This window comes from Sceloporus occidentalis, unplaced genomic scaffold (assembly GCF_023333645.1).
Source record: "Sceloporus occidentalis isolate IW3139 unplaced genomic scaffold, rSceOcc1.0.p SCAF_14, whole genome shotgun sequence".
In the NCBI taxonomy this organism is placed as follows: Eukaryota; Metazoa; Chordata; class Lepidosauria; order Squamata; family Phrynosomatidae; genus Sceloporus; species Sceloporus occidentalis.
Window position 1 is genome coordinate 14,465,189 of NW_028316994.1, and position 67,312 is coordinate 14,532,500.

Genomic DNA, 67,312 nt, shown 5'->3' on the forward strand with positions numbered 1-67,312 from the left:
TTTCCTGACTGATATGTCTAAATGTTTCTGTGATCCCTGGGGACTTTTCTCTCTCTCTTTCTTTCATTTATCCTTTCTTTCTTTCCTTCCTTCCTTCCTTCTTTCTCTTTCTCTCCTTGCATTTTGGACAATACTGTATATTAATTCCAAACAGGCACTCTGCCCCTATTTTTTCCTTTTTGTTATTATTATGCATAGAGCTATGCAATTCTTTGTTTAAAAGAAAGATGCTCCCCTTTTAAATATATTGCCCTTTCTTTTACCTTGAATAATTTCCTCAGACTTGTCTGAGAACTCTGGCAACAATCATTCCTTCCTTCTTTAGACTCCATGCAATCTAACTTGAGCACATGCCTTTGAATGTGCAGAATTTTATAAGGAAATATGCAAAGTGCCTCAATACATCCTTCATCCTTTCAGCTACCAAATTACAGAACGTTAACATTTGGAGCTCACTTCCATAAGGGCTCTAACCAATAATGAGACAATAAACCAGGAACTGGGTTGTACATCTGTGGAATGCAAGTAGGGTTTGTCATGACTGAGTGATAAATGATAGATTTAAAAACCTCTTACTTCTAGCATGGCAAAAGGAGGTTTCATCTGCTTTTGTCCTGGGTATGCTTTTTCATTCCCCAGAACACATACTTTTAAAAAAACAAATTAATGGAAGGAGATTAAATCTCATACAGGCAAGACACACCAAGCCTTAGATGCAAACAACATATAATGGTTCAGGAATTTTGTCTCTTGAACAGTATCGTTTGGCACCATATTGCCAGCTTGAAAAATGAATTCCAGTGTTCTAAACTACCATGATGCCATCAAGCTCCAGCTGTTGTTGAACCTATTGCTCTCCATATGATGATGAATCACAATGTCCATCATCCCTGTTCTTTTTGCATGCTGAGCAGGATTAAAATTACAAATCAACAAGATTTGGAAAAGTAAATGTTCATCAGAAGCATAGTTACCAGAGACCTAAATGAATGAAGCCGTTTTTCTAGATTTGCATGAGTACATTCAGTCACAGAGATCTTTTAGACCAATGACCTTTCAATATCAATTTTAGACTAAAGACCCTTCAATATTACTTACAAGGCTGTTCCCCTCATAACAGGGAGTATGTTAAAGGAAATCTTTTTGTGATCAGCAGCAAAAAAAGAGACAAATTCACCAATGACAACATCCTCATGAGTTACAACTGAAATACTTTCCACCTTTGTCTTCCAGTCACACACTGAATTCATCTTCCTGCCTGCATGATATGGGAATTGGAGCAACAAAAGGATCAGCAGCAGAGGCATCCACCTAACTAAAGGTAAATCTCGGCCCCAGCCACACCTGCATGCAATCATTTGGACAATCAGATGTATAGAATAGCAATAGTATTACCAAGACCCACAATTACCAGGCTAAGTTTTAATTAGCTTGAAAAGCTGTGTGGTTGAAATAAATTTTACACTGCCCTCAGATTCAATAAACTCCTGTCACTGTGTCTAACCAATTGTTTTGAAATGAGACTTTATACATGCAGCAGTGTGATTCAGTACATTTGGCCGGTTGACTCATTTGTATTGCTTACTTTCTGTTAGCCACAAGCTACAATTGCTTGAATCAATGATTATGATCATTACAGGGAAGATAATTGCCTTGCCAGAATTCTCAACTGAAAATGACCAGCAAGGAATTACATGCTCAATTACAATATACTAGATAACATGGATTTAAGTAAATTTGCCTCTGAAATGCCAACTAAAACAGAAGTTCAGTCCCTGCAATTAAATCGTGGTGCATGTATGTATGTGTATTCTAAATTGTGTAACCACTAAGTAATAGTTGAACTGATGCTAGACCTTTCAGATCTCAAATACTTATTCCCTAAAGATCTCTAGACAATGACCAAAGATGCTTTAATCATCTTTAATATGGTAAACTTCTTAAAGACCACTGGCTTTTAAAAATATATTTGCAATTCTGTTCTATTTATTCTGTTTGCTTTCCATTACTTTTAGAGCACACTTCCCTAATTTAAAGTTCCCAGTTAAGGACCTCAGTTCTGTAGGTCATTAGCACAGTATAAAGATCTGCATATGGGCATAAGCCATCACAGCAATATGCACCCCCCTTGGAGAATAGACAAATCAGGCAACACATGCAGAGAAATACTAGTGTTGAGAACACCGCAAAGGTACAATGGCTCAGAGCAGGACAGCTGTCTATAGTCATTCCAATGTCACAGGTTTCATAGTAAAACTTCCACAGTGTGTTATACAACATTGTACACCGTGTAGGGAGAGGCAAGCAGGGAGTGCACTACCTAATCTCACTTGACTCAGCAGCAGTTGTATAGCTGGTCCTAGCCATAAGCCAAAGTGGGCAGTGGCAGCATCCCTATCACCACTAACAATTTGTCCCAGGCTGCTCCTGTCCTGCCTCACACTCACAAGAGGAAGAGGAGAGAAGGGAAAATAAAAAGGAAAGTTAAAGACTAAAGTTATAATTGCAGTGTCTGGACCAGACCTAGAGACTGTTGACCAGTCATATGAGAATATGGGCCTGCTGGGTGCTGAGGGCTACTTTTGGAATGAATTGATAAATGGATGAATGTCATGTGAAAGAGAAAGAAAACAGACCATCTTCTGACCTGAAACCTGGGGGGAAGGTAGTCATGCCTCTCTTTCCTGTAAAATAAATAGCCAGAATGATCAGATTCTCTTTTCCCAAAAGCCTCCAGGAACAGCAGTTTATGATTGGCATATAGGGAGTGTAATTCTTTATCAGGTTTCTCCTCAAAGGAAGCAATGAGGAATTATTTTGGTTGAATAGAAAAAATCCCCAAAGACATGCCCCAAAAGTGTTCAAGAACATTTGAGACTAACTGAATTAAAGAAATCAGAGAGTCTCAAAGAAGGTCCACTATCCCCGCTATCTCCATGAACATGAAAAACTCAAAAGTGCATTTTGTTCCCTAAATAAAGGTGGATCCCTGATTCACCAGCATGGCCTGCTAATCTTTCCTGGTGAGCCAGAGAGAAGTAATTCCACTTCAGTACTTCATCCAGTTTCTATGATCCTTTGTATGAACTACAAGCCATTGTCTACAAGCTTTTATGTCAACATTCTCTATTCCAAATATAGCTTTTAAAGTGTAATTTCAGGAAATGTGGAACATAAAGTCAATTGAAGGAAACCTTTTTTATATATAAAGTTGAAAGTATCATTCCCATAATCCAGAAAAAGCATTACTTTATAATTTATTTTATTTCATTTATATCCAATCTTTCTCATGGTACTTGATTCAAGTTATTTGGTACAACAGGTTTTCTTTTTAAAAAAAACACACTAAATAACCGATCTATTACAAAAACCAGACTAAAGCAATTTAATCCTGCTGCTCTCTTTAAGCATGTAACCATTCCCATGGTCTTCTTCCAGAGATACTTTTTTCCCAATTTTAAACTGCTTACAAAACTGGGAAGATCCCTTTAATATGGCTTGAAGAAAACTTGGACAATCTGAAAATTCAATAAAAGCATCTCATATTATTTCTGAGATACACACAAACACACACACATGGATAAACGCATTCTTGCCATCTATGAACACAGGTGCATAACTGAAAGAGACCCATTAGAGAAAGGGAGAGAAAGAAGACAGAAATCAAGAAGTAATAGGATTCTTTTTCCTTACCAGCTGATCCCTGGTATTCAGTTCAGGCCTTATTAAAATAATGTAAACCTTAGGGATAAAAATAAAACCCAGCAATCCAGAACTAGAGGCCAAGATGGAGAAGATCTCCACGGCCACCATGTATTTCCCTTTGGTGCTCAGATAAGTGGGAACAAAAGACACCCAAACACTGCAAAAGACCAACATGCTAAAGGTGATCAGTTTGGCTTCATTAAAAGTATCAGGCAACTTCCTGGCAAAGAAAGCAACAGTGAAGCTGATGAAGGCCAAAAGCCCCATGTAGCCGAGGACAATGTAGAACATCATATCTGAGCCTTCGTTGCATTGCACTAGGATCTCTCCCATCTGAGAGTGATTGTCCCATTCTGGGAAAGGGGGAGAGATGGCCAGCCATATGATACAAGTGACAGTTTGAATGAGAGATGCAAAAATAATGACTGAGACTGCCAAATGCTTTCCTACCCATTTTCTCATCCTGTTTCCTGGTTTGGTGGCCATGAAGGCTAGAACTACTGTCAGAGTTTTGGCCAAAACTGAAGAAACAGCGATAGAGAAAACGATGGCAAATAATGTTTGTCGTAGAATACAAGACATAACCCCAGGCTTGCCAATAAAGAGCAAAGAGCAGAGAAAGCAAAGGAGCAAAGAGAAGAGGAGGATACAAGTAATGGCCCAGTTATTGGCTTTAATGATGGGAGTATTCTTGTACTGAAAGAAGCTCCATATTATCCCAAGGGCCATCAGGGAAAAGAAAAGAACCAAAGAAACCAAAACAATTCCTAAGGGCTCTTCAAAAGACATGTAGATTACATATTTGGGGATGCACTGATCTCGATTCTTGTTTGGATGCTGATCATCTGGGCACTTGCTGCACTTTTCTGCATCTGGAAGAAGCAAAGATAGTATTTTTAAAAAATAAAAATAAAAACCCTACATTTATTGGTAACCAAGAGCAGCCAATATTCTGCACTGTTATTTTGCATGTCTCTCTGGGATCTCTCTGGCTTTTCTTCACAAACAAAGATTCAGGAAGGACTCATCCCGCGCTTTCTACAAGCGCTTTGATGACTAAAAAGACCAATCCGAGATAAACAAGTCCTGTTGCAGAAAGCACAGCAGAATGTCTCCTTGGGTGATGTTTCTGGGTTGTGGATCTTTCTGCGTTGTCGTTTCTCTTTGAGAAAGCGTGAGCTTTCCAAAAAGGCTGCAGCATCATGGATAGTGCGTCTCCATTCCTCCCGATGTGAGGCCAGGGCGGACAATTGTTGGTGATCAATAGTGCCGAGCCTGAGATGTTGTTTCAGGGAGTCCTTGTATCTCTGCTTTGGAGCGCACCTCTTACGCTGCCCCGTGGCGAGTTCACCGTAGAATACTATTTTGGGGAGGCGATGGTCCTTCATCCTGGAAACGTGTCCTGCCCAGAGCAGCTGCATCCTCAATAGCATGGCCTATTTTGCATTTAATGCAGTACTATTTAGTTTACTAAGGGGCTGAACAAACCACCCCTAAGGGGTGTCCTGCAGCCACCTCTTTCTTAGCCAGATTGAGGCTGCGGAAACTGCATGCCATGATCCTGATCTGGCCTTTCTCTAGCATAAAAAGGAGCCACTAAAAGCAACTCCTTTTTGTGCCATAGAAAGGGCACAATAGACACCAGTGCCATGGCTTTTCAGTGCTCCTTTGGCATTGTGTCATCAGAACCAAGGACCAGAGGAGGTGACACCTCCATGTGATGGGGTGACACCACACCCCCACTACACCCCCATGCCAGCCTTTGATGCCAGTCTGTCCTGTCCCTAATTATTTGGTTAGAGTAATTATACCCTGCTGTTCAGCCACAAATGCTCTTAGAGTGACTTACAGATTGCTAATGTCACAGTTCCATGCCTTCACGTTTACAATCTAAAAAGACATGACACAAAATGTGAAGAGAATGGCAGTGGGAAAGAAAGATGGGTATATACAGCTATTTTTCCACAGACCTATATTGTCACATTCAAGAAAGGCTCAGTTACAGATGAGGTTAATATTGGAAGTGAAGGGGCATCAATGCTTGTTTCTTTAGTAATTTAGGGTGGAGGGAACTTTGATGTGCTAGTCTTGTTTTCTCCCTATGTTCTCTGATCTATGGATGGCAGTCAGCATTAGGGACTGTTCTATTATATAGGCAACTTTCCTATCTGTGATAGATTTCTTTCAACAATAAAAGATTTTGGTGTTTGTTTGTTTGTTTGTTTTTTATCCTTACCAGAGCATCCTGAATATTTCTATCCTGTTTTATACCAGATGCTCATGTTGCACTGGGACATGATGCACTCTGATGAATATAAATACCAATATTTTCTACATTAGTAAGTGCTATACTTTCTAATCTCCCTCTCTCTTCAAACCTAATCGCTATAACCATATCATTCCTATGTGTGTTACTGTTTTTGTATCTGTGTTATCTTCAACTCCATACCTTCTAGTGGAAGGTATAACTAAGATTAACATTTCAAAAGCCAGTGTGGCATAATAGTTCGAGTGTTGGACTATGGCTCTGGAGACCAGGGTTCAATTCCCTGCCGAGTCATGAAGCCCACTGTATGACCTTAGACATGTCACATGCTCTCAGCCTTCTTCTTGTTGTTGTTGAGTGCCTTCAAGTCATTTCCAGCTTATGGCAACATTAAGGCAACTCTCCCATAGGGTTTTCTAGGCAAGAGTTCTACAGTGGAGATTTGCCATTGCCTTCCTCTGAGACAATGAAAGTGAGGGTCTCAGCCTCAGGAGACTGAGGTTTTCAGACTGAGGGAAAGGTACTAGCAAGCCTCTCCATGAACAAAGCCACCAAGAAAACCCCATTATAGAGTCACCTTAGGGCTGCCATAGGTCAGAAAGACTTGAAGGCACACAACAACAGAAGTTCAAAATGAAATTATTTATTTCACAACCATATCAAATGTGATTCGCTATCAGGTTACTCTCTCAACTTACCTGTCTGATTTGAAATCATTCCTTCAGGACACTGTGGACAGTCATAACAGCAAATCTCTTTGCCCTCACGCATGGTCTTGCTCTGTCCAGGATGGCAAACCTCAACACATCTGGATTTTGGAGGCTTCTGTCAAAGAAACACAGGAAAATGTGTTGGGGGAGACCACCTATTTCTCTCTTATCCCTGTTCTGTTAAAATTTCTTATCCCCTTTATGAATGTTCACTTATCCCTTATTCACTGCAGAATTGCCTCCATGAACCTCTGGTGAAAAATTGTTTGATAAGGATTTTCCTGCACTTTGACTGCATCTCTGTGTTGGTGGGACTGTTTGCTCTCATGAGGGAAGAGGTGATGTTGATGGTAGCATTGCTACTGATGGCATTTCTGAGGGCAGACAGGGTTTTTGCTGAGATGGCAGAACAAATGTGCCAAGCAGCTACTAGGAAACAACAGTAGTCTCCATCTTCGCCACATTGGAGCTGCAGTCGCACCAGAGGAGCACCATGATGGTGCACACTTTACAACCCCTAAGAGCCCTGACTTGGTGGGATTTGTGCAGTTGACACCACTGATGGCCAGGGCTCTCAGAGTTCTCCTACTGATAAGGTTGCCATAAGTCAAAGCTGACTTAACAGCAAACAAAAACAAATATGTATGATTTCTAAACACAATCAAAAGAAAAGGAAAAAGAGAAATGAGAAAGGAAAACACCAGAAAGAAAAAAGAAAACGAAAAGTTACAATGACAAAAAGTTATAAAGTTCCAACTTTCTCTATGGTGCTTCTAAATATTGATCTATAATTTATTAATTCTGCAGTTACCAAAAACAAAAGCAAAAACCTTCTTACACTTCTTCTATAAATATCATACTTTTTACATATTATTACATTTCTCCCCTTTTTTGTTAAGCAAAAAGGCAGTCAACTTAATTTTCAACTCCCACAAGAAGCCAAAATGACACAACTCTTTTTATTAGGAATTTTTTGTAAGATGAATTGACTCAAGGGGGGGGGGGCTGAGTAAAAGTGCACAGAAGTAGGGGAAAAAGCAGGACCATAGTCTAGTCAAATTGATTCAGTTAAGGAAGCCGGAGCCCTAAGTTTGCAAGATGTGAGCATTTGTTGACAACAGACAATCAGGGCTTTTCAAGGCCTACTATTAACAGTGTAGGGATAAGACAATGTTGACTTGACAGCAAAACTACAACAACAAATGATTTGTCAGCTTGGGTGTCTAGTAAATAGGTTTGCATTCAACAGGATGAGCATCTTTTATAAAGACCTAGGGATGGGTTAGAATTTCATTTCAAATCATTTTTAGCATAAGTTTACCAGTAAAGAACAATTTAAACATGGTCTCAATTAAAGATTCTCAAGGATCCGTTCAGTGGGAATCCTTTGCATTTACACATCTCTGGCAAGATCAGCAAAATACTAGCTAATCATACCTGAACAAACCTGTGATTCCACATAATGAAATTTTTATGGATAAGGAAGTCTTTCCCTTCAGGAGCCCGAGGGTCAGTCCATCCAATGCGGACTCTATTCATGGACCGATTGGGGAAGGTGACTGTGTTGAAGATATCATATCCAGTTCCCAACTCCCCATTCTCATCAAAAAATATTTCCTCTCCAGCACTATTGTTGAAATGAATGTGTTTCAAGAAGGAATGAAGCTAGAAGGGAATTGTAAAGAAAAACATTTCAAGACAGAAAGGGGTCACATTGATTTCTGTGCAATTTGCCAACTTCATGTCTTATGTACTTAACAATATCATGCATAACTCCCTACTTCTTAATCATGTGTGATGGACAGTCATCATACAGAAGAAAATTCTTGCCATCCTGTATCTATAACAGGAAAATGAAAAGGCACAGAGAAAGGTGCCTGCAGGCTATTGTCATTCTGAGGTACAGTACATAGTGTTTTGGGAGTAGCTGAGCTGTGAGGAATTCAGAGGAAGGATGAGTCTCCAATTCCCTGGTTGACATGGAAGATTCTGTTAGAGTGTGAAGGCACCAGAGTGGGTTAAAGAAGGACCTTTTTCTATTTGAGACCACACACATCAGTGGGGATCATTACAGTTTGGGCAGAAGGCATAAGGAAAGGGCAAGACGCTCTTCCTACCTGCCAGGGTTGGATGTTCTCAAGGTTCCATGTGGCTCCATCTCCCCATCCTTTATGTTTTGATCTAGAAGAAAGCATGGCATGAAGAGCATGTGTGACGGCATAAACAGCACAGTAGATACTGTAGCTCTGACCAGACATCCTCATTTCAAAGACAGATTTAGAGAGGCTGCTCAATTTCTCCTCCCCAGTACAGTTGGTTGCATTTATTACATATAAATCATATTGGGGAAAAGAGCATTGAAAGGCACTGGTCCAAAGGACAGCTGCAACATAATCATTATTTTCCCTTGGATTTATTGTGCTAAGATATTGTGCATAGCCTTCTACCTCTCTTGTGGGCAATGCAAAGGACAGAGTGCCATTGAAGGTTTTGGGAGTGAAATGATCTGTGAAGAATACGGAGTTAAAATCCCACTGAGCGGTGATGATCCAAACCTTCTCTGTTGGCTTCATTTGAACAAACTCATTGAAATATAGAATCAGTTGCAAGACTTCCATAGACTGTGAGTCCCCATGAACAAGAATCACATTGGTATCACTCCATGAAAGAATAAAATGGATTCTTGTCATTTTATCATGAACCCCCCCTGTTTCTCCTTCTGATGTTATCCAATTCTCTTTCACTATTGGAATAATTTCTTTAAAAGCAAGACAAATGCTGTTCTGGAGTAGCTGAGGAATGAGTGTCCTCAATAAAACTTCCCCACTGTCATCATCTGAAACAATGAGGCCAATCCAGGTCCATCCAAAATGCTTCAGCAAATTGACAGTCCCAACATACTGAACCCTTTCATTTGGGATCATTCGGTAGACAGAAGGGAACTGAGCTTTATCTCTCAATGCAGGGTCAAAGGAGCCAAAACTGAGCTAAGGAGAAAGACAATTTAGACCTTACAATAACTCTCTCATTTTCCTCAGTGTAAATTATTCTTCTAACATTTTTGGGAAGAATTAAGGTCAGGTTAATGGTTTTGATCTGGAAGAAATGTTGCTAAGGGTAAACACCACTTTGCACTATATTTTGGGGCAGACAAGATTACCATAGGACTAACTATATGATATATGCAACAGACTGCAGTAGAGTTTTGCTAAACATTGTTGATCCAGGAATTTGAAGCATAAAAACCATGATGAGGACACCTTCAGTTGCAATGAACTATTAATTCTCCTACAGCTTTTGGCCTTAAGTCGCAGACCAGCAATTGCCATGAACCCTCTGAGAGGCAATGAGAAAGGGAAATGTTATAGAGAAAAAGAAAAGAAAGCTTTTCTGCCACAGTTTTCCTCCTCTCAAACTGAGACATCACATTAAACTATCCAGATCACTGCCCTTATTTATATAGCTAAAGAAACATACCTGGGCCATCTTATAGACATTCAAGATGTGAGGCATCTGCTTGGAATTGTGAGAGGAGAGACCACCGATGACAGCCATTAGCTTGTACTTTCTTTTGCAGACATAGTTAGGGGGATTCCCACCTCCTGTGAAAAGGAGACTCATGGTCCCAAAACATGCTCCCATTTCATTGTGAGCTTTGTGTCTCAAGTATTGTCCTAATGTACCATTAGGTAAGAGCTGGGCATTTTTGTTGATCTCTTTGATGGCAAATTGAAAGGTAAAATACTGATGGCAAAATTTAGGCAAAGTGCTGCAATGAGAGGTTTACACAATCTGAGCGTTGCCACATTCTTGAAAGCATGTTTACATCACTTGGATTAAAGTACAGAAATCTGAGTTTGACAATGATTCAAACAAGACTTAGTGTAGATAAGTGTTAGAAAAGAAGTTTTGCAAGGGAATAAAGAAGAAATACTAAGGGGGATGAATAAAAAATACAAAAGACATAAAGGCTTACAGATAGCCAAGTTAAGTATTTGCACTAAGGATATAGGAAGAGAAAAAAAGTATTTTATTTTATTTTATTTTTATACATATATTTAAGGTAAAACCACAGTGATTAAACTATTGAAGATGAAGGAAAGGGAGAAAGAGGGGAAAGGAGAAAAGAAATTGAAGAAATGAAAGAAAACAGAAGACGACAATAAAGAAAACTTATATAAAAAAGAAAGCATGATATAGGAGATGACTATGTATTAGACTATATTAGAATATGTTAGGAATGGTGATATGTGAAAATGTAAACATAAACACAGATGGAAAAAATAGCTAAATATAGATTTTTTTAAAAAAAATCCTTAATAGAGACTGGCTGGAATTTATTGGACTTCACAAGTCATGATTCACACTAATTTCATTCATGTCAATTGCCCTAAGCACCCATCTAGATTAAGTCTTCCTTAAATCAGTTGCATTTCCCCTTTAAGATGTTTTGTGCGTATCATCCATATGCAGAAGACACTAAACTCAGCTACTCTTTCCCACCTCAATCCCAGGAGGCTGTCCTGATCCTAAACCAGTGTCTGTATTCAGCAATGAACTGGATGAGGGCAAAAAAGTTGAAACTTAATCCAGACAAGACAAAGGTGCTCCTGGTCAGTCAGAAGGCAGATCGGGGAATAGGGATCCAGCCTACATTAGATGGGGTCACACTCCCCCTGAAGACACAGGTTCGCAGTTTGGGGGTACTCTTGGACTCAGCTTTGAAGCTGGGGGCCCAGGTGTCTGCAGTGACCAGGAGTGCTTTTGCACATTTAAAACTCATGCACCAACTGTGCCTGTTCCTTGACACATTGGATCTGGCCTCTGTGGTGCATGCCATGGTTACATCCCATTTGGACTACTGTAATGGACTCTACTTGGGGCTGCAAGCCTGAAGAGTGTTCAGAAACTTCAGCAGGTTCAAAGAGCTGCAGCCAGGCTGCTAACAGGAGCAGATTACAGAGACCATACAATGCCCCTGTTGAAACAGCCCCACTGGCTGCCGGTTTGTTTCCAAGCACAACTAAAAGTGCTGGTGATGACCTATAAAGCCCTATATGACTCAGGTCCAGGCTATTTAGAAAACCGTGTCTCTCCATACGAGCCGGACTGGGCTCTGAGATCCTCAGGGGAGGCCCTTCTCTCCGTCCCACCACTGCCACAAGCAAGAGAGGGCCTTTTCCATGGCTGCCCCTAAACTCTGGCATTCCCTGCCCAGGGAGACCAGAATGGCCCCTTCCTTGATGGCCTTCCGGCAACAGATGAAAGCCTTCCTTTTCAGACAATCATTCAAAACATTCAAAACAGAAAGCTTTTAAAGAATGGCCTGTGGCATTACATTGTTTTAATGTAAAAATGCTTACACATTTTTATCTTTTAAAAAGTTTTTGATGTTTTAGCTTGGAATCTGTTTTAATTATTGTAGTAATTTAATTTGGGTTTAACGTACTATTTCTGTATGTTTCTAATTGTATTGTTTTTAATGTTGTAAGCCACCCTGAGTCCCAATCCTTGGAGAAGAAGGGGTATTATTATTATTATTATTATTATTATTTAGTCTATATTACATTTTTTTCTCCTAGCTGATATCTCTAAATTCCTCTGATGAAAACTAATGGCCTCTCTCTATCTCTCTCTCTCTCCTTGTATTTTGGACAATATATTAAATCCACACTGAAGTCATATGTAATAAAGAAACATGCAATGTACCCTCAAACTTTTATCACCTTTCTGCTACCATTCCTGATCCAGTCATTGAACTCTTCCTTTAACGGAAAAATACTCCTCTCTTAAATGTGATGTTTTATACAGGATTATTCTTTTTTGGTTTGATTAATTTCATCAGACTCTTATGAAGACTCTGGTGATCATCATCCCATCATTGACGAGAATCTATGTAAACTAACTTGAGGACATATCTTTTTTAAATACAGAGTTTTATAAAGAAACATACAATGTGCCCCAATCCCTCTTCCTTTCTGCTACCGTATTAGAGAACTGTAAAGTTTGGAGCTCACTTCCATCAATACTCAGGCCAATAGTGTGACAATAAACCCGGAATGCATCTGTGGAATGCAAGTAGAGCTCTTCATGACTGAGTGATAAATGATACCATCAAATACCAACAAGACTCAGAAAAGGAAATGTTCATCAGAATCATAGTTACCAGATAAAATGAACAGAAAAGAGAGACAATACAGATAGATTTAAAACAAATCAGAAATCACTGAATGTGGAAACCAAGGAGGTAACAAATGTACAGAAATACTGGGCTTAATAAGATGGGTTTTTTTAAAATTTTAAATGATGTAACAGGGAGAGAGAATGAAGAACTGTTTAGACTTGATCGTTGTTGGGGTTTTTATTTTAGGTATTACTTTATCCTATTTTATATATATATTTATGTTTGTATAATTCATAATAAATAAAGTATAAAAAAGAATTGCCTGTTACAGACTGCCAAAATAAAGCTGTTTCGGGTCTCTTTGGAGGTATGTTGTTTAAATGATGCATGCATCCTAAGAATCCGGAAGCTGCACCAAAGCTGCACTCCAGTTCTTAGGATTGGAGTGTGGCTTTGGTGCGACCTCCGGACTCTTAGGACCCATGCATCATTTAAATAGCATACCTCCAAAGAGACCCAAAGCAGCTTTATTTTGGCAGTCTGGAACAGGCATAGTTACCAGAGAACTAAATTAATGAAGCTATTTTTCTAGATTTCTATGAATCCATTCATTCAGAAATATCTTTTAGCCCAATGACCCTTCTGTATTGTGAAAGAGTTACTTACAAGGCTCTTCCTCCCTTAACAGGGAGTATGTTAAAGGAAATCTCTTTATGATCAGGAGCAAAAAAAGAGACAAATTCACCAATGACAACATCCTCATGAGTTACAACTGAGATACTTTCCACCTTTGTCTTCCAGTCACACACAAAATTCATCTTCCTGCCAGCATGATGAAGACGTAGCAACAAAAGGATCAGCAGAAGAGGCATCCATCTAACTAATAGTAAATCTTGGCTCCAGCCGTACCTGCATGCAATCATTTGGACAATCAGGTGCATAGAATAGCGGTGATACTACCAAGACCCACAATTACCAGTCTAAGTTTTCAATTAGCCTTAAAAACTGTATGGTTCAAATAAATTTAACCCTTCTTCCTGTCATCAGTAAACCACCAAGAACTGTGTCTAACCAGTTGTTTTGAAATTAGTTTTTATAGATGCTGCAGTGTGAAACAATAATTTTGGCTGGTGGACCCAGCTGGGTTTCTTGCTTTCTTGTAGCCTTGGGCAACAATTGCTAGAAGTCAATGATTATAATTACAGCAGGAAAGACGACGGTGTTCTTCTCGCTCCCAAATGATGCCTTATCATGATTACAGGGAAGATAATTGGGTTGTCAGTATTCTCAGCTCAAAATGGCCAGCAAGGATTTATGTACTTAATTATAACTCGGATATACTAACACTGATTTAAGTAAATTTGCCCCTGAGATTCCAACTACAAAAGGGAGTCAGTCCCTGTACTGAAATCCATCAAATTAAAAAAAAAAAAAAAAAAAGCTGGTCCAATGTGTGTAATCACCAAAGAAGGGTTGGAGTGGTATTAGACCATCTCAAATGCTTTCTTTCTCCGGCTTTCAAGAATATGACCATTGCTTCTTTAGCCATCTTTAAATGGATTCATTTCTTAAGGCATACCTGCATATTTTCATCCAGGTTCCTTTGCTTTACTTTACTTTACTTTTTGAACCCACTTCCATAATTTGCATCTACCATCTAATATGTATGCACATAACGATCTGTATGTGTACATATGCCACTCCAGCATTATGCATCCCTCATACAAAAGGTCAGTACAATCAAACAAATGCTAGCACTGACAAAACCACAACATATGTACAATGTGCAATGGCTACAGAGGGAACAAAGCAGGAGAACAAGCTATGATCATTCCATGATCATGAGTTTCACAACAGTACTTCTGCAGTACTCCATGTTTCTTTGCTTCAGCCATTGCCTGCTGAATCCACCCACTGTGCAATACTAAGTTCTGTGTGCTGCATGCACAGTGTCTATTCTGCTTGCATATGCTGCTTCCTGAATTCAGGTCAATGTTATGTCATTTCAATATACTGGAACTGAGTACTGATGTTTCTCTTCCTTGGTTGCTACTTTTCCTTTTTAGCATTTAATACACATGCAGATTTACTGATTTATTCCTTTCCAAATGTGTGATTGCTTACCCTGCTCAGCATCCTAATAATAACATTTGTATGCAAAAGTGTGATTGGCATGTCTATATGCCTCCTTTTAGATGCGGCATGGGGGCTTCCCTCCAGTTAGTTATGCCTGTCCAAGCCTAACTGCTTGTGCAGTTGTCAACTCCTAGGAGGGGCTGCTTCTGCTTATAATGGAAAGGGGAAGGAAGATTATCCCATTCAGATGTTAGAAGTGAAGCTGTTCTGAACTCCAAAGGCAAAGGAAAGGAGGATGCACTTCTACTAGGAGTACAGCATTTTGTACCCACTCTCAGTCTAGTCCAGATGCTTCTTCCCCATCTGAATTGCCCCTCTTACCCATGAGTAAGCAACATTAATGATCCCTGCCCAACATTCATGCCCTTTGACTGTTAACCCCCAAAAAGAGAGAATGAAAAGAAGTCATCTAGGTATCTGTGGGGAAGTTGGGTCCCTCTCTTCTGCACAACATAATCAGAGCAATCACATCTCTGTCTTCCGGGGAACTCACCCCTCTGCCCCAGTCAAAGGATGGCCTGATTGGGTGTCACCTGTCTTCTGGGACGTCACCCGATGTGGACCACATCACCGCACCCCCCTAGTGACACCACTGCCTGTTTATCCTGAATATACAAATCCCCCAAGATACACCCCAAGTGTGTTGTAAGTTTCACCCCCTTATTAACTTTGTCCAGTTTTAATAAAATCTTTCCATCTCTTTCTAAAGAGGTGGGAATGAGGCCCATCATTAGTTTCCATTAAAGCTACCACTGATTAAATTATTCTTCTGATGCTTTAGGGTGAGCTTTATTGAATTAGATATTCCTGTTTAGATCCATAGGCTTTACACCTTCCTTGCCCTTAGTATGCTCAGGAAACTTCCCTGAATGACCACTTTCCAATCAAGCAGAATGATACAAATAGCATGGACTCTGTTTTTATACTTTTTAAACTGAAATTGGCTGTACTTCAGTAGCTTCATAGATTGGACTTTATGTCTCCGACTTGCCCATTTTAGCCACTGCATCATACAGCCTCACTTAGAATTTTATTAGTATGGTTTTTACAAGCAAAAGATTCAACAATGAAATACAAAGAAGAAATAATCATTTCGAAAGGATGAGGGAGACAGAGATAGTTTTACTGTCATCACCCATAAACAAATTAAGGGTGCTTCTGGAAAGATTATAAAAACCAGAAAATCCAGATATTGCTTCTATTTTTTCTGATTTTATTTAAAGATCCATAGAGAAAAGGGGAAAAAAGGAAGATATCAGTAATTACTGAGATTCATTTTCCTCACTATCTGCTCCCTGGTATTTAGCTCAGACCTCAATAAAACAATGTAGAGCTTAGGAAGAAAAATGAAGCACAGCAATCCTGAACCAGAGGCCAAGATGGAGAAGATCTCCACAGCCACCATGTATTTCCCTTTGGTGCTCAGGTAAGTGGGGACAAAAGACACCCAAACACTGCAAAAGACCAGCATGCTGAAGGTGATGAGTTTGGCTTCATTAAAAGTGGCAGGTAACTTCCTGGCAAAGAAAGCAACAGTCAAGCTGATGAAGGCCAGAAGTCCCATGTAGCCAAGGACAATATAGAACATCATATCTAAGCCTTCATTGCATTGCATTATGATCTCATGTGTCTGGGATTGCATATCCCACTCAAGAAATGGGGGCGCAATGCTAAGCCATACAGTACAAATTGCAACTTGAACCAGAGCTCCAAGAATAATGACTGATTGTGCCAAACTATTTCTTACCCATTTTCTCACCCTGTTTCCTGGATTAGTAACCATGAAGGCTAGAACCACTGTCAGGGTTTTGGCCAAGACTGAAGAGACAGCAATAGAAAAAACTATAGCAAACAATGTTTGACGTAAGATGCAAGACACAGTCCCAGGTTTGCCAATGAAGAGGAAAGAGCAGAGAAAGCAAAGCAACAAAGAGAAGAGGAGGGTGCAGGTGATGTTCCAGTTATTGGCTTTGATGATGGGAGTCTCCTTGTGTCGAATGAAGGTCCACACGACCAGAAGGTTCATCAGAGAAAAGAAAAGAGCCACAGAAGTGAAAACATTTCCCAGTGGCTCTTCAAATGTCATATAGATTATATGCTTAAGAATGCATTGGTCCTGATTCTTGTTTGGGTGCTGATCCTCTGGGCACTTGCTGCAGAATTCTGCATCTGGAAGAAGCAAAGATATTGTGTTTTTGAAAGAAAAAAATCACTGAATTTCCTTTTCAAATGAAGAGTGGCCAATATTCTGCTCATACTCTGGTTTGAAATCACATCTATAGATATGTAAGAAGACTGTTTTGCACACAGCTCCTGAAGCATATAATAGAATCATAGAATCGTAGAGTTGAAAGAGACCCCAAGGGGCATCCAATCCAACTCCCTGCCATGCAGGAACTCACAATCAAAGCATCCCCAACAGATGGCCATCCAGTTAGCATAGCCCTTGACAGATAAAAATACTTAAATTCACTCTGATTCATATGCTATAGGTGAAACCAATCCACTAGTTTTAAACATGGCCCCCTGCTTGTCTAGAAAAAATGGATGGCTTTCAATACATGCAGCTCATACCTGAAAGAAGCAGTTTTGAGACCTAAAGAAAGAAAATTCCCTGAATCTCTCTGTACTGGATTATTATCAGCCAATGGCCAATAATTGATTGAGAGTTTCTGCATGACAGGGGCTTGGACTGAATGGTCTCTTCCAACTCTATAATTCAATGATTTTATGAATATTCTATATTTGAGATTTGGGGCTTACTTGCAATTCAGTTTTCTTCAGTGTGATTAAACATTTGGAATCATTCAGTCAAAAATCAAATTTATCAGATATAAATGCACAGTAGATGAAAATGAACTACTTATTCTGTGAGTAGTAAAAACATGTAATTTTCACTCATTTAGTGACTAACTAATCTAGTTCAACCAAGTGTAAAAGAGCACTGACAAGGACAAAATCTTAAGGACAGGTAGGCTGCTTCTGTACTGCAGAAACAACCTAGTTTGGCACCACTTAAACTGCCACGGATCGATGCTGTGGAATTCTGGGAATTGAACCTTTCTGAAATATGTAGCTTCCTCTGTTAGAGAGCTCTGCTGCCACAACAAACTGCAAATCCCAGGTTTCCATAGCATTAATTCATGGCAGTAAAAGTGCTGTCAAACCACATTATTTTTGCAATGTGGATGCATTCCTAATGAGAGTGGGCAGAGGTCTTCATAGCATTACTTAACGCTGCCTAGTTCGTATTGGCTCACAATGTTATGCACACACGGTCACAGAATGACTTGATTCCTCCCTGGTAAGAACCCTGTTTTTTAAATAAATATCATCAGTACTTTTAGTCCATATAATCCTTAAGGAAATCAACTCTGTAGTTTTTTGTGGGTTTTTCTAGAACATGGCCACATAGCCCGAAAAACCCACAAAAAATATGGATGCTGGCCATGAAAGCCTTCGACTTCACATTTTCCAAAAACATAAACAGTCAGCCTTCCATATCCACATCTCGAAAATATTCTAAAAATATATAAATTCCAAAAAGCAAACCTTGGTTTTACCATTTCATATAAGGATGTCATTTTACTACCCCAATGTATATAATGGAACATGAATTTTGGTATCCATGGGGTGTCCTGGAACCAAATCCCAGCAGATACTAAAGACCCACTGAATTGTTTTATTGTAAGAAGAATCAATTACCAATGAGGTTATAGATCTTCTCTTCTCCTTCCTGTTTTAAGCCTGATAACTATAACCATCTCATTCCTATATGTATTTGCGTGTTTTGGTCTGTATTTCTTCAGTTTCATAACTTCCAGTGGTATATAATTAATATTAATACTACAAGATGAATGCTTCCAAATCTCATCAACTCATCAAAATTATTTATGTGACAAATAAATAGAATATCTTCCCCCTGTCTTGCTTTCTCAACTTACCTGTTTGGTCTGAAATCATTCCTTTGGGACACCGTGGACAGTCATAGCAACAAATCTCTTTCCCCTCACGCATGGCCTTGCTCTGTCCAGGATGGCAGCCCTCAACACATCTGGATCTGGGAGATTTCTATTAAAAAAACCCAGGAGGAAAATGCTTTTAGGGGAAGATCACCTCTTTTTCTCTTATCGTTGTTCTGTTACATTCCAACATTTTCTAAAATTACATTCTGTACATTGAACTTTTCATAAGACAAACTGACTCATTGGGGGGGGGGGGGGGGAAACAACAATAATGCTCAGTAAATTGAAGGGCCATAGGAAATGAGCAAGACAAAGCTATACTTAATAATAATAATAAATCATTTATTTGTAGCCCGCTTTTCCTGGGTAGATCAAAGCGGGTAACATGGTTGTATACAATATACAAATTGTAACAACCATCAATCAATACATCAATATAAAAACAATTAAAACAAGGTTAAAAAATACAAGCTAAAACATACAGACTAGCTGACTCAAAAGTGCATGTGCAGTGTGCAGTGGGGAGATAACAGATGTTACAATGTCTGGGGAAAGGCTTGTTCGAAGAGGAAGGTTTTTAACCTCTTCCTAAATTGGTCAAGGGAGGTGACTGAGCGGAGCTCGCCGGGAAGAGAGTTCCAGAGCTGCGGGGCCGAGATAGAATACGCCGTCTGAGCAGTTGCAGCATATTTTGTGTCTGGAACCCTCAACAGTTGCTTCCCGGCTGATCTGAGAGCACGGGGCGAATTGTATGGGGAGAGGCGGTCCTCCAAGTACCCTGGGCCCAAGCCATTTAGGGCTTTACACCTTGTATTGCGCCCAGAAGCGAATAGGCAGCCAATGTAGATCTTTCAAGACAGGTGTTATGTGGCTGGTCCTGGAGGATCCAGTGACCAGTCTTGCTGCCATGTTCTGAACCAGTTGTAGCTTCCGAGTATGGTACAAGGGTTGCCCCATGTAGAGCGCATTACAGAAATCCAACCGAGAGGTCACCAGAGCATGTACCACCGTTTCAAGGTCCGCCCGGCCCAGGTAGGGTCGCAGCTGGCGTATCAGCCGAAGCTTATAACAGGTGCTCCTGACCGTCACATCCACCTGAGATGTAAGGTGGAGCGACGAGTCCAGAAGCACTCCCAGACTGCGAACGGAGTCCTTCAAGGGGAGCATGACCCTGTTCAGGACAGGTGGACAAATATCCTTCCCCGGCCTGGGGAACCTATCACAAGCACTTCCGTTTTCTCTGGATTCAAACTGAGTCTGTTTTCCCTCATCCAGCCCATTACTGACTCCAGACAGGCATCTAGAGGAGAGATGCCATCCCTGGTCACTGCATCAGTCAGAGACACAGAGAAACATATTTGGGTGTCATCAGCATACTGATAACACCTCGCCCCGTGTCTCCGGATGATCTCTCCCAGCGGTTTCATGTAAATGTTAAATAGCATTGGGGACAGAGTGGCTCCTTGAGGGACACCAGATGTAAGCGCCCTCTTATCGGAGCACACGTCCCCCAGCTGCACCATCTGGAATCTACCCCAGAGGAAGGAATGGAACCACTGGAGTGCAGTGCCCCCAATACCTAACTCCCTCAGCCGTTCCAGAAGGATACCGTGGTCAATGGTATCGAAAGCCGCTGAGATGTCCAAGAGCACTAACAGGGACACGCTACCCCTGTCCATGCCCAGACGGAGATCATCGACCAGGGCGACCATGGCAGTCTCAACTCCACAGCCCGCCCGGAAGCCGGTTTGAAATGGGTCTAGAAAATCAGTATCATCCAAGACCGATTGAAGCTGGATTGCAACTGCCCTCTCGATCACCTTCCCCAAAAAAGGTAGTAGCGAAACAGGCCAATAATTATTATGCATCAGGGGGTCTAGGGAGGGCTTTTTTAACAGCGATTTTACTATGGCCAATTTTAAGCTGGATGGAAATCGCCCTTCCCTGAGTGATGCATTTATTATGCAGTGCAACATGATGGTTACAGCCGCTAGCCACGAGGGACAGGGATCGAGAGAGCATGTTGTCTTCCTAACACTTCGAAGGATCTTGTCCACTTCCTCAGTACTCACTGACTCAAAATGATCCAGTACAATTGAGTCCACGGAAGCTCTGGAGACCACTACTCTGGTTCCTGAAGAAATGCTGGTGTCGAGATCAGCTCTTATCCGAGAGGTTTTATGCGTGAAGAAGTTGTTAAACTCATCACAGCAGGCCTTGGATGGTTCCAAAATAGAGTTCAGGGAGGAGGGTAGCTGAGTGAGCTCCCTCACTACCCTGAACAGCTCTGCCGGACGCGACTCCGCAGACACGATACATGCAGCATAGAACGAGTTCTTTGCTGCTCTTATCGCCACTCCATAGGCCTCCAAAAGAGAGTCTAGGAGTGCCTTGTCGGCTAAGTCCTGGTGTCTTCTTGGATTGAATCAGTAAAGGAAGCCAGAACACTGATTTGGCAAAACTTGAGCAGTTGACAATGACTGATATCCAGGACTCCTGGTGGTTTTCTGTTGATAGGGTAGGCACAAGTCAAAGTTGATTTAACAGCAAACAACAACATAGAAGATGTGTGTGTGTGTGTGTGTGTGTGTGTGTGTTATTTCTAAACACATTTAAGATATACATGGGGGGGGGAGAAAAAAGAAGACAAAAAGAAAAGCAAGAAAGAAATGCACAATTAAAGACATCAAGGAAAGTTGTAATAACTTACAAGTTTTTTTACAATACTTCTAAACACTGATACGTAATTTCTTACACCTTCAGCTACTGCAAATACTCCTTTTTTAATTTAAAAAAACACAAATAGGCAATCGGATTAATCCCAAACTCTGACAACAAGCCAAAATAAGAAAAAAAGGAGAATATTCTACTTGGAATTTTTCATTCAGTGAAGGAAGTCAGAGCCCTGAATTCACAAGATTTGACCAGTTGACAAATATTGACAATCGGGGCTCTTGGAGGACTCCTAGTGACAGGGTAGGCATAAGACAGAGGCCTCAAACAGATGGGCTGAATAGACTGATGTGAGGCCACACCAGAGCCATTCATGCAGGGACTGCAGCAACTACACACAAACGGTTCAAATCCAGGCCATTGCCACAGTCCTGAACCAGGCTGCCAGTAGGACCATATTCTGCCCACTCTTTCTTGGCCCAGTTATTTCAGGATGACATGAGCTTGGCATGGCTACCAGCCACATTTGGGATGTGCATCATCTGAACACTACACCCTGAACATGGCCAGAATCTGCGTCATTTGGCCCGTGTGTTTTGGGCCAGAGTTTACTTAATAGCAGACAACAATGACAATAATAAAGGATTTCTCAGCTTGGGTTTCCATTATATATATATGCTTGCATTCAGCAGGACGAGTTTCTTTGTCAAAACGATCGAGATCGGTGAGAATTTCATTTCAAGTCATTTACAGAATAATTTTGCCATTCAACAGCATCTGTTCAACAGGAATAGCTTGCCCTTTTACATCTCTATTAATATGAGGAAAAATGTAGTTAATCATACCTGAATAAAATTGTGGTTCCATGAAATGGCATTTTGATGGATAATAAAGTCTTTCCCTTTGGGACCCTGTGGGTTGGTCCATCCAATATGGACGCTATGCGTGGAACGATTGGGGAAGGTGACAATGTTGATGATATCGTATCCAGTGCCCAACTCCCCATTTTCATCAAAAAATATTTCCTCTCCTGCACTATTGTTGAAGCGAATGTTTTTCAGGAAATAATGAAGCTAGAGCAGAGACGGAAGGAAAAAGCATTTTAGGGCAGGGCTGGTGAAAGGGCTCACTTTGCTATCTGTTAAATGTGTGGACGTCATGTCTTATGCACTTGGGAGCATCATGCACAACGTCATGCTTCTTAATCCTGCCTGATGGACTTTCATCATATAGAAGAGAATTCCTGCACCTATAACAGGAAGGTGAAACAGAGGAGGGAAAGGGGCCTGAAGGCTATTTGTATTCCCAGCTAGAGTATCTGAGCAGTGAGGGATTTGGAGGAAGGCTGAGTCTCCATTGTCCTAGGCACCGGGGAACATCCTGTTTTAGTATTCAGGTACCAGAGTAGGTTAAAGGGGTAGGGGGCTCTGTTCTTGTTTGTGGCGAGACACACCAGTGGAGAGTTTAGCTGCTGCCACACATCAGAGTTAATGCTATTTGACACCGCTTTAACTGTCATGGCTCAGATTAAGGAATGCTGGGAGTTGTAGTTTGTTGGGGAACCACAGCTCTCTGACAGAGAAGGGTAAATATCTCACAAAAATGCAAATCCCAGGATTCCATACCATTAAGCCAAGGCAGTTAAAGCAGTGTCAAACTACATTAGTTCTGCAGTGTAGATGCAGCCTATGTTAGTAAAGAGCAGAAGGGTATTATAGGAGGGCAAGAGAGAGATTCTTCTCACCTGCCAGGGGTAGATAATCCGATGGTCCCATGTGCCTCTGCCGCTCCATGCTTTACTATTTGATCTTGAAGAAAACATGGCATGAATAGCATGTGCTACAACATAAACAGCGTTGTAGATACTGTAACTCTGACCAGACATTTTCATTTCAAACAAAGACTCAGGTAGGCTACTCAACGTCTCCTCTCCAGTACAGGTTGTTGTATTGTACATATATAATTCATATTGGGGGAGTGAGCATAGAAATGCAGTGGTCCAAAGCATAGCTGTAATAAAATTATCATTTGGATGTATTGTGCTTAGATATTCCACATAGCCCTCTACCTCTTTTGTGGGCAGTGCAAAGGACAGAGTGCCATTGAAGGATTTGGGGGTGAATACTAGGCTGTCGAATGTAGAGGTAATATCCCATTGAGCTGTGATGATCCAAACTTTCTCTGTTGGATTCATCTGAACAAACTCATTAAAATTTAAAATCACCCTCAGACCCTCCATAGATCGAGAATACCCATGAACTAGAATCACATCTGTATCAGTAGATGAAATAGTCGAACATACTCTTGACATTTTATTATTCGATGTCACAGTTTCTTCTGTGTATTTTGCCCAGTGCTCTTTCACTATTGGAATAATTTCCTTAAAAGCTAAACAAATGTGGCTCTGGTGTAATTGGGGAATGAGAGTCCGTAATAACAATTCTCCACTGTCATCATCAGAAACAATGAGGCCAATCCAGTTCCATCCAAAATGCTTCAGCAGCTTGACAATTGCAACATATTGAGCACTTTCATTTGGGATCATTCGGTAGACAGAAGGGTACTGAACTTTATCTTTCAATGCAGGGTCAAAGGAGCCATAACTGAGCTAAGGAGAAAGACAATTTAGACCTTACAATAAATCTCTCATTCTTCTTCAATGTAAATCATTCTCCCCAAATGTCTAGCAAGACGGAAGCTGGAGCTAATTGTTTGATCTGCAAGAAATGTTTCTGATGGTAACAGCCATTTAGGATTACATTCTGTAATATAACTATATGGTATATGCAAGGGACAACAGATGAGTTTTCCAAAACATTGTGGGTTCCAGAAATTTGAAACAGAGAGGACATGGATTGCACATCTTCAATTACAACGATATTTAACTCTCTCCAGGTTTTCCCCTGGACCTCATATAAAAACCTTCAATTTGGTCCTCATTTCAGTTCCCATCATCCTTCTGAGAAGCAATTTGGAACTGAGATTTTTGCAGACAAGAAGAAAAGATAGCTTTTCTATCCTAATTTCCCTCCTCCTAATTTCCCCTTTCCCTTTTCTAATGTAAGTCAAAAATGGTTCACATTTGTCTGCTTGCTTGGCAGAACTATTTTCTATTTGAGTGCAAGTGGATTTTTGCTGAGACTAGCACCAATGTAGAGGGCTGAGTAGTTTGAGGTCTAAAAGGAGTCATCACATTTAATCTTCCAGATCTGTGTCCTGATTCACACAGCTAAAGAAACATACCTGTGCCATCTTATAGATATTCAAGATGTGAGGCATCTGCTTGGAATTGTGAAAGGAGAGCCCACCAATGATAGCCATTAGTTTGTACTTTCTTTTGCAGATATAGTTAGGGGGGTTCCCATCTCCTGTGAAAAGGAGTGTCATAGTCCCAGAACATGTTCCCATTTCATTGTAAGCTTTGTCTAAGAACTGTTGGCCCAATGTGCCATTAGGTAAGAGGCAGGCATTTTTGTTGATCTCCTTCATGGCAAATTGAAAGGCAAAATACTGGTGGCAATTTTTAGGTACAATACTGCAATGAGATATCCATACAATCTGAGTGTTATCACATTCTTGAAAGCATGTTTGCATTTATTTGCTTATTTCATTTATATGCTGCTTTCTCCCTGGAGGGACCCAAGGAGTCTCACAGATAAAATATTTAAATTGTCAATAAAATTCATAACAATTAAAACATCTGCATGCATCACCTGGATTAAAGTACATAAATCTTACTTAGGCTTGTATTTGACGGTCAAGCCAATTTATTCTGTATTACGTTTCCTGTCCTATTTAGTATCTCTAAACCTCCAAGAGGACTTTCTTTCTTTCTTTCTTTCTTTCTTTCTTTCTTTGGCCCAGAACAGACAAGCCAAATGCGCCATGCTGGCACCGATTTTAGGGTTAGGGACCATGCACCAACTGCATGGTCCCTAACCCTAGCATGGCGTGGCAGTGCAATAATGGTGGTGTCCCATCCATATGGGCACCGCCATTTTGACGTAAGCGACACGCGGCATCCACATGTCACCATACGTCACTTATGTCATGAGTGCACCAGTGGCGCACTCGCGACATCACTCCGGCACCCAAAAAGGAACCTAGAAACACCAGGTCCTTTTTATTCCGGAGTGACGGTGGGCTGTTTGGGGGCTGCACCATCCCTCTAGAATAAAAATGGGCGGCTGCAGACTGCCGTTTCTCTGCAGTCTGTACTCTCCCTTTCTTTCCTTCTGTTGTTTATAATATATTAAATCCACCCTGAAACCATACTCCATAAACATGCACTCTGCCCCAAAACTTTTTCTTCTTTCTGCATTAGAGAACTTTAAAGTTTGGAGCTCACTTTCATCAAGACTCTGCTCAATAGTTAGACAATAACCCTGGAAGTAGTTTATACATCTGTGGAATGCAAGTAGTGTTTGTTGTAACTGAGTGATAAATGATACATTTAACAACCTCTTAATTCTAGTATTTGATCTTCGTTTATCCCCGATATGCTGTCCTTCGCCACCACACAATTTAAACTGAAGGATATTACTTTTTATTTTTATTTTTTTAAATGTTATTGTATAAATCATTTAAACATTAAAATTTAACATGCTAATTGAAGGATATAAAATCTTTCAGACAGGCAAGAGATGCCAAACCTTAGTTGTAAACAAGACTAAACAGTCAGGAATCTAGCTTGCTATATTCTTTGGAGCCATATTACCATATTGGATTGCTCCTCAAAAAGAAGGATGGAACCCAATGCATGTTGTAAAATAGAAAATTTTAAAGTATTTGGTTTGGAAAAAAAAAAAAGAATTGGAGAAGAAAATTCCACCTGCCCCCACCCATCCTTATGTCACTACTCACTTCCAAAGAAAGCAAAATCCCTCTGCCATGGATAAAAGAGAAGAGCTGGTGAAGGTAGTGATGGTGAAGAAGTGAGGGTATATGGTGTAGCTGCAGCATGTTATAGGGCAACCCTGGACATTACTAAGGATCCTTTATGGTCTCATATGTTAAGAGGTCAATGGGGATGACACCATGACTTACTGCACTGGGTGAACACAACCCTAGTAAGCCACTGCAAAAGAAATAATAATAATAATAATAATAATAATAATAATAATAATAATAATTTATATAGCACCATAAATTTACATGGTGTTTTTCAGAGATTATTTTATTTATTTATTTATTTATTTATTTATTTATTTATTTATTAATGTATTTCTCTACATTTACATGAGCATATACAGACATAGTTATCTATCAGACCCATGGCCCTTCTGTACAATGGAAGACTTACTTACTAGGCATCTAGCTCCAAAGCTGGACGTCTGCTGAAGGAAATCTCTTTTAATAAAGAAATAGTCAAAGAGATAAGTGTACCAATGGCAATATCCTCTCCAGTTACAGGTAATAAATGTTCCACCTTTGTCTTCCAGTCGCATCCAGACATCAAATCCTTGCTGGCATTATGACGCTGTTGTAGCAACAAAAGAATCAGCAGCAGTGACATCCATTTAACTAACAGTAAATCTGAGCCCCAGGCACACTTGCATAAAATCATTTGGGATGGTGCAAAGAATCAGTGGTATTTCCAAGACCTTTAGTTTCCAGTCTTAAGTTTTCAAACGCCTCCAAAAGCTGTATGGTTGAATCAAAGTTAACACTGCCCCCTGACTTCATTAAACCCCCAATAACTGTGTCTAACCAATTGTTTTGATATTAGTCTTTATACATACAGCAGTATGATTCAATAAGCCTGGAGGGTTGACTCACTTGTGTTCCTTGGTGTCTATTACTCTTAGGCTACAATTTGCTGGAAGCTAATGATTATAATCGTTACAGAGAAGATAATTACCCTGTTAGTACTCTCAGCTCTAAAAGACCAGCAAGGATTTACATGGAGGATTACAACCCGAATATATTGTTTTAAATAAATTTGCCCCAAAATTCCAACTAAAATAGGGATTTCATCCCTCTAATGAAATCCGGGTAAAAACAAAGCAAAACAAAAATTTAAAAACTGGTTCTAATTTGTGTTAGCACCAAAGAACAGTTTGGTGTTAGGCCTTTCATATGTCAAATACTGCCCCTCTCTAGCTGTCATGAAAATGAGCAGGGTCCAAAATATACTGCAGAAATAATCCAGTTTGGGACTGTTTTAACTGCCCTGAGAATCCTGGGAGCTATAGTTCATTGTGGCACTAGAGCCCTGACAGAGAAGGCTCAATATCTCACAAAACTACCATTCACAGAATTCCCTAGCACTGAGCCAGGATTATTTCTGAAGTGTGTTTTGGACCCATAGCTTCTTTTGTCATCTTTAAATTGGTTCACTTCTTAAGGAACACCTCCTTATTTTTATTTAGTTTTGCTTGCCTGACTTTTTAAACACATTTCCCTGGTTGAGAATCTGAATTGACTATGCCATTAGCATAGTGTAGAGATCTGCATGTGGAGATATGCCATGGCAGCACTATGCAGCCTCCACGCGAAAAAGGCAGATAGGACAAAACACAAAAACAAATGCTAGAGTTGATAAAACCACAAAGTACAATGTACAATTTCTACAGAGGCAAAGGAGGAGCAGCAGAGCATGAGAACAAGCAACGGTCATTCAGATGTCATGGGGCTCACCACAACACTTCTGGCACTGCACCCTGAATGTACCAATTATGCAACATCATACTACAAGGTTCTTCACGTCAGCCATTGCATGATGAATCCATGCATTGCGCAATGCCAAGTTCATTGCACTATGCCAAGTTCATTGCACTACATGCACAGCTTCTACTCTGTATACATACGTTGCTTCTTGAATCCAGTCCAATGTCATGTCAGTATCCTGAAACAGAGCACTATTGTTTTTCTTACTTGGTTGCTACTTTCCCTTTTGACATTTAATGCACACACAGAGTTAATGATTTATTGCTTTCCAAATATGTGATCACTGCTCGGCAGCCTATTGATAACATATGTATCTGTACTTGTTGTGGGCACCCCTAATCCAGATATAGGGATATGCCAACCGGTCCTAGACAGGGTCACACTCCCCTTAAAGGACTATGTTCACAGCTTGGGGGTGCTCCTGGACTCGTCACTCCAGATGACAAATCAGATAAATGCGACAGTCAGGAGTGCTTGCTATCAGCTTCAGCTGATATACAAGCTATGTCTTTTCCTGGAACTGGGGGACCTAGAAACAGTGATAGATGCACTGGTAACCTCACGACTTGACTTCTGTAATGTTCTCTATATGGGGCTACCCTTGTGTCTAGTCCAGAAACTTCAATTAGTTCAAAATATGGCAGCCGGAGTAGTCACCGGAACAGGAAAAAGTGACCACATAACTCCTATCTTAAAATCTCTTCACTGGCTGCCTATCAGTTTCCAGACACAGTACAAGGTGTTGGTCATCCCCTGTAAAGGCCTTCATGGCTTGGGTCCAACCTATCTGTGGGATTGCCTCCTTCCATACAGATACCACTGGGAAAAACCTGTTACAACCAACAAAGACTAGGCTGGCCGCAGACACCCAGAGGACCTTTTCATCTGCTGCTTCCAAGCTATGGAATGGCCTGTTGGAAGAGATCCCAAACATTAATCATCTTCACAGCTTTAAGAAGGCTGTCAAGATGGAGCTGTTCCGACAGGCCTTCCCTGAATAACCCACTTGGTCCCATGGATATGGATTATTATGCAGAACACCAAAAATGGCCAGTCTCTATCACGCTGTGTGTTTGACTGTTTGATTGTTTTAATTGTAGTTTTTATGGTGTGTTGGGAGGGTAGGCAATAATGAAATATACTTTTATAATAATTGCGTGATATATTTTATATTGTATTTTATTGTGATTGTAAGCTGCCTCGATCCGGTGGGAGAGGCGGGATAAAAATAAAACTTATTGTTATTGTTTTTAAGTGTGAGTGACATCTGAATGTCTCCTTTTTGATGGAGTGTGGGGTGACAATCTAGTTATTTAAACCTGTTCATGTCTAACCAGCCATGCAGATGTCAGTTCCTACTGCTGCTTACTTGTGGGAAGGAACAGTTTCCTGTTCAGATGATAAAGGTGCAGCTGGTTTGAACTCCAAGGGCAAAGGATAAAAGGGTGTGCTCCATCTAGTAGTACAGCATTTTGTATCTACTCTGAGCCAAGCCCAGATATTTATTCTCCCTTTCAGTTGCCTCCACTCCCTCAGTGAGTAATCAGCATTAGTGATTCCTATCCATCACTGAAGCACTTTGGTTGTTAGCCCTCAGAGAGGAGAGAATGTAGAGAAGGTGGGAGGGGAGACGAAGGAAGAAGTCATAACTACCAGGAATCTATTGCCTTACAGATGAAGTGAAGGGAATCAGGGATGCTCAGAGTTGCACAGGCCAGAGGGCGATACAAAGAGAGAAGACAGTATTGTTATCATGGAAGAGGGGAGTATAATTGTGTTCTGGTTGCCCTGATGGACATATAGAGCTCTATCATGGGAGTTTATCACACAGGGCTTTGAGAACACGAATGGAGCGGAACGGAACAGAACGGGGGGAAATGCATATTATCTCATGAGAGAACATCACCAGTGCTGCCGGAAGTCCCCAATCTGTTCCCCATCCATCCCACAGCAGCTGGTTTTCAAGAACGATTCTGAGATCCAATAGTGAAAGAGCACTGGGCAGAATAACCAACTATACATTGGTTAATGGCATGGAGCAAAGAATTTCAGAAGAAAATCAGCCTGTGCTTTCTACATTATAGCAAAGCCTTTGACTGTGTAGATCATGGGAACTTATGGATCACTCTTAAAGAAATGGTGTGACACAGGATTTGAATTCCCTGATGCCTAACCACAAAAGAATGCCATCAGGACAGAATATGGAGCACATACAGCAGGTTTATTATGTAACATCTGTAACCCATCCTGGTAATTCTGGTTGTATGCCACCAAGATGTTCTGACTCTGGCAGCCTTAAGATGAGTCCATCACAGAGTTTTCTTGGCAAGATTTCATCAGAGAGGATTTGCCTTTGCCTTCCACTGAAGTAGAAAGAATGTGACTTACACAAGGTTATCAAAGGCATTCCCATGGCTGAGTAGAGTTTTGAAAAAAATCTCTGGCCTTCCATGATCCTAGTTCAATATTCAAACCATTGAACCACATTGGCTTTTTAAATGCTACCATTTTTTTTAAAATGATACCACTTTTAAAAGTTCTCCAATGTCAATAACAGTATCTCATATTAACAGCATCTCATATTACTTCTGAAATAGATAGATAGTAGATAATAGAGGGAGGGAGACACTGTAAGCACATTGCCATCAATGGACTTAGGTACTTACCTGATAGAGACACATTAAAGGTAGAAAAAGGGAAGAATTCAGAAATTATGAGGATTCTTTTTCCTCACCAGCTGGTTCCTGGTATTCAGTTCAGGCCTTATTAAAATAATGTATACCTTAGGGGGAAAAATGAAACCCAGCAATCCAGAACTAGAGGCCAAGATGGAGAAGATCTCCACAGCCACCATGTATTTCCCTTTGGTGCTCAGGTAAGTGGGGACAAAGGACACCCAAACGCTGCAAAAGACCAGCATGCTGAAGGTGATCAGCTTGGCTTCATTAAACGTATCAGGCAACTTCCTGGCAAAGAAAGCAACAGTCAAGCTGATGAAGGCCAGAAGTCCCATATAGCCGAGGACAGTGTAGAACATCACATCTGAGCCTTCGTTGCATTGCACTAGGATCTCTCCCATCTGGGAGTGCATGTCCCATTCAGGGAATGGGGGAGAAATGGCCAGCCACACAGTGCAAATGACAGTTTGAATTACAGATGCAAGAATAATGACTGACACTGACCAATGTTTTCCCACCCATTTCCTCAACCTGTTCCCTGCTTGGGTTGTCATAAATGCCAAAATTACAGTGAGGGTTTTGGCCAAGACTGAAGAAACAGCCAAAGAGAAAACAATGGCAAACAATGTTTGTCATAGAATGCAAGACACAACCCCAGGTTTGCCAATGAAGAGCAAGGAGCAGAGAAAGCAAAGGAGCAAAGAGAACAGTAGGATACAAGTAATGGCCCAGTTATTGGCTTTGATAATGGGAGTGTCCTTGTGTTGAATAAAACTCCACATCACTACAAGGGTGACTAGAGAAAAGAAAATAACCAGAGAAGTCAGAACAATTCCCAAGGGCTCCTCAAAGTTCATGTAGTTTATATGTTTGGGAACACATTGATCGTGATTCTCAGTTGGATACTGATCTTCTGGGCACTTGCTGCAATGTTCTGCATCTGAAATGATTGAGGATATTATACATTGAAAGAAAGAAAGAAAGAAAGAAAGAAAGAAAGAAAGAAAGAAAGAAAGAAAGACAGCATATATACACTTAATCATGAGCACCCTATTCTGTCTATCTTTTTGAGCAAAACGGGGTTCTGAACATATTCAGGAAAATTGTCGTTCACCCCTTACTCTTCTAGAGCATTTTAAATTTTGTATGGTCAAGGGAAGTGAATATATATTTAGTGATCTCATGGTCCTAATTCAAGTGGGCACCAAAAGTGTATAGCAAAGACATATTGCAGTTACTGCCTATTTTTGTCAATTTTTTTGTTACTTCATGTGTGTGGGGGGGGGGTTCAAATATAAAATATCTCTCAACATAAATTTGCATCTCAAAAACTGATTACACAAAAATGCAGCATTGGCCTTGTCTGCACAGGCCAATAGGCCCATCGTCTCCTCACCATTCTAGCATAGTCATATTAGAATGACACATGTCTCAAACCCCAGTTCTGGTGCGAACACATTGAATGATGTCTGGCATTCTCTGCACAAGAACTGGTGTGTAACAGTCTTAAATTTTATTTTTTTAATTTCCCTGTTTTTCCAGATCTTCCAAGAAGTTCCAGGGCCCTCCATTCCCACATCATAGCAGCTCTCTGCATGAACATCCCACTAACCTGCCCAGCACATCTATCACTGTGGGTCACTCACTTCTGATTGAGAAGCAAGTGACCCACAGTGACAGATGTGCCAGGCAGCTCAGTGGGATACACTTGAAGACAGCTAACATGGTGCGGGAATGGTCACCCAGGTAACCAGGCAGATCAGATCATCTGTGTGGCCAGGATACTCAGTTGTGACCCCAAAGTATCCTGGCCAGTGTAAACATGGACATTCTTGCCATTTTCTATATTTTCTCTGAAATAAAATATGATTGATCTAATGTTTCAAAAGACAGCAAGAAACCTGAAAAGTGTGTCTCACAAGAGAGTATAAGAATATGTCTTAGTAATGTATATCTTTCATATACCTATTATACTTAGGATATATAACTTTCATACACATACTTGATGGATGGAGAGAGAGAGAGAGAGAGATTGCATATACATATACATATGCTTACTGTTTTCTGCCAGTAAAATGGCTTGAAGCCTCACACAAGGCAAAGATATCCTGGGAAATTATTTTGTTGCTGTTAATGGAACTGAAATTGTATTTCTTGACTTTTAATGTCCTTTGCCCCCAGTCCCCTCATGGCTACGAAGACATCGGTGTGACTGCTACCTGCCACCTTAAACACCATCTGAATCAAACATCTTAAACAAGGTGGGGGACTATGACTTTAACTTGGTTACTTTTCATTTTCTGTATTTATTTCTAAAATATCTTACAAATTTCAGTGTACTGTAAACTAAGAGGGTGGTAGGGTTGACATTGCCAATGGTATTGGCAATTGTTGTTGTTTTTAATTAGAGCCAGTAATGAAGCAACATACATTGCTTCCAGCCTTTCCTTTTCATCATACCCATGTTTCCCACATCTCAGACTTACCGAGTGGCAAGCTTCTATCATTCCATCATGTTTGTGCCCTTTGATAGAATCATAGAAGCATAGAATCATGGAATCATAGAGTTGGAAGAGACCACAAGGGCCATCCAGTCCAACCCCCTGCTATGCGGAAAATCACAATTAAAGCATCCCCATTGACAAATGGCCATCCAGTTTCTCTTTAAAGACCTCCAAGGAAGGAGACTCCACTATACTCTGAGGAAGGAGTGTGTTCCACTGTCGAACAGCCCTTACTGTCAGATGTTCCTCCTAATGTTGAGCTGGAATCTCTTTTCCTGTAGCTTGCATCCATTGCCCCGTGTTCTGCTCTCTGGAGCAGCAGAAAACAAGCTTGCTCCCTCCTCAATATGACATCCCTTCAAATATTTAAACAGGGCTTTCATATCACCTCTTAACCTTCTCTTCTCTAGGCTAAACATCCCCAGCTCCCTAAGTCATTCCTCATAGGACATGGTTTCCAGACTCTTCACCATTTTGGTCGCCCTCCTTTGGACACGCTCCAGTTTCTCAATGTCCTCAATGTCAGTTATGCTCATGAGCTGCTCTGCTTGTCATCCCTTCAGCAAAAAAAGCAAAACGATCTGCTATTTAAACATTGTGTCATGGAAATTTAAATGAACCCACCCAAAGGATCGGTGTAGATTTTAGAAGAGGGGGAAGAGAGGTGGGCAGAGGACCTTACAGAATTTCTTTATCCTGCCCACCTTTCACAGGCTTGCATGTGGGAACAATGTTATATCCACCCAATCATTTCCTGAATGCACTAACTCCAGAGCAATGTGAAATTATATTTTTAATAAAACGACACCTATATTTTAGTCAGTTGTGGTCATGAACTAAAAAAAATTCATCCACCCATCTTTATCCAAATTGCATTTCTGCAGACACAGTGTGCTCCATAAATCAGGTTAATAAATGGGTTATCTTCTCATTCTCTTCCCTTCTAGAGTCTCACACAGTATATTATCATAATGATATATTTTATTGAATGACATACATACACCCAGAGAGAGAGAGAGAGAGAGAGAGAGCGCTAAGATCCTGAATCATGGGCTGTGACAGATAACTTTGAGATTACAAAGTTACATTCTTGTCATAATATACGACCATGATAGAATCATAGAAGCATAGAATCATAGAAACATAGAGTTGGAAGAGACCACAAGGGCCATCCAGTCCAACCCCCTGCCATGAGAAAAATCTTCGCAAATGAATATATATATATATATATATATATATATAGGCACATTATTTGTGTGATATATGTGAAATATAAAGGTAAAGATATTCCCCGTTGACAAGGTTGGCAAGTTGTGTCCGACCATAGGGTACAGAGTAACCAGAGTAACATCTCTGTTACTAAACTGAAGAGCTAGCATTGTCAGACACTACTCTGTGATCATATGGCCAGCATGATTGCACAGAATGCTGTTTACCTTCCCACCAAAGTGGTACCTATTTATCTACTTGTATTTGCATGCTTTCACACTGCTACGTTGGCAGAAACTGGGACTACCGATGGAGTTCAGCCCATCATGCGGTTCCCGGGCCTCGAACTGCCCACCTGCCAATCTTGCAATCAACAGAGCTGACATCTTGACCACTTGAGCCACCACATCCCTATATCTCAAAGATACCACAGAAAGAATGTCCCTTTGATAGAAGCATAGAATCATAGAATCACAGAGTTGGAAGAGACCACAAGGGCCATCCAGTCCAACCCCCTGCTATGCGGAAAATCACAATTAAAGCATCCCCATTGACAAATGGCCATCCAGTTTCTCTTTAAAGACCTCCAAGGAAGGAGACTCCACTATACTCTGAGGAAGGAGTGTGTTCCACTGTCGAACAGCCCTTACTGTCAGATGTTCCTCCTAATGTTGAGCTGGAATCTCTTTTCCTGTAGCTTGCATCCATTGCCCCGTGTTCTGCTCTCTGGAGCAGCAGAAAACAAGCTTGCTCCCTCCTCAATATGACATCCCTTCAAATATTTAAACAGGGCTTTCATATCACCTCTTAACCTTCTCTTCTCTAGGCTAAACATCCCCAGCTCCCTAAGTCATTCCTCATAGGACATGGTTTCCAGACTCTTCACCATTTTGGTCGCCCTCCTTTGGACACGCTCCAGTTTCTCAATGTCCTCAATGTCAGTTATGCTCATGAGCTGCTCTGCTTGTCATCCCTTCAGCAAAAAAAGCAAAACGATCTGCTATTTAAACATTGTGTCATGGAAATTTAAATGAACCCACCCAAAGGATCGGTGTAGATTTTAGAAGAGGGGGAAGAGAGGTGGGCAGAGGACCTTACAGAATTTCTTTATCCTGCCCACCTTTCACAGGCTTGCATGTGGGAACAATGTTATATCCACCCAATCATTTCCTGAATGCACTAACTCCAGAGCAATGTGAAATTATATTTTTAATAAAACGACACCTATATTTTAGTCAGTTGTGGTCATGAACTAAAAAAAATTCATCCACCCATCTTTATCCAAATTGCATTTCTGCAGACACAGTGTGCTCCATAAATCAGGTTAATAAATGGGTTATCTTCTCATTCTCTTCCCTTCTAGAGTCTCACACAGTATATTATCATAATGATATATTTTATTGAATGACATACATACACCCAGAGAGAGAGAGAGAGAGAGCGCTAAGATCCTGAATCATGGGCTGTGACAGATAACTTTGAGATTACAAAGTTACATTCTTGTCATAATATACGACCATGATAGAATCATAGAAGCATAGAATCATAGAAACATAGAGTTGGAAGAGACCACAAGGGCCATCCAGTCCAACCCCCTGCCATGAGAAAAATCTTCGCAAATGAATATATATATATATATATATATATAGGCACATTATTTGTGTGATATATGTGAAATATAAAGGTAAAGATATTCCCCGTTGACAAGGTTGGCAAGTTGTGTCCGACCATAGGGTACAGAGTAACCAGAGTAACATCTCTGTTACTAAACTGAAGAGCTAGCATTGTCAGACACTACTCTGTGATCATATGGCCAGCATGATTGCACAGAATGCTGTTTACCTTCCCACCAAAGTGGTACCTATTTATCTACTTGTATTTGCATGCTTTCACACTGCTACGTTGGCAGAAACTGGGACTACCGATGGAGTTCAGCCCATCATGCGGTTCCCGGGCCTCGAACTGCCCACCTGCCAATCTTGCAATCAACAGAGCTGACATCTTGACCACTTGAGCCACCACATCCCTATATCTCAAAGATACCACAGAAAGAATGTCCCTTTGATAGAAGCATAGAATCATAGAATCACAGAGTTGGAAGAGACCACAAGGGCCATCCAGTCCAACCCCCTGCCATGCGGAAAATCACAATTAAAGCATCCCCATTGACAAATGGCCATCCAGTTTCTCTTTAAAGACCTCCAAAGAAGGAGACTCCACTATACTCTGAGGAAGGAGTGTGTTCCACTGTCGAACAGCCCTTACTGTCAGATGTTCCTCCTAATGTTGAGCTGGAATCTCTTTTCCTGTAGCTTGCATCCATTGCCCCGTGTTCTGCTCTCTGGAGCAGCAGAAAACAAGCTTGCTCCCTCCTCAATATGACATCCCTTCAAATATTTAAACAGGGCTTTCATATCACCTCTTAACCTTCTCTTCTCCAGGCTAAACATCCCCAGCTCCCTAAGTCGTTCCTCATAGGACATGGTTTCCAGACTCTTCACCATTTTGGTCGCCCTCCTTTGGACACGCTCCAGTTTCTCAGTGTCCTCAATGTCAGTTATGCTCATGAGCTGCTCTGCTTGTCATCCCTTCAGCAAAAAAACCAAAATGATCTGCTATTTAAACATTGTGTCATGGATATTTAAATGAACCCACCCAAAGGATCAGTGTAGATTTTAGAAGAGGGGGAAGAGGGGTGGGCACAGGACCTTACAGAATTTCTTTATCCTGCCCACCTTCCACAGGCTTGCATGTGGGAACAATGTTATATCCACCCAATCATTTCCTGAATGCACTAACTCCAGAGCAATGTGAAATTATATTTTTAATAAAATGACACCTATATTTTAGTCAGTTGTGGTCATGAACTAAAAAAATTCATCCACCCATCTTTATCCAAATTGCATTTCTGCAGACACAGTGTGCTCCATAAATCAGGTTAATAAATGGGTTATCTTCTCATTCTCTTCCCTTCTAGAGTCTCACACAGTATATTATCATAATGATATATTTTATTGAATGACATACATACACCCAGAGAGAGAGAGAGAGAGAGAGAGAGAGGAGAGAGCTAAGATCCTGAATCATGGGCTGTGGCAGATAACTTTGAGATTACAAAGTTACATTCTTGTCATAATATACGACCATGATAGATAATTGCAATGATTGTGAAAGATGTCCTGATGTGCCATAAGGGTCCAACCACACAACAGAACACAGCAAAAAGTGGGAACATATTTATGCCCTTGAACAGGGGACCCATAACTTTTCATTGTTCTGGATTATCAGTGACCACTTGACTCTTCTGAGCACATTGCTGGTCCTTGTGCTATTGTTGCACCAGGGAAGATTATCCCATGAAGTGCCATACTATTGCACTGAGCAACAGCCACACTCTTCACTCCTCTTATGAAATGGCCCTGAAGGCACTGCTATAATACTCCTCTTCTGGGAATATGACCATTTCAGAATGCTGCAATTTTATTGTGAAAATATACGTTGGTTTATGTAATTGTATGTTCCCAGCTACTAATATATATAATATATGATTTTGAAGTGTTTTAAGGGACTGTATACAGTTTTTTATAACTTCGCAAATATACACACACACACACACGCACATTATTTGTGTGATATATCTCAAATATAAAAGTAAAGGTTGGCAAGTTGTGTCCGACCATAGGGTACAGAGTAACCAGAGTAACATCTCTGTTACTTTGAAATACTCTGTATTTCAAAGATACCACAGAAAGAATGTGCATGTGACTCTTACATATTTGTGATGATTAAATTGATGATTATTTCTACTAAGAATCAGTCCAGGAGGAACAGTGCTCTGTATGCTATGCTCCATGTTTTAAATAAAATCCACTTTAGAGGAATCCTTTCAACCCCTTGCCTCCCCACATGCTAAATTATAGAGGCCAGTATGCTATCACCTCTTGCAAGGAGTTGAGTGTTTGTAGTAACTCTGCCTTACCTCATAATCCTTCCTCTGCAAGACTGAAAGTAGAATCCTTTACCTGCTCATTATCATGTCAGTCAGATTTTATCTACCCCATAGCAAATAAACACACATGTCTTTAGAATAAACCTTTCAGAAGATTTGCTTCAGAGATATATGGAAGACCGTTCCCTTGTCATATTGCAATCTTACCCATTTAGTTTGAAATCATCCCTTCAGAGCACTTTGGACAGTCATAACAGCAAATCTGTTCTCCTTCACAACTGGCCTTGCTGTGTCCTGGATGGCAACTCTCAACACATATGGATCTGGGGGACTTCCATGAAAAGGCAGTGGGACAAGTATTTAGGGGAGTCCAGTTAATTTCTTCTTATCCTTCTTACATTGATTCCACAATGTTTCATAATTCCACAAGACAATTTAATCCTAAGAATCCCTCATTTTTCACCATATTTAGTGACGCATTTTACTCATGCTGAACTAAATATTGGATGTATTGGAAGTATTGGAACTAAAATGTTTCCTTCTCTTTTCATTTCCCTTTTCTAAAAAAGTTTAAAGATTTGTGAAACAATAGTTTTGTACTGTAACAATATAATGTTAAGGAAAAAATGAAAAAGAAAGGGAAAATGTGCCCTTGAAACTGTAGAGCCACCTCAGAAAAGCCGCTCTGCCATTTAAGAAAAAAGGGGGGGAAGAAAAAATTGGAAATACAAATCTATGAAATTGCTACCAAGAGTCTCCAGAGAGAAAGAACTGGTGAATAAGAAATGACAACTGGCAAAATCCAGCAAAATCCAAGAAAGCCTACATCCACAGTGCAAAAATAATCCAGTTTGACACCACCTTAACTGCCATGGCTCAATGCTATGGCATTCTGGGAACTGTGGGTTTGTGAAAACATTTAGCCTTCACTGCCAGGGAGCTCTGGTACCAGCACAAACTACAGTTCTCATAATTCCATGGCATTCAGCCATGACAGTTAAAGTGGTGTCAAACTGCATTATGTCTGCATTGCAGATCACTCGATATAATTCAACTCCTTTAGACCAACCTGGAAGGTTCCAAAGTTGTCTATCCCTTCAACTACCATTGTGGTATGTATCGATTGTGGTTACCCAAAGAACTATTCAGTGGCATTTCCCTACACATCTGATTTGTGAGAATTTCAGGAAGAGGGCAGTCATTCATACCTGGTTAAACATGTGATTCCACATGATGGAACTTCCAGAGAGAAGGAACTCCTTTCCTGCAGGAGCCTGAGGGTCAACCCTTCCAATATGGACTTGATGGATGGACTGATTGGGGAAGATGACTGGGTTGGAGATAACAAAGCCAGTTGCCAAGTCACCATTTTCATCAAAAAATATTTCCTCTCCAGCAGTGTTGTTGAAATGGATCTGTTTCAGGAAGAAATGAAGCTATCTATGGAGAAAGAGAGGCAATGGAGAGGGAAAATGGGCTATTTGGTTTTTTAAAATTTTGTGAACCTGCAATGTTTGTGTTTAAATATGTATTTTTCAATAATGCTGCTTCTTATTTACGTGTGATGGATTTTCACCATACACAGCAAAATAAGAAAATTTGGAGACATACTGGGGAAATGAACAGGAGAAACTAGGCCTGAATCCTGTTGGCAGCTCCAACTCAAATACATCCATTATTCTCAGTCCTACCTAGAGTCCAACATCCTACAAACAAGCCTGGGTTATAACAGAATCCTGTTTAGGTTGGTTACCCATTTTCCCAGTTAGCAGGAGAGGTGCTCTTTCAGCATTTCAGGCACAGCCATACATTAAATAGAAACTCTTTTTCCTATGGTTGACCACACATACACATGTACAAATGATAATAATGGTTAAGAGCGAAGGAATCTTCCTACCTGCCAGGGGTGGACATTTTGAAGATTTTGTATACATCCATCTCCCCGTGTTTTCCGCTTTGATCTTGACAAAAACATGGCATGAAGAGCATGGGCAATGGCATAGACTGCGTTGTAGATGCTGTAACTCTCTCCAGGCATTCCTTTTTCAAAGACAGATTCTGAGAGGTTGCTCAGATTCTCATCTCCAGTACAATTTGGTGTATTGGGCACATAGACATTATAATGGGGTAATGAGCACTTGAAGACACTGGCCCAAAAGAGATAGGTCATGTCAGAGCTATCTGGAGCTCCATATGGATTTTGTCTCATAAGAAATTGGTCATATCCTTCCACTTTTCTCGTGTGCAGTGCAAATGATAATGTGCCATTGAAGGATTGGGGTGTGAATACTTCACTAGTAAATGGAGATACAAAATCCCACTGAGCTGTGATGATCCAAACCTTCTCCGTTGGCTTCATTTCAACAAACTCACAGAAATATAGCACCATTCGCAGGGTCTCCATAGATTGTGAATCTCCCTGAACAAGAATCACATTGGTTTCAGTAGAGGAGAGAATCACACTTATTCTGAACAATTTGTTATTAAGATTTATTGCTCCTCCTTTGTCTTCTTCCCAATGCATCTCCACTGTTGGAATGATTTGCTGAAAAGCAAGGCAAAGGCTGCTCTGGAGGAGCTGGGGAATCAGAGTCCTCAATAACATTTCTCCACTGTCATCATCGGAGACAATGAGGCCAATCCAGGTCCATCCAAAATGCTTTAAGAGCTTGACAACCCCAACATACTGAATGCTTTCATCTGGGATCATTCGATAGACAGAAGGGAACTGAATTTTATCTTTCAGGGCAAAGTCAAAGGAGCTGTAGCTGAGCTAAAGAGAAGGACAACAATCTCTTTAGAGCTAACAAGAATTTCTCATTCTTCCTCAATGTAAATGTACTCTCTCAAAATTCTGGCAAGAAATTAATTACCATTGGTTAAATTCAGTGTCAAAGTTTGTTGCTGAGTGCAAAACCCTTCTGTTGCTATGTTCCGTAGGACCTGACTAGGGGAGACATGCAACATCAGTAATGGAAAATTCCCTAAAACATGAGAAGCAGATATGGCATGCTAATGTTGTCAAAGGTCCAAAACACACTGTAAAAATAATTCAGTTTGAGGTTGCTTTAACTGCTGTGGATCAGTGCTAGGGAATCCTGGGAACTGTACTTTGTTGTGGCACCAGAGCTCTTTCTGAAAGATAAGGCTAAAATCTCACAAAACCACAGTTCCCAGAATTCCTTAGCACTGAGCCAGGGCAGTTAAAGCTGTCTCAAACTGGATTATTACTGCAGTGTGTTTTGTACCAAAGCCTACACTTGTGGCTCAGGTTTTCCTTTTCTGGCCTTCATGTTAACCTATCAGCAGGTTTCCCTTCTCTCGATATTCAAAGAGCTTTTGTCAAGTCTGTAAAAGACAATTTTCAGTGGAGATGTTGCAGATACTAAAAAGGCAAAGCACACAAGGATATCCTTGACAGTTTTCTATCCCAATTCCCTCCATTCCAAAAGCAGTTTTTATTTCATTTTCTCTTTTTGATGGCTATGCTCAAATATATCTCACTTGACAAGTACACGTTTTCAGCCCCAGAACTGAAAAGATTATTTTTATGAGTCTAAGGAATTGAACCTTTCACCCTCAACAAATCAAGGGGCAGAACAGACTGGGAATGAAAAGAAATCTTCCCTAATAAAGCTCCCAGCAGTTCCCTCCGTTGATGCAAATCAATATACATATCTGTGGCATCTTATAGATGTGTAAGATGTGAGGCATCTGCTTGGAGTTGTGAGAGGAGAGCCCACCAACAACCGCCATGAACTTGTACTTTCTGCTGCAGATATAGTTAAGGGGATTCCCTCTTTTTCTGAAAAGGAGATCCATAGTCCCAGCACAGGTTCCCATTTCATTGTAAGCATTATGATTAACCAGTAGAACAAAAGTGCCATTGGATAATAGGTGGCATTCTTGTTAATCTCTTCCAAAGCAAATTTAAAAGCAAGCTGCTGGTGGAAATACTTCGGCAAAATGCTGCAATGACATTTTTATGTGATCTGACTGTGGTTTCATTCTTTATAGCATTCCTGCATTCCTTGGGATAACATATAAACCCTTATCTATGAACTGAGGTCCATCATAGTATTGTTAGAGTAGACTGATTATAATCAGAATGTTTTAGCAATTCATTACTCAAATTGTATTGATTTCAAAGGCCATAACACTTTCTGGATATAGCTTTTTAACTCTTCCTTTAATGAGGATTTCCTTCCCTTAACATACTTTTTAAAATTACTTTTCTCGTCCTAACTGATTTCATCTAATTCTTGTGAGATCTCTGAGGACTATGGTTCATTCCATGTTTATGTGGAATATATACAATGCACCATGATCCCATATATTTAAAAATAGATACTTTTGGAAATAAACAGAGAGTGTTTTGTCATACATTCCCACTCTTTTCTACTACCATAGTAGAGATATTTACAGTGTGGATGTCCCTTCCTTTAAGTTTTTTGCCAAGAGTGAACAATCCCTCTGTAGATCTTTGCACATCTGTGTGCATAAGTCTTTCTGCCTGTCTTTCCCTGCTTCCTTTTTCTATATATACAGTATATGTTTGTTTTGTTTTTAAATGAGGAACTGGGCCTTGCAATTCTGTCCCTCAAGTTAGTACCTTAAAATAATGATGATGATGATGATGATGATGATGATGATGATGATGATGATGATGATGATTTTATTTATATACCGCTATTCCTGAATAATTCATAGCGGTTTCCAACAAAAAATTGCAACAAAAACAATTATAAACAACATATATCCCCAACAATGTGCAAACCAACCACCCATAACAATTAAAAAACTGTACAACATCTAAAACCAATTATCTACAAAGCATTAAAACCATAACAAATAGCTGGATTGAACAGTATACATCATCAAGGGGAGATAAAAGATAACATTAAGGCCCATGGGGAAAAGCCTGGCGGAATAGGAAGGTCTTCAAACTCCTTTTGAATACATCAAGGGAGGTGACAACGTGGAGCTCATCAGGCAGGGAGTTCCAAAGCTGTGGGGCTGAGATGGAAAATGCCCTCCGAGATGAAGTATATCTTGCTTTAGGAACTCTTAATAAATGTTTTCCGCCCGATCTGAGAGTGCGAGGCGGACTGTATGGGGAGAGGCAGTCCTCCAAAAGAAGCCAGATTCTCCAAGTCTCTTCTTCAGGATACGTAATATGGTTAAGAATTTAACTCATACACTACACTCCACGAAGTCATGATGTATTTCTTCCTTCCAGTCTTCTAAATGAACTCAGTCACAATTATCAACTGGTCTAGTAAATCCTTTGGTACAATGAAAGAGCTACTTACTAGCCAAGTATCATGTCATCTGGGCTTCTGTTGAAGGAAAGCTCATCCAATGAAAGAACAAAGCAAGAGACAAATTCACCAACAGCTATCTCATCTTGAATGCCTTGTAACTCCTTTGGAATCTTTTCTTTCCCATGACATCTTTGGTCCAACATCTTGAAGGCATTGTGAGGCAGCTGCAGCAGCAAAAGAAGTAGGAGAAATGACACCTGTCTCACCACAAGCACACCTTGGCTACAGCTCCTCCTGCACACCATCATTTGGAGAAAGATGTAAAGTAGCAAAAGTATTACCAGGATGCTCAGTCTTCCAACTATCTTAATGATTTGGAAAAGCTGTAGGGTGGAAATATATTTAAAAGTGTCACAGACTCTAGTGATGCCTCTCAAGACCAATTCTGATAAAATAGACTATAAATACAACCAAGTGACACAATAAGACCAAAACAGTAGCTTCATCCGTGTTCCTCATTAACAGATAGCCTTGGGCTACAATTACTCAGAACCAATATTACAATAATCACAAGGCAGTTAATTGTCATCTCCACTAGCAGCAAAATTAAGGAAAACATGTACAAGTATATCTCAGGATGTGGGTTAGATCCAGGTTTGGTCTTACATAGGGCAGACTCAATGGGACATCAGTCATGATTTATTTAATTTCAGAGAATGGGGTGCTTCTGTTCTGACTATGAGGTTGTTTCGGTTTCATGCAGTGACTCCTCATCGGTGGTGCTGGAAAAAAAATATCCTAACAAATTTATCAGAAGGGTTTAAAAAAAAAAGTGGATATTGGAGGGAGTTCATTAAATTAATCTAAACCTCCAGATTTTCAGATGTATTACAAACATTTGTCACACTGATAGTATTAGAAGATTTTCAAAAACCTGTACCAACCCTGATTCTGACAATCTCTGAATTCACCATTTATAGTAAAGAAGGCCTGTCTCTGATGACAGTGTAAATAGAAACCCAGTTATAGAAGCTGTATGCTTGGAAAATGCCATGGATCAACTACTGCAAGCTATCTCCTGCACCTCCTTCAATATCCCAATATCAGTGGAGAGTAATCAAAGTAAGTTAGGGGCTCAACAGACTGCCCCTAAGGGGCAGCTTCGTGCTGTCCCTTTCCTCGCCAAATCGGGGCTGCAGCAACTGCATGCCATGGCCCTGATCTGGCCAAAAAGCGGCTCCTTTTCACACTTTGCAAGGGCACCCTAGCCACAGCAGCAATGGCTTTTTGGCGCTCCTTTAGCACAGTGTGTTTATATGCTCCGCCAACTGAATGTTATGACACCCCTCGCCATGCGGTTGGGCCCACGGCATGATGCCGGCATGAGGGATGGCTTGGAGGCAGCCGGCATGCATACACCACGCCACCCGCACACCAGTGTATAATGTTGGTCTCTACAGGCTTTTAACCTAGTAAAAGGGATGAAGAGACTCCCTTCTTAAGGACAGGATATTGTTGGTGGTGCTGCTGCTGCTGTTACCTGTAATCCAGCTAGGGACTTGCATCTTAGTAAATAGACTTACCGTATATACTCAACTAATATTCGACCTCATGTGTCAAGGGCAGGTTTGGGGGCCAAAAATTATGGATTTTAATATGACTCATGGATAAGTTGAGGGTAAAATTTAGGGGCATGCGATAAAGGATGTAAAGGATGAAGCAAATGATATAAAGGCTATAACAAAGAAAAACTATGCCAAATTACTTACACAATTCCAGGAGGCATAACTGTTTATAGTCACACTAAAGGCTAGATGGATGAGAATGCAGTCAGTACGTTCAGGTCAGATTATACTCTTGTCTTTCACCAGGAGATGGTTCCTTTTTAAATAAGAGTTAAAGTGCAGTACTTACATTGACCTGTGGATAAGTCAACTTGTTTTTTGGGGGGTCAATTTTTTGACTAAAATTTTTAGACTTATACATGAGTATATACAGTATGTCTTTGGGAATTAGAATTGGGCAGTTCCATAATGCCCATATCCATGGAGAAGTCAGAAAAGTGGCAATTTGCATCAGGACTGATACACAGTGGGACCAGTGTACATTAGTCCTGTTATGAATCATTTTCATTGTGCACCAGGACAGCAGCGAAGAAGTGTCAATGTGCTTCAAAAGAGCCCAATGCACATTGGGCCACTCTTGCCAATGTTCTGTTATACATCTTCACAATTCACTAAGAGGGTTTCTTAGAACCTCTTCTATGTAGTTAAATATATATAGAATTACAGAGGGTTCCAGCCATTAAGTATATCACACACACACACACACACACACACACACACACACACACACACACTTTTTCCCACTTTGGGACTGAAAATGGCTTATGACAGCTTAATAAAGCATAATTAAAAATTCAAAGAATACAAAAGTTTAAAAAGTGATTAAACTATCTAAAAGATGAAAACTGGTGAAAAATATAGGCTCCATCTACACTGTGGAATTAATGCAGTTTGGCAATGCTTTAACTGCAATGTCTCAATTCTATGGGATTCTGGGATATGTAGTTTTGTGAGATATTTAGCATTGTCTGTAAGATAAATTTAGCACTACAACAAAGTCCAAATCCCAGGATTCCATAGGATGGAGCCATGAGACTGCACTGGTATAGAATGGGTAACGTGGGAACAATACATGTGAATGGGCTTTAGGAGTCATGTTGAACATGAGTGAACAGTGTCAAGCAGCAGCTTCAAAAACCAATGCAATTCTAGGCCTCATCAGCAGGAATATAGTGTCTAGATCTAGGGAAATAATAGAACCATGCTATTCTGCTTTGGTAAGACATCACTTGGAATCCTGTATCCAGTTCTGGGCACCACAATTAACAAAGGAAGGTGACCAAAATGGTGAAAGACCTGGAAACCATGCCGTATCGAGAGCGGCTTAGGAAGCTGGGTATGTTTGACCTGGAGAAGTGACCTGGTGACACGATAGCCATGTTGAAATATTTGAAGGGATATTGAAGGGATATTGAGGATAGAGCAAGCTTGCTTTCTGCTGCTCCAGAGACTAGGACATGGAGTAATCTAAACATTAGATGGCAACAGTTGTTGGACAGTGGAATGTACTGCCTCAGAGTGTGATGGAGTCTTTTTCTTTAGATGTTTTTAAGCAGTGTCTGGATGGCTATCTGTTGGGAGTGGTTTGATTTTGTATTCCTGTATGGCAGGGGATTGGATTGGCTGGTCCTTAGAATCTCTTCCATATCTATGATTCTATTATTTTAAGGAAGCCACAGCCCTGAATTTGCAGTATCTGAGCAGGACTGTTTATGACAGGGTGTCTTGAATGTACCTTATTCTTAGGGTCACCATAAGTCAGTGCTGATTTGGCAGCAATCAACAGGAACAATTAAGCTGCAGTCAAAGAGCAAAACGAGATGTGCATGTTATGTAAAGGATGTCATTTAATGGGACTCATGTTCTCATTGTTTAATTAATAGGTGGCACAACCACAGCTATCTTGCTCCAAAAAGAGAATGTGTGATTAAAGACCTATTTATCCAGGGGTCTTTGTGCTGAGTCTTTATAAGCGTGGTGATGATAGAGAGCTTCTCTTGCTAGGTCAAGAGAAGTAGATAGTTTAAACTCGGTTGTGCAAAGAAAACTTCCATACAAATAGGGATCGAGGGAAGGTTCACAACAGTCTGATTGCCCAGCAAAGAATATGAGGGACTGAGTGGCAGAAGAAAGATTTTGCTAGGCAGCAGGAATAGGAAGAATGGGGGTTGGTTATGATGAAGGAGGTTGGAGAAACACAGATTTTTAGAGTTGGATTGCATCAGTAGCACATCTGCTTTAAATCATACAAGCAAAATAAGATCTTAACCTGGTAAAGAATGCAGTTCTGCCCTACCTGATCCTCCTGTAGCTACATTTTGTTGCCTACAACAGACAAGCTGAAGAGTAGCTGACTCTTTATTTCTTCCTGAGACCTGTATGAACAGGAAAATAGAGAAAAGAGGGAAGCAGATAAACTGGCCTCATCAGTGCCTCTAACATGTTTAAAAGGTTTAAATCTGTGTGTCTGGCCCCCAAAATGGAAATTTTAAGACAAGCGGGGAAAGAAAAGGTCATCTCTGCATGCATTTTGGGACAGTTTTTTCAACTGAAGGTTTAAAAAGTTTTAAAGATGTTTGTTGACTCATGCCAGGCTTCCCTGACTTTGGGGTTTCATTTCTCATGTCCATGTTGCTAGTTTTCAACAAAAGGTTTGCTGAATCATGTTGAATTCCTCTCTTTGTGTGTGTTGGGTCCCTATTCTTTCCAACTAAAGAAGTTATGCCCATGAATATATCTGTTTTACTACCCAAGTAAATAAATCATGGGTGCCAACTGCCAACTCCTTGTTGGATTTCCAGTTGCTTTAATCACTGCCAACATCTTGTTATTATCCCAGTTACATGATGTTCTTGCTTCAACTCTGCCCACACAATAATTCAAGAAATGTTACCACTGAGTCTAAAGACATCATCTACAATATTACAGGGACTCTCACTTGCTCATCCAATAGTGTGATTTATGCCATGCTATGCCAGCAGTGCCCTTCAGCACTCTACATTTGGCAGTCCCTGCTCCAGAGGATAAATTGACATTAATCAGGCATTAGCAATGGGAATATACATAAACTGCAGAACAAACTTCCTGGACATTCTATCTTGGACATCAGACCAGTGGTCCTTGGGGAAAAAAAAGATCACAAAAGTACATTGGAAAGGGAACAGCAGATTTGGAGTATATCAACAAACTGCAGCCCATCACCAGTTTAGCTGCTGCGGTATCACTCCGCAAGAAAATCAGACACCTGCAGCCCGAACTTTCATAGCGGTATGTACTGGGCCTTCTTTCGATCTTTCAGTTAGTCTCAAAGATGCTGTAAGATTCCTCTTCATGGTGATTTTCCAGACTAACATGGCTATGGCTATAAATTTAAATGGTTGGTTCTCCTTGTCCGCTTTGACTGTTTCCTGCTTTCAATTTATCTCTTCAATGACACGTAATTAGTGGGTGAAAAACTGAGTATGAAAAGGTCTATCTTGGTGACACAGCATGGATTAGCCAGCAAATACCTGTTGTCCCACCCAGAGTCTTTGAGAACACTATATAAGTACACCAAGTGTGCCACAGAGGATTCATATTCAATCTCACCATCGCTTCCAGAATGCTTTGCCTCCTTATGGGACTCCTTGCCCTTGGGGCCAGCTTGCCAGGGACTTCTTCTCGGGATGTTCCAGGTGAGCCCACCTCTCTTCACTTCCCTTTTCACATCCTTCTTTTCCTCTCCTGCCTGAACTCTCCATGGCACTTTTCTTTTTAATACGGCTCAATCTCTTCTTCTGGAGATTTTTTTTTTTACACATTAGAGGTTTCACAACTACCTACACTTCAAGTGTATATCAAGCCAACTTCAAATTATGCAAGGCATTTCAAGGTATGTAATAGAAGTAGGCTGAGGGTGCCACATACATGCCTCATTTCCAGAGCCTTAGTGCCCTGTGAATTTGTGATGGAGGGCCTTTCATGGAGAGGGACAAGGGAAAGGAATATCAAAGGGTTTTTCTGGAGGTTTAGGTATGTCCCTTCTGTAATGTCAAAAGGATTCTATTTTATTTTTGCCTTTGTTGAAAGTTATGAAAGTCAAAAGCCGAGCAAGAGTTTATTGCAGGTGAAGTACATCTGGAAGGGATATGAACAGCTCCAGGTAAATGCATTTGAGCTTTTATGATACTCTCACTGAAGATCCACTTCACCTTCACTTGTAAAAACAGACTTAAATAATAAAATATTTATTTGTATCATGCTTCTCCCTTGTGAGGATCGAGGGTAACAGCAAAAATCAGATACATACATAAGCAAGTGGTAAAAACATTCCCTAATCCCCTAACCCTCCAACCCTCCCTCCTTCAAATATAAAATTATAGCAATAAAAACCATACAAACAACCATGTCATCAATTACTGTATTTTCTGGCGTATAAGACTACTTTTTAACCCAGGAAAATCTTCTCAAAAGTCAGGGGTCGTCTTATACGCCAGGTGTCATATTATAGGGCAGGTGCTGAAACTTCTGAGCTGGACTGGAGAATCTGCGGTCGCCACAAATGGCTGCAGCCACATCCCCACCATATGTGACGATCGTATGAAAGCAGCTACCGCTCTGATAGTCTTGGAGACAGGAAAGGCTGAGCAGACAGGGAGAGCTGACCAATCCAAGCAGGCTTTATATACAACAAGGTTTCCTTCTAAGTACCTGCATGTCATTTGAATTAAAATTACCATATTGAAATCAAATCTGATGTTTTTTTTAATTTTTATTTGGTGTGCGTTGGAAGAGGGGTAGTCTTATACGGTGAGTATATCTGAAACTCTATATTTTAACTGGAAAGTTGGGAGGTCGTCTTATACGCCCAGTCGTCTTATACGCCGGAAAATACGGTAAATAGTTAAAACAGAAGTGACGGTGCAGAGGCGGCTGCACCAGATGGGCAGATAGATTCTGTTCTGGTGAGAGGTCAGTCTGGGAAGCCCTGCTGGAAGAGAAGCATTTTTATCATCTTTTAAAAGGCGTCACGAGATATAATCAGGTGGGTCTCCTCCAGCAGATCATTCCAAATTTTTGGAGCGGCAATTGAAAAGGTCCCCTGGGAAGTCGCTACCAATCTGATTTTCTTGGCTGCAGAGGACCTGAGTTCTTCCCAAGGGACCAGCTATTACCAACCACCAGGTCTCTAAATGAATCGGGGCTAGGCCTCATAGGGCCAAAGCACATAACTGGAAAAGAGCAGCACTGTGTGTCTCCTCACCTCATGGCAATGGAGGTGGCAGGGGCAGGGGGCTCAAGATGGACCAGGCCAACCTTGAATAGGTCAGGCTGGTTTTTAAGGTAGACTTTAGCAGAGTCTTGGGCCAACCTCTATAGCCATGGTGATGAGAATGGGCTTGCAGTGAGAGGCTGGCCACTATGACCAGGTTCCCCATGCCTTGACTTTGACTGTAGGCTGAACCAAGCAGGCTGCACCTGCATTATGCTGGGCATGAAAACACATAGGGGTCTTATTCTCTCTCTGACACCTGACTGCTGAAATGGAGCAGGCATGGCTCTTTCTTAACCTGAGTGGCATTGGAATGTGAAAGCCTGCCTCTTCTTCTGACACTGACATGATGGAGCTCACTTCTCTCAAGGAGAACCACTGTTGCTTCCTCCCGACCAGTCCAGATGATCAGAAGTAGTAGTAGTAACAGATGCTGGAGAGTTGTTACTATGACTTGCCTTCCAAAACTAAGAAATTCCAAAGGTGAAGGGGAAAGAGCAAAGAAGGACAAGGGGAAAAGTCAATTGTCTCATGCCTCCCTCAGCTAGAACTGTGTCTCAACAGCAACTATCAGAAGCAATGGGCTGGTAGGCAAACCTAACACCCCCCCCCCCCCAAATTTGCCATTTGCTAGTTGCAGATGTCTTCTGCCTCTTAATGGCCATGCCAAAGAGGGGGATTTCAGCAGGTGTTTGCTATAAGCTTGATGCATTTCAGAACAAAAGGGGGGAACTGGCCTGTTGATATTCATTCCAGTCAAAGGAGCAGTTGTTCTGATATTTGCAGTTTCTTTTTTCTGCCTCAGGATTTGTGTCTCCCCTCCAGGACTATCACACCTTTTCTTTCAAGTGGATCATTTCTCATGAATTACCACTGGCAGATTGGGTTGTGATTTCTTGGAAATCATCTGGCACATCTAAACAGCATAGAATTGATGCCAAATTTGCCTTCAACTTGGAAATCAAAAAATTTGCACACAAAAAAATCCCATTTGTGGCACAGGGCTCCCATGTATTAAGCTTAAAGAATGAGGCTTTTTCTGGAAAGACGGCTTTTTCTAGAGGACAGTTCCCTTGCTATAAAGAGTTGGATCTAGATTAGTTGTTTCTGTTGTTCTGTGCTTTTGAAGTCATTTCTGACTTTTGACATCTTGGCCATACTCTTATTGTCTACATGTTTGTATACATGTGTCTCATGTTTCATCTGTGAAATGTTGGAGTGTATGCAGCAGACTTAGCAGGGCCACTCCTTATCTGGTTATCATCTTTCTCACTGAAATGAGATGCATCGTTATTTTATTTAAATTCTAAAAATAATTTCTAATTTTGCATCTGCATGTATACAATTTTATGTATACATAAAATTCACAGTATAAAATATACAGTTTGCAGTTTTATGTCTGTCTCTTTCTTCAATTACCCTCCTGTTTAGTGATGAGTAAATGAGCAAAAGTCAAAATGTAAAAACAAAATGTTATTATTCAAAGGAAATTAAGCAGTCTATACCATTAAAGCCACATAAAGCAACCCCATGAAAAGGGAATAGATAAAAATCAGAAAAACAACATACTGTGAAAAGCCCTTGCTAGGGTTGTCTACACTGATGAAAAAAGTCAACTTCTCCTGGCATTTTCCTGGTCCTCCCTGATCCCGGTGGTGCCACACCTACTTGAAATAAGCCAGGCTCAAGTTGTACTAACTGCCACACATTTCTTATTCCCAAATACAATTTGATACAAAAGGGATGTGTGTTTTTTCTTCCCAGCATGCCAAAACCTATGTACCCATAGCCTTATTGTTCACCTGTCAATCTTGCCAGCAAGAACTCTAATTGTTTGCCTCCCCAATCCAATCCTCTTCCCCTCTTCACATCCCAGTAAGTGATAATGTGTAAGAGAGGGAAGTCTAAATGCCTCCTTTCCCACCCTGATAATCTGTTGATTTGTTTTTTAAAAATTTGGTTTTTAATTTCTTCGAATGCGCAAACAGATATGCAAACACAGGATGGAAACTGCCCATGTCTTTTTGTGCAGTGGCTGACAATGGAGCACTACATTGCTATTGCTCCCTCACCAGCTGGCAAAGCTGCTCCAAAATTAAGCAATGACAAGCCTGATCTACCCCCACATCATTGATCTCATGGCTGGGCTCAGCTAGAAGCAGCAACCAGGGGAAAATGCCCCACTGCCAGCAATAACATCAAAGGAAATGGTCAGCTTTATTCCCCACTGTGTATTAGAGCTAATGGAGTTAATGGTAGATCAGGCTACCTCCTTTGCTCATCCTCCCCACCAAGTGACCAAATGAGTGAGATTTCCATACCCTGTTCAATCGCTGGTAACTCGTCCCTGAAATGTCCCTCAAACGTGGAGGAAGCACACGTATCTGAATGCCTGGTGTGCTTCCTCAATCGTCATGGAATCGTCACTCCCTCTAGTGTGCCTGAATCATCTCAAGGGGAGCAGATTTCCTCTGAATGGAAACTTGGCTGGAACTGGAAACAAATATGTATGGTGTTTTGTTTTGTTTTTGCATGTGTAGATAACACATCAGCTGTCAATTCCTAAAAAGCTGTGGGAAGAGAAAAGGTTTCTGACAGAAATACAGCAAGAAGGGAGTCACTTCAGCAAGGGCACAGCCACCAAGAAGGCCCTTTCCTTGATTTCCATCAAATGTGGCTGAGATGGTGGTGAGACTAAGAGAAAGCTTTCCCTTGAAAATATCTTAGAGCCTGGACTGTCTCATATACTACCACCTGTTCCTTCAGATAGTTTGGACCTCAGATGTGTAGGGCTCGCTTGTTGTCTTTTTGGATGATGAATAAGTGGTTTCCTCTCTACCAGAGTAAGAACTGCTGTGTCCCTTCACAGAGAGGTCTACAATTGTGTGCCTGGGAAGCAGATTGCAAAGAAATTCTGAAATATCACCATGTAGCTTTGGGGAACATGATCTGGTAGCGGGGTGACATTCTTAGAGAATTTTAAAGTGAGTATGCCTGGTTGAGATGTAAGGGACAGGCATCTTTATTCACGGACACCTAATTTGTCTCCACTAATTTGTCTTAAACTGAATAACCTTTGCCTCTCTTCTCTCTTTCTTGTCCATTCTCCTTCCCAAAAGGCAAAAGTACCACTCCCCAAGTTTACACCTACCCTCCTCACCCTGAGGAGATGCGTCTTGGCTCAGGAGAGGTGAGCCTCATCTGCCGCATTGAAGGCTTTTACCAATCAGATGACATCTTCTGGTTGAAGAATAACAACACTGTGCCTGATGATAGTTATATCAACACTCCTGCCTTGAAGAACAAGTTTGCAGAAACATACTTTTCCCTCAGCAAGCTGACTGTCGATAAAACATCCTGGAATGAAGCTGATATTTACACCTGCATGGTTGATGGTAGGGATGGTGCCCAGAGCAGTGTGAGGAAATCCCAAGAATAAAAGGAAAGACAAGCCTTCTCCAGCATTGTCCCTCCCTTTACCCTCTTTCTGATTCGACTCTGGCATTCTGAAATCAAGCCCTTCTATGGATGTGCATTTGGCTTTGGGTAAATAAAAAGGGAAATGAGTGGCAGATAACTACCTTGTGGTCTCTTCTTGGTGATTTGCGTGGGTTGTTTGGTCCAACTCAGAATGAAGGGGGAGTGGGTCTAAGCAGAAGCAAGGAGTTCATAAAATCATAGAATCTTTAAGGGACCACATGGACCATCTAGTCCAACCCCATACCATGCAGGAATACACAATTATAGCACTCCAGGAAGATGTGCATCTAACCTCTTTTTAATGAGATCCAATGAGGTCCAGCCCATCTCCTAAGGTAAAAGAACCTCTTAAAGTAAAATAGTTCTTTCTAATGTTTAGTGGAAGCTCTTTTCTTGAAATTTAAATCCATTGCTTTCTGCTCTGGTGTCTTAAGCAGCAGAAATCAGACTGCTATACAATTATAACTATAACTATAGTTGCATATTATTCTCATCCCAACACTGGTTGGTGGAACATTGCGAGTAACAACAGATTGCTAAGATATAGACGTGTTATAAGATAGATAGATTTATTACCTGCATTCAAGCTTGTCCATTAAGAATTCTAATTAATGGTCTTTTCAGTTCAGGGTTTTCTAATGAACACTTTTGTCGACTGGAGTTAAATGTATATGGAAGGTCTAGTGGTGAGAAGTAAAATATAAAAGGTACAAAAATTGTTCTTGGGTTAGTCCTTATTGTGTATTATTATTATTATTATTATTATTATTATTATTATGACATATGTTCTTGGGTTACAGAGACTGCACCTGCACTGCAGAATTTATGCAGTTTGACACCACTTTAGCTGCCATAGCTCAATGCTATGGAATTCTTGGATTTGTAGTTTTGTGAGATATTTAGCCTTCTCTGAGAGATAGCTCTGGTGCCACAAAAATCCCAGGATTTCATAGCATTGAACTATGAGAGTTAAAAGCAAGAAAAAAATGAAGTGCACAGATGTAGAATGTCTAACACCTGGCTTGACAACAGTACATATGAAAGGGATCTGGGAATCCTGGTAGATCACAAACTGAATAGGAATCAGCAGTGTGATGCAGCAGCTACAAAAAACTAATATGATTCTATGCTGTAACAATAGGAATATTGTGTCCAGAAGGATAAAGGGTCAAATAGTGCTACTGTATTCTGCTTTGGTCAGATCTCATACTGTGTCCAGTTCTGGGCACTATAATTCAAGAAGGGTGTCGACAAGCTGGAGCACGTCCAGAGGGAGTTGATCAAAATGGTGAAAGGTCTGGAAACTATGAAGCCATATGAGAAGCAGGTAAATGAGCTGGAAATAATAATAATAATAATAATAATAATAATAATAATAATTTGTATTTGTATTTTGCCGCCTCTCCCTGTGGATCGAGGTGGGATTACATCAACAAATGAACACAGTACAGATATAAAATACAATCAATAAAATACTTACATTATTGTTAATTCAATAAAATAGCTTAAACACCTAGAACATCTAAAACATTTAGAAAACATGCATCATAGCCAGAAGTGAAGCATTTTATTTTAAAGATCTCCTATAAGAGGTTGGATGGATAAGCCTGCTGGAAGAGATCCATCTTAAGTGCCTCCTTAAAGGCATCTAAGGTGATTTCTTCCAGTAGGCTGTTCCATAGTTTGGAGGCTGCAGCCATAAACAATCTATGGAAAGTTGGCATTAACCTGGGCTTATGGTATTCTAATAAATTTGACCCAGATGGTCTGAGAGTGCGGGGCGGATTGTGTAGAGCAGGGGTAGGCAACCTGCGGCCCGTGGGCCGGATCCGGCCTGCCAAGGCCTTCCAAGCGGCCCCCGAGCAGTCCTGACGCCGATTGCCGCCGATTTCCCCTGTTTTTCGCCGCTCCGGACGCCATTTTGATTTTCAAAATGGCAGCCGAAGTCTCGCGTGACCTCAGGATGTCAAAGGTCACACGAGAATTCGGCCGCCATTTTGAAAAACAAAATGGCGGCGCCCGTGTAGGAGGCCCGGTGCAGCCCCTGGAGCACTCCAACACGGCTCCAGGAGCTGCAGTAGGCCTGCAGCAGGCTCCACCTCGCTCTCCGCCCTCCTCCTCCTCCTCCCTAAGAGCAGGGAAAGGAGGAGGAGGAAGCAGAAGGAGTGCAGAGTGAGGGAGAAAGGGAGCCAGAGCGGCAGCTGCAGCCACAGCAAGGCAAGAGGTCGGTTCATTGGGGGAGGGGATTAGCTGGGTGTTCTTTCTGCAAACTTCCCTCTCAGCACCCTGTGGATTTTCTGGGTTGAAACTGTGTGCATACTTGCTGCAGTTTATTTTCAGTTGCATTGTAGTAACTTCCTTGTTTGTAAGTTTATTAGTATTATTATTATTATTAGTACTACTACTTGCCCTGGGTGTTCTTTCTGCAAAATCCCCTCTGAGCACCTTGTGGCTTTTCTGGGTTGAAATTGTGTGCATGCTTGCTGCAGTTTATTTTCAGTTGCATTGTAGTAATTTCCTTGCTTGTAACTTTATTCTTAGTATTATTTATTATTATTACTACTTGCCCTGGGTGTTCTTTGTGCAAAATCCCCTCTCAATGAGAAAGAGCAGGAGGAGGAGAAAGAGGAGGAGGAGGAGTGTGACTTTCCAAAGTGCATTTCTGTGTATTTTTGGTGCATTTATTGCTGAAAGGTCTGCTGTAACAATGACAGTAGTGGAGGTGGTGATGATGATGATGATGCTTCGGTGAAAGCTCCGCCCCATAGGGTGGAAGCTCCACCCCTGGCATGTGGCCCCGCCCCTGGAGGGTGGAAGCTCCACCCCCAGCATGTGGCTCCACCCCTGGAGGGTGGAGGCCCCACCCCCGGCATGCGGCTCCACCCCCGGAGGGTGAAGCTCCACCCCCCGGCTTCGGCCCCCCAGTTGTCTGAGGGACAGCAACCTGGCCCCCAGCTCAAAAAGGTTGCCTACCCCTGGTGTAGAGAGACGTGTTCCCTCAAGTAACTCAGGCCCAAGCCATGAAAGGCTTTAAAGGTACCAACACTTTGTACTGTGCCCGGAAGCTAATCATCAGCCAGTGAAGAGTTTTTAACGCAGGTGTTGTATGGTCTGACCTAGGTGTTCCGGTGACCAATCTGGCTGCCGCATTTTGAACCAACTGAAGCTTCCGAACTTGGTACAGGGGTAGCCCCACGTAGAGCGCATTACAGAAATCTAGACGAGAGATTACCAGTGCAAGTACTACTGCTTCAAGGTCCTTTGTGTCAAATTCTATTATTTAAATAGGGTAGATCAATGATTCCCAAACTTTAGTCTTCCAGGTGTTTTAACTCCCAGTGGCCCCTGCCAAATTGCCATGTAGTCAGACATTCTGGGAACTGAAGTCCAAAGCATCTGGAGGACCAAAGTTTGGGAACCACTGGTTAGGATCTACCCATATTTTAAGCCTAGTACAGATCAGCGGGAAGCACCTTAACTGGCCAAAACTAGGGTTTGGGAGAGCACAGCAACCTCACACTACTGAACTCTAGCATGGGGCAGCGTCATCATGGCAGCCTCCCGTCTACACGGAGACCGCCATGATGATGCAAGCACCGCACAGCATCCAGACAGCGCAGGCAGGAAGTAGCATCATGGCGGTGCCCTTTCCTGTTTGTAGCGCTTCCAAAAAGAAGCTGCTCTAAGCAGCTCCTTTTTGGCAACACGATGCTGCAGCACTGACTCGGGGCAAAGACAGGTGGCACAGAGCTGTCCATCTGTCGAGCCCCATACTTACAATGAACTCTTGCTTGGCCTTCAACTTTAATACACAAAGAAGACAAAAACAAAGGAGAATCCTTTCTGCATCAGAAGCGTATCAAAAGTGCATACAGAAACCTTACACAAGAAATCCCTTTGATATTACTCTGCCCTTCCTCCTGTCTCAAGGCTCCCCCAACCACATACTCACAGTGGACTAAGGTTTGGTTAACATGTTTGTATGCAGGAACCACAGCCCCATCTCACTTGAAATCCCTTGAAATACCTCTAATGAGAAAGATTGATGATCAAAACCTATGCCAGCAGCGTAGACAGTTGGGAAATCTGTAATGTGTACAACATTTTCAGGAGAAGAGATGGAGCAGAATTTAAAGAAAAAGTCATGGGAAGGACCACTGAGGTTCAGCAAGTAATGAACATGAAGGATTTGAAAAAAGGAGGGATATCAGGTAAAGAAATTACTCGCAAGCTGTCCCCAAGGGCAAGGGGTCCCATATGGACACAGAACATTCTGGACTAGATGATGGGATATAATGTGTTTGCTTTGTGGAACTTTAGATGTGGTTATATCCAATGTTACGGAAGACTTTTGGCAAGACTTAAGCTATGTGATATATATTCTTACAACATCACCAGAAAAATCCAGGAATAGGCTGCTTTCTTACTATCATAGGCTGCTTCCAGAAATTCAGGTTTAATTGCAACAAATAAACAGCATGTTCCAACTTACCATATTGCATTTAGGGCTTTTTGTGCTGGTGAACTGCACCTGTCAAAAGCCATGTTCTTAAAAGATGTGTTGCTTCAGCCAAAAGTGAGCAATATCTTCCCTGCTGATACTATTGGACGTCAACTTCCATGAGTCCTCCCCAGGATAGCCAATGGTGTGGAATGGTGGAAATTTTACTTAGCACTACCTTCTGAGATGTCTTTGGGCATTGCCAAAAACTTTAAAAGTTATTTTCAGATCCACAAAACGCGGGCACAACATATGCGGCTTTCAGCATATGCTGAAACTGTGCCTATGCTATGTGCTGAGGTGCACCACTGCAGCCACGAGCCCCATTACTTTTAATGGGGCTTGACCATACGTGTAATTTCCCTTACGCCGGGGGGGGGGGGGGGGGGTCCGGAACAGATCCTTTCAGTAAGGGAAGGGGCCACTGTAATTGTTTTTAAAAATCTGAAATTCTTAGATGCTAAATTCTGTACAAAACCTATTCAGACCTGATTAAAAGAGTTTGGAAGGCTGGTCTTCCACAACCCTTGGCAAGAGTTTTTCACATAATTCTGTGCTTTTTGGCCATGGAATATGCTGTCTCCAAGCGTGGTTGACTTTCATTCTTTGAAGGTTTTTAAACAGAAGCTGGATGGCCTTCTGTCAGGAGTGTTTTGATTGTGTATTCCTCCATGACCAAGTGGAGTTGGACTGGATGTTCCTTGTGGTCTCTTCCAGCGCTTAAGATTCAGAAATTCTAAGGAAACTGCAGCCTTGAGTTTGGAAGACCTGAGTTTGGGGCTGTACAGATTGCTTCTAAGGGGTGGCATGCAGCCGCCCTTTTACTGGCCACATCAGGGCCGCAGCAACCTTATGCCACAGCACTGATCCAGCCTCTGGAGAACACAAAAAGGAGCCGCAAACGCAGCTCTTTTTTGTGCTCTCCAAGGGGTGCCATAGCTGCAGCAGCATGGCTTTATGATGCCCCCTTTGGTAGTGCATCATATGGATGCAGCACCGGAGGGGCATCTTGATGGCAGGGACGTAGCCAGGATTTTGGGAAGGGGGGGTCCAGACTAAGTGCCACCATTGTGAGATGCTAAGAGCCCCCCACACTCACACACACACACAGAAAGAGGCTCAAGTGTTTACCTCAGGGATGGAAGGGGAAAGAGGAGGGGAAGAAGGGGAGGGGGCTGCTCCGCTTCAGTGCCATCCTCAGGTTCATTCAGGGGAAAGGAGAAGCAGGACCCCTAGACCTCAATCTGCTTCCTCAGATGCATTGAGATGCAATGATGAGAAGAAGAAGAAGAAGAAGAAGAAGAAGAAGAAGAAGAAGAAGAAGAAGAAGAAGAAGAAGAAGAAGAGAGATCTTTTAGCACCTTTGGGACTAACTGAAAGAAAGAAATTGACAGCATGAGCTTTTGGAGACCGTCTGCTTCTTCAGATACAACAACAAGACCAACAACAACATGTAGAGAGATCTTGTAGACCCTTTGAGACTAACTGAAAGAAACACATTGGCAGCATGAGTTTCCTGGATGTCAGTTTTCCTAGAGTTTTCCTCAGATGCATTTAGAGTGCATAGAGTAGATACCATGCATAGAGTGCTTGGTATCAGCTTCAGTTGATACGCCAACTGTGTCGCTACCTGGACCAAAAGGACCTTGAAGCAGTAGTACTTGCACTGGTAATCTCTCGGTTAGATTTCTGCAATGCGCTCTACTTGGGGCTACCCTTGTACCAAATTCGGAAGCTTCAATTGGTTCAAAATGCAGCAGCCAGATTGGTCACCAGAACATCTAGGTATGACCATATAATACCAATACTGAAATCTCTTCACTGGCTGCCAATTAGCTTCCGGGTGCAATACAAGGTGTTGGTTATTACCTTTAAAGCAATACATGGCTTGGGCCCAAGTTACTTGCAGGAGCGCTTCTCCCTACATAATCCGCCCCACACTCTCAGAACATCTGGGAAGTTCTTTCTAGAATATTATAATACCAGGTTAATGACAACTTCACATAAGGCATTCACTGCTGCGGCCTCAAGATTATAGAATGACCTACCGGAAGAGATCCACCTCATTACTACCTTAGAGGCCTTTAAGAAGGCACTCAAAACAGATCTCTCTCCACTTCACAATTTCTTCCTTTAACTTCTCTTCCAGTTCCTGGTTCTTTTTTTCCAAAACTTTCACTTTATTCTTCACTTGTCTTACATCTGAGGTTATTGCTTTTATAGCTTGATTTATTTCCTTAAATTCTTCTCTCACTCTTTTTTATTTCACCTTTCATTCATTCCATATCATGTCTCAAGTCTTATTTGTCTCTTCTCATGTCCATTCTAACTTCCTCCTTATCTTTCTTCATATCTTGATGCCTCTGTCTTATTTCTTCCAGGAGCATTGAATTCATGTCCTGTGCACTAGATTTTGTTAGGTCAGTAGATGATCTTCTTTGCCCTTGTAGTTGTTGTTGTTGTATTTTATATGACTGTGACCTTGTTGTAGCCATCTTTGTTATCTGTTAAATGTTGTTTAGTATTTAATGGCTAATATTCTGTACTATACTTTTATCTATACAGTTAATTGAAATACAATTATCTAAGTGGGGAAAAGGGAGGGGGAGGGAGTCTATACAGCAAAACTATAATAATGTCCAATATTCCCCTTACTGGGAGATTAATTATAACTTATTTAATAATTTCACCACCAGATGTCACTATATTCAAATTTTCCTCTTATCTTCCTATAAGGAGGGCTTCCTTTTTACAGCGTATATCTTTGTTGTGTGTTTGGACCTTGAAAACGCTGCTGAGTGTTGCCGCTTCAAACTTGAACCCCCAAGGAAATATAGCCTCCCCAATTACCCCCTTTTCTTTTCCCTTCCCTCCCCAACTGGTTTCTTCCACAACTACAACAGTCTTTACTAGTTACAGATCAGTCTGGATTTTCTTTTATCCCCCTTTTCTATTTAGTTTTTAAAGTCACCTAAAAGTGTTCAGAAGGTGCCCGTTTTCAATCACAGGCTTTCTGTTCAGCAGAGTTTATAGGGGTTTATAAGAATTAATTTTAATAATAATAATAATAATAATAATAATAATACATTTTATTTATAGACCGCTATTCCACAATGATCATAGCAGTGTACAGTACAAAAATGCAATACAATACAATACAATCTCTCTCCCTCAAGATGGTGATGGGTTCTTTCTTCAGTCCTCTCTTGCGTTTCCACTGATCTTCTTCGTCTCTACTTCCCATTGACCTCTCTCTCGCTTTTTACACTCCTCCCTCATCTCCAGTCTCCATCTGCATCTCTGTTCTCTGTTTTCTTCCCCTGTCATTGCTGTCCTCCTTTGTCTCTATCACTGTCCTCCTTTATCTCTGGCTTTCAGTCTCTGCTTTCGTCTCCACTCTCCCTTTTCTTCCTTTCCGCCTTTGTCTCTGCTCTCTGCTTTCCTCCGCGATCTGCAGGGGCTCCCTCTGCACCCACTGTTCATCTCCTATCTCCTGTCCTCTCCTCCGGCCCGACGTCTGGTCTCAATCTGCGGCTCCAACTCTCTCCTTCTCTTCACAGTGGCTTCAGCACTCTCTTTTCTCTCCTATTCCTCCTTCTCCAGTTTTTTAAGTTTTCCTCCACTTCACCAAACCCCTTTTCAGGTTCTGTTGAGTTTTATTTTTTATAGTCACAGTCTCTCTGACTCTCCATTAATTAACTTTAATGGGTCTTGGAGGGGTCTAATTGTTATATCTATTATGTTTCCTGGCATCCGAGTCAGTAATTAATAATATTTAATAATAATAATAATAATAATAATAATAATTCAAAGTCCAAAGCTGACATTGTTGTTTGATTTGTTCAAAAGCGGGAAATAACCACAGCATCCAAAAAGTTAGATGTTGGAGTGTTTAAATCTGCAGAAAGTAACTGTATCAATTTGCAGGTTTTTAAGATTACCGTGGATTGTTGATTATCTTGTAGTCGGTGGTGTCTGTGGGCCATCTATGATGGCGGCACTAACATGGTCACAACTGTTCCTCGGTCCCCTCCACTTCTTGTCCTCTAAAGGGATTGTAGCAACATTCCTGAAGCAGGCTCTGGACCACTGTAGAACGAATTCGAGTTTCTCATAACAGGGAGGCTTCTGAGCTGTCAGGTTTCACCTCTAAGCCATGTTAGGTGAGAAACTCCTCGCAGCAGCGTTAGGAGTTTTCTCTATCTGGTGCCATGCCCCGACCGGAAGTCACAACACACAAAGGTGTTTTAAGCTCACAGCGTCATCCTCCTGGCCCATATAGATCTCTTTGCCTTTAATGGTGCATTTATGGATAATTTATAAACCACCAGTGACAGACTCAAAGCTCTTTCGGTTCAGCTTAAAAGAAGCTGCAGGAAAATAACAACAATAAACACAGGGTTTTGCCAGTGGAAAACAGTCTCTCTCACTCCCACCCATCCACTCTCCATCTCCAAATGCTAAACCAGAACTTGGAACAATTACAGGGTTTGGGGGACTACAACTCCCAGAATCCTCCTGCCAGAGCTGGCTGAGGGATTCTGGGAACTCCCCAGCTCTGCACTGAACTGCATTCCAACTTCTGAACTGAGCTAAGAACCCAGGCTGCATCCACACAACATTTCATTCCCACTTCCAAGAGGGATTTTTAATTTCAAGACATTAGAAGAACATGTTCCTTTCTTTTTATGAAAAACAAACCCCTTTAAAAGAATCCTATTTTGAGAGAAAGGCAGGATATAAAATCAATCAATAAAAAATTATAGTACAATAGTCCATCAGTGGCCTGCATTATAAGATTTTATAGCTTTAAAACTTTATAACTTTAAAAACAATTAAAATCACAGTAGGATCAGAGTACTATGAATGAATGAATGAAATTTTATTTCTAGACCGCTATTCCTTGCAGATCACAGTGGTTTACAAAAACACCATCAAAACCAATACATAGCCCAACAATACAAAAACCCACCCATACCATTTAAAAACAATACAAGGGAGGGCTTGTCTTCTTCAGGCAGGCAGTTGGGCCAGCCTGCCTCTCTCTCCCCAAGATGGTGGAAGAAGGGAGGGCTTGTCTTCCTCAGGCAGGCAGTTAGAGTTCGCCTGCCTCTCTCTCCCCAAGACGGTGGAAGAAGGGAGGGCTTTTCTTCTTCAGGCAGGCAGTTGGAGCTTGCCTGCCTCTCTCCCCCCAAGATGGTGGAAGAAGGGAGGGCTTTTCTTCTTCAGGCAGGCAGTTGGAGTTCGCCTGCCTCTCTCTCCCCAAGACGGTGGAAGAAGGGAGGGCTTTTCTTCTTCATGTAGGCAGTTGGAGTTCGCCTGCCTCTCTCTCCCCAAGATGGTGGAAGAAGGGAGGGCTTTTCTTCTTCAGGCAGGCAGTTGGAGTTCGCCTGCCTCTCTCTCCCTGCTGATGGTCAAGCATGGTCAGTGCTTTGACTCCTGCCAGGATGAGATTCTTGGCCACTTCCGCTCCCAGGCCTTTCATGCCCACCAGCAGCACCCGAGATGCCCGGAGGCGTTTCTGTGCTTCCAGGCCCCAGAGGCGGATCTGGCGGTCGTACTGCGCCGCCTCCTCTTCGCTGATCGCTGCCCCTCCACCGCCCTCTCCTCCATTGCCACCGGCCTCCTCCTCCTTCTCGACCATGGTTCCCTCCTCCTCCTCCTGGCGCCTTAGTGTAGTTGGGTCGGGTATGTCCTCTCCTCTCCGCCCAGCGCCGTGACGATAGAATCATACAGTTGGAAGAGACTGCAAGGGCCATCCAGCCCTGCCATGCAGAAAATCTAAATCAAAGCATCCCCAACAAATTATGTAATGGGGTGTCCATCTACATTGTAGAAAGACACTACCTTAGATTAATGCTATGGAAAATTGCAGCCTTGAGTCCGTATATTGAGAGAAAGGCAGGATATAAGAAAATAATAATAATAATAATAATAATAACAATAATAATAATAATAATAATAATAATAATAATAATACTTGGGTATTGTAGTTTCATGAGACATTTAGTCTTCTTTGTCAGAGAGCTCTGGTGCCATAACATACTACAAATCCCAGGATTTTCCATAGCATTAAAGTGGTGTCGAACTGGATTATTTCTGCAGTGTGCAGCCTTATTAGACTGCAGTTCCCAGCAGTCTGTTGTGCTGCTGGATGATGGAACCTGCAGTCTAGCATTGACTGGAACAGAGCCATAGGACTCAACAGCTCTGATTCATCATCTGGCAGAATTTTGGGGAAACTCCTTTAAAAAGGCCAAAATAAAGAAAATAAAAACTCCTTGCAAAGTAAAACCCAGAGGTCTGCCAATTGACTTTGCTTACAAGGCAGGAGGGCAGAGACGCCCAGACCTTTGCAGCGGACCTTTCATTGGTGACCCACTTACATTGATTCCTTATGTTAATTAATTAATCATAGAATCATAGAGTTGGAAGAGACCCCAAGAATGGCCATCCAGTCCAACCCCCAGGCATGCAGGAACTCTCAATCAAAGCATCCCCGTTGACATGCTGAAAAGGGGCCAGCTAACTGTATTTTATTTTATTTTTCCTTTAAAAAAGAGAAAAAACAAAGCTGCTTTTTTGAATCACAGAACCTCCTCTTTTTTGTTGTTGCAAAAATCCAGAAATTACTGCTTTTGAAAACATGAGTTCATTATCAGAAGAAATGTACATAGTAGAGTCCAAGTCTCCATTATCTGGACTTCTGAAATCTGAATTATTCCAAAATCCAAAATTGACCATGAGCATCTGGTCTGACCCCAACTAAAGGAAATTTGGGAATTCTGAAGGTTTAGATAAATTACTGAATTATTGGTGTGGTCTCAGGATTTTGCTGACAGCTCAGTGTACAGAAGCACAAAATTATTTCTTCCTTCCCTTCTTCTTCTTCCTCCTCTTCTTGCTCTCCTTCCACATGGAGACTAGTTTTTTCTGGCAAAAGTGCGGAGAAGGAGGAGTGGAAGGACTCAGAGACTCAATGAGGGAAAGAGGGAAAGAAGAAGTCGCAGGGAGGGAGGCACTCCCTCTCTCTCTGAGCCTCCCTCCCTCCCTGCTCCTGGCCCTGTGCAACTGACTTCTTTCATCTTGCCATTCCCCCTCTTTCCCTAGTCTCCAAGTCTTCCTCTGCGCTTTTGACGGGAGGAGGAGAAGGAGGAACATGCCTGCACCCCAATAAGGGGGGTCCGGACCCCCCGGACCCCACCCTTGGCTATGTCCCTGATGATGGCATGCACCGTGTGGACTGACTCATGCCAAAATGGCACCCTAGGGGCGAAGTCCAGCATGTGGACGTTGCGCCCAGACTCCACCCACAGGCCAGCACAAAGTGCCGGTCTGTACAGGGCCTAAGACTTTTTTGTGACACAGTGTCTTGGATGTGTTTCTTTCACAGGGTTACCATAAGTCAGTACCAATTTGACAGCAATTAACAATAATTCAGCTGCACTTGAACTCAAAGATCCAAACTAGATGTGCATGTGATGTAAAGTGTGGCATTTAGTGGGACTCATGTTGTGATTATATAATTAATAGGTGGCACAACCAAAGCTATTTCTCTCCAAAGAAATGTTTAATTAAAGAAATGTTTGCCAAGATAATCACTCTGAAAATTCAGACGATGTTGTGTCAGGTGAGCTTTGCTGCTGCAGCAGAAGTGTGTTCTGTAAACCCTGTTGTGCAATGTACACCTGTTGAGAATAGGGAACAAAGGAAGGTACCCAAAAGTCTGATTGCTCAGGAAAGGACCTGAGGGACTGAGAAGCAGAAGAACGATTTTGTGAGGCAGATGGAAGAGGAGGAAACGCTGAAAAAATAAGACTGAAAAACCAAAAAAGGAAAAAAAAAACCCTATTTGTGTTGAAAAGTAACAAACAACGTGTATAACAAAAGTATTCAAAACAAATATGAACAAAAGGTTTAAAAAATGAACCAGAGCCACAATGGCAAGCAAAATAATACAATACAACAAACATACAAATAATAAAAACTACATTGAAGCAGGGTAAGACAAAATATAAAGAAAAAGAAAAAGGCTGAAAGAGTCACAAAAGAAAGGTAGCTTCAACAAGAAAGAGGGCTGAACTCTCTTGCACCATTCTGCAAGAAGTCAACAGCAGACTAGCCCCAACTGTAATGTAAAAAATGCCTGATTACAATGGGAGGCCTTGTTTGGAGACCCAGGGCTCATTCCCACTGCAGTTTGCTCCGAAGCAGGATTTGGGGCAAATGACTCTCGTTTCCATTTGAAACCGCTTCTGATCTTCATTTGATCAATTCCAAGAGGAAAGAAGAGGAGCAAACATAAATAACCTGGGGTTTCCTGAAACTAGTTTTAAAGTGGGGTTTGTTGTTGTTGTTGTTATTGTTGTTGAGAAAAATAGATTCTGAAGCATGCCCAATAAGTAGGAACGCAAGTTCAAAATCGATATTTTAACTACTTGCTTTAGCAATAGATTGTTTTTTATCAGTTCTTGCTGATCATTACTTGCTTTAGCAATAGATTGATTTTTTGATCAGTTCTATTTTTTATTTTTAAAAAAGGCTCTTGCCCTCCTCCTCCTTCTACTCCTGGATTCTCCTGCCTTCCCTTGCTCCCAGGCTTT

The 67,312-nt window shown here is 41.3% G+C and overlaps 2 protein-coding genes, 1 long non-coding RNA gene and 1 pseudogene across 3 annotated transcripts in view; 1 reads left to right on the forward strand and 3 right to left on the reverse strand.

The window, feature by feature from the left end:
* Window positions 1-3,663: 3,663 nt before the first annotated feature.
* LOC149304170 (vomeronasal type-2 receptor 26-like) lies at window positions 3,664-10,302 on the reverse strand. The gene is made up of 5 exons (XM_089479706.1): window positions 10,159-10,302; window positions 8,799-9,668; window positions 8,119-8,346; window positions 6,670-6,793; window positions 3,664-4,577 (listed from the first exon to the last, which is right to left on the reverse strand). The coding sequence occupies exons 1-5, from the start codon at window positions 10,300-10,302 to the stop codon at window positions 3,664-3,666; spliced, it is 2,280 nt and encodes a 759-aa protein (XP_089335832.1).
* Window positions 10,303-16,196: 5,894 nt separating this feature from the next.
* Window positions 16,197-25,068, reverse strand: LOC149304171 (vomeronasal type-2 receptor 26-like). Its single transcript, XM_089479707.1, has 5 exons — window positions 24,823-25,068; window positions 23,648-24,187; window positions 22,425-22,652; window positions 18,886-19,012; window positions 16,197-17,110 (listed from the first exon to the last, which is right to left on the reverse strand). The coding sequence occupies exons 1-5, from the start codon at window positions 25,066-25,068 to the stop codon at window positions 16,197-16,199; spliced, it is 2,055 nt and encodes a 684-aa protein (XP_089335833.1).
* Window positions 25,069-30,952: 5,884 nt separating this feature from the next.
* Window positions 30,953-40,006, reverse strand: LOC149304172 (vomeronasal type-2 receptor 26-like; annotated as a pseudogene).
* Window positions 40,007-56,239: 16,233 nt separating this feature from the next.
* LOC149304173 (uncharacterized) overlaps window positions 56,240-67,312 on the forward strand; it is an 18,482-nt gene continuing 7,409 nt past the window's right edge. The window contains exon 1 of the long non-coding RNA XR_016272021.1: window positions 56,240-56,432. This is a non-coding gene — a long non-coding RNA (uncharacterized LOC149304173). The remainder of the gene's footprint in view (window positions 56,433-67,312) is intronic.

What these genes read in the sequence shown, in the direction of transcription:
- LOC149304170 (XM_089479706.1), bottom strand. Translation starts at nt 10,302, where the DNA reads ATGAGTCTCCTTTTCACAGGAGGTGGGAATCCCCCTAACTATGTCTGC. An exon ending in AGAACATCCAACCCTGGCAG is followed by an intron (nt 8,347 to 8,798) that starts GTAGGAAGAGCG and finishes ATTCCCTTCTAG; the next exon opens with CTTCATTCCTTCTTGAAACA. An exon ending in GGAATCACAGGTTTGTTCAG is followed by an intron (nt 6,794 to 8,118) that starts GTATGATTAGCT and finishes CTTTGACAGAAG; the next exon opens with CCTCCAAAATCCAGATGTGT.
- LOC149304171 (XM_089479707.1), bottom strand. Translation starts at nt 25,068, where the DNA reads ATGAAGGAGATCAACAAAAATGCCTGCCTCTTACCTAATGGCACATTG. An exon ending in TTGCACTGCCCACAAAAGAG is followed by an intron (nt 22,653 to 23,647) that starts GTAGAGGGCTAT and finishes TCTCTGCTCTAG; the next exon opens with CTTCATTATTTCCTGAAAAA. An exon ending in AATGATTTCAGACCAAACAG is followed by an intron (nt 17,111 to 18,885) that starts GTAAGTTGAGAA and finishes TGCTTCTTCCAG; the next exon opens with ATGCAGAATTCTGCAGCAAG.